The sequence below is a fragment of the Simochromis diagramma genome, unplaced genomic scaffold (genome assembly GCF_900408965.1).
Source record: "Simochromis diagramma unplaced genomic scaffold, fSimDia1.1 OVJJ01000635.1, whole genome shotgun sequence".
Taxonomy (NCBI): domain Eukaryota; kingdom Metazoa; phylum Chordata; class Actinopteri; order Cichliformes; family Cichlidae; genus Simochromis; species Simochromis diagramma.
In genome coordinates this window covers 8,989-81,077 of record NW_024387433.1, presented here as the reverse complement: position 1 = coordinate 81,077, position 72,089 = coordinate 8,989, and the positions used below count along the sequence as shown (strand labels likewise).

The window sequence follows — 72,089 nt, the reverse complement described above, 5'->3', positions numbered from 1 at the left end:
CAGGCAACCGTCTGCTGGAGGAAACAGTCTGAGTCACATGACTCTCTGTGGTGGAAATGTCACTTCCTGTTGGAGCGGAGCCAACTCTTTGTGATGCAGTTTTTATAAAATCAGACGTTTACGTGTTTAATCTGTGTCTAAACTCCACCTGTGATAAATAATCTATCAAACCAGCTGTGACCTCTCTCTGAGTCTGTGGGTATAAAGACTCAGAGCTCAGAGTCTCTCCATCGAGCTCAGGCCACAGTCAGAGAGTCAGTGAGGGGAGAGCAGGGGCTCCTCTCCACCTCCTCCACAGACTGATGGAGGCAGGAAAAACTGCCTTCAGTCATCAGGAAGTAACAATGACTCGGAGTTCAGCTGCTGACCATCAGCTAACTCTGCTCCTGCTCTCATTCAGACTCTGATCACAGGCGAACAGGTCATGGCGGACACACTCGGCCTCGTTGGTCCAGCTGTGAGTCCGTTACCGTGAACTATGGAGCGGCAGATTTGTGCTGGAACTAAGCTGCACACAGCTGATGTTAGCCAGGAAACATTACACACTGTTAACATTACCTCAACACGGAGCTTCACACGGAGACGATCAGCATCAGTCAGAGACACAAAGTTCAGGAAGTGAAAGTAAACTTTGAACAGGAAGGAAACAGCCAGAGAGCCGTTTGACAAACACTCTGTGACAGCTGCTGTTAGAACAGATGTTACCATCATGTTAACAGATCCTGCAGCATCACGTGGCACAAACAGCAGTGTGCACATTTACACATGTGGAACAGGAAGGTCATTAATACCTGTCTCTGTGAACACCTGTCTGAACAGGAGCTGCACTCATGAAGCTCCAAGTAAGACTGAGTTTAAGACAGAAACTTAAAGACCAAATATTCAACTTCCTGATCCAGGATTCAAAGAGGATCAGCAGAGTTGAGGTGTTGGAGGATTGGATGTTCCAAACACAGCTGCAGTCAGAGAAACAGATGCAGAGACAGACGAACATCATGTGCTGAAGATCAAACTCTGTACAGACACAGGAAACAGCAGCATCTACTGTGATGCTCTCAATGACCACGTTCCTGTTAAACACAGTTAGCAAAAGAAAATGAAAAAGAGAGAAAAGCTTAAATAAATTGCTGATTCTTACAAATTTACTTTAATAAGCCCCACGCTCCCGTACCGGGGACAAAAGACATGTGTGGTATCCACAGAAATCTCTGCTAAAGTCTGATAGAAAACATTTCTACAACCACCAAACACACGAAACAAGCAATGATTAAAAGAGTAGTTACATAAATGCCCAAAAGTCCATAAACAAACAAAACCAAACAGACTTCATGTAACCGGCTAAAGAAAGGCTAGTTAGCTCCCAGAGCTATCACCGATTCCAAACACCAAGTTTCACCACACTCCGACTAAAACTCACTGAAATAGTTCCAAAAGAAGACCACAAAAACACACAGCGGCGCAAATGTGCTAAGACAGATTTCCTCCTTTTTGCCAGTACCTGATAGCATCGTGATTATCAGCAGCTACCACGGCTGCATCAGAGCCACATCCATCAAAAACTGCCATTATAGAGACTGAAAATGTGACGTCAGTCCAGGGTAAAAGCGCAAAGGATTCTGGGAACGAGTGGCAAGCGGTACTAGTGCAAGCAGGCTTTCACATGAAAACAGTCACACAGCGATAAAAAGACACACAAAGAATGGCAAGAAGCTGTTGTGTTATTAAGTGCAATAGTCGCATGACAGCCACAGGAAGCCGACGGGTAAAGAGATCGGTTTTTATCGGATTGCGTCGTGGAAGAGAAATTGTTTAAGCCATGTTTCCGAAGTAACAAAGAGCTGACAGATGGCCTGGTTTACATCTGTAATGCCAAAAAAATCCACCAGAAGGCGCTGTGAATGTAAACGGTTGGCTCTTCTTATACCTCTCCCAAACAGGAAGTCAGAAACAAAAAAAAACATCCAACATATTTTCAATGTTTTTGATTAAACTAAGATAGGAAGATATAATTTTTGATATATGATAGTGTTAGAGGACTTACTAAACAGATGTATGTCACTTGACAGCATTAAGAAAGTGAAATTAAATATTTAATTTTTTTTTTAAAAAAGTGGTCAGCCGAACAGTTGATTTGTCCCTTCATGGTGCTAATGCTAACATAACCTAAATGTTATTAATGTTGATTATTTGCTATAAAATTATTGTTTATCCATTGCTGTTGATAAATCAAATTAAGTGTTAATTTGATTAACATGATCCAGCTCTCCAAGACCACAGAATAAATGCTACACCCTAAGACCCCAATGACCAAAACCGCAAGCAGATGTGCTTCATTTGCACTGTTTTTTTTCTCTTTTTTTAAAAAAACAAAAATGATTTTGCACAGTAGCATTCAATCAGAAGTGGCCTGAATGTGAGTATTTTGTGCTGTATCACATTTTTCACATTTGCAGATGAAAAAACTATGTATTTTGTTGTTTGATATTATACTGTCCTTAGATGGAATGAAAACAGCAATGTTCACTGGCATGCTGCTAGAAATAAACTGTATCCAATGCCCTGGATAGGTTTTGTTATTCATTTAATTTTAATTCGGCACTTTATTTAATTTTTTTCAACTGTATTATCTAATGTACTCGTATTTGCATGACACTCAACCGCTTGGTACAGATCAATATTTTAAAAACTACAGGGTCTATCGAAAAAAATGATTTTGGTTATTACTCACCCAAATCAATAAGAAATGCAAAAAACAAAATTACATTGCTTTTTTTCTTGGTGAGGACCTCAAAGGGCTAAGAAACCTGGCCTTGATCACAACGTTTTAGCTAATTATAGGCCTATTTCCAAGCTGCCTTTAGTTTCCAAGGTTTTAGAGAAAATTGTTTTTAGTCAACTGAAAGATGACTAGATGATAACGGCATCCTTGAGGTTTTTCAGTCAGGTTTTAAAACCCTTCCTAGCAATGAATCTGCATTATTAAGGGTTTTTAATGACATCCTTCTGGCATGTGATTCTGGTAACCATGTTGTTCTTGTCTTGCTTGACCTAACTGCTGCTTTTGACACTGAAGACCACAATACTATAATTCCTCAATTAAGCGATGTGATGGGTATTGGTGGCCAGTGTTGGGGAGTAACAGAATACATGTACCACCGTTACGTATTTAGAATACAAAATATGAGTAACTGTATTCCGTTACAGTTACCGTTTAAAAAGGTGGTATTCAGAATACAGTTACTTTGTTGAAATAAATGGATTACACTGCGGTACTTTCCTGTTTCATCTTGTCGCGGGTCAGGACTGTTTGGGTTTTGTTTGACAGCTATGTTCTGTTGTTCCAGGCGGCAGCGTTACGGTTGTCATGGTTACAGGGTGACGCTCTCTCTCTCTGCGCGTTTCCTGGGTGAGAGAGCGCCTTTTTGTTGTTGCTGTTGTTGTTGTTGTGCTAAGCTAACAGGCAGAATGCTACAGGTATAGCTCTAAAGAATGTAGGCTGATGGGCAGTGTAGTCCGTGCTGCAGGGAGAATGGGCCGTCATACCCGTTATGTGTCTGTGAGCGAGGGAGGGAGAAAAAGGAAAAGTACGAGTTGTCATTGAGCAAAAACGGGAGCTGGAAGCATGTAAATATAATAATAACCACTGCAGCCAAGAAGAGTGCCTGACCAGCCCAGTTGTAAGTAAGCTATTAAGACTCGACTGTACACCGTGTTCCTGTTTTCCTCCGAAACAATAAGTTCCGTTGGAGCAGCCTTTCAACGCCTCTCTCTGTCTCTCGCTAGCAAAGTTGACCCAGACAACAAAGTAAAGCTAGTTTTCAGATACGAGCCGACAGGGACCCCGACGTATTAGCCAGAGGTCGCTTTACTACGGTTCGGAGCCGCGGACCTTCAGTAATAGTAATAAATCACAGCAATAGTACATTCATGTGTTAGGAGGTGGTGGGTAGGTGTATTGTTGTTGTTTGGGTTTTGTTTTCCTTTTTGGCATAGGTAGGCGAGGCGGGGCTTGATGGCATTCCAGCACACCTGCGGCACATCGGACGTCATCAGTGAGCGCTTTTATGGAGCCGAGTCACGGACGTCTGGTGTCGGAGTATTGCTGCTGTCACAAGTGGTAACATGTTAGTGCAAGCTGAATCTGCTGATTCCACGCTGTGGAGCAGCATGTTTTAAGGATCCACTTTTTGCCTGCTTCTCTTTTGTTTTAGCCTGTTCCGCTGCCTGCTCGCCTGCCTCGTTTTTGGTGTTGGCTACTGTGGATCCGCGACGGAGAGCTACGTTCCATCAGGCTGTGATCACTGCTGCAGCTGTAGTTTGTGTTTCAAGTAAGCTCTCCAACTCTCCCCGTCCACTTTTGTTTAACTTTCGGCTATCAACGGTACTCCGTAAACTCCGTTTTGTTCCTCGTTGTCAGGTAGCTCCGGTGCGTCATCTGCATACCTCGGCTTCGTCTCATCTCTTCGGTGTTACTCTCCTGGCACATTTTTATCTGTCACTGTATATAGCCCCCTTCCTTGTAAATATTCCCTATTCTGGTATATGAACTTGCATCACAACTATCCTGTGCCCGTGTGTGTTTCTGCCACTTAATCCATCCGTGTAAGATTACCTAACATCATGTAGTTGTAAACAGCATGATAATATGTTAAGTAATCAAAAGTATTCAGAATACGTTACTCTCATCGAATAACGTAATGGAATACGTTACAGAATACATTTTGGGGCATGTATTCTGTAATCTGTAATGGAATACATTTTAAAACTAACCTTCCCAAAACTGTTGGTGGCACTGCACTCAATTGGTTAGGTTTATTTGTCAGAACTTTCTCTGTCAGCCTTCTCGGTTCCAAATCATCTTCTGCTCCTCTGTCATGCGGCGTCCCACAGGGTTCAATTTTAGGGCCATTGCTCGTTTTACTGTATTTATTGCCTCTGGGTTCCATCTTTAGAAGGCATGGGATCTCATTTCATTGTTATGCCAATGACTGACAAATTCATTTGCCACTGAAGCAGAAGGGTGTCATCTGCATAAAACCTCTCATGACATGCCTAGATGACATTAAAGCTTGGTTGGCTCTAAACTTTTTAAATTTTAATAAAAAGAAAACAGAGTTGTTGGTGTTTGGACCCACTGGTCCCTGTGAGTCCTCCTCTGTAGATTTGGGACTCCTGGAAGTTTATTTTAAACCTGTTGTTACTGATCTTGGTTTTAAGTTGGACGTGATTTGAAATTGGAGAACCAAATCAGAGCAGTGGTGAAGTCCAGTTGTCATCATTTAAGGCGACTGGCAAATCTTTTCTTTCAAAGCAGCATCTTGAAACAGTGATCCATGCTTATATTTCTTCCCACCTGGACTACTGTAACGCACTTTATGTGGGGGTCAGTCAGTCATTGCTCTCATGTCTGCAGCTGGTTCAAAATGCTGCTGCACGACTCCTAACAGGAACTTGTAAAAGAGAGCATATAACCCCCATGCTAGCCTCCCTGCACTGGCTGCCTGTGTCTTTTAGAGTTCATTTTAAAATTTGTGCCGTTTGTCTTTAAATGCTTTCACAGTCTTGCCCCGCTGTAGCTCTCTGAGCTTCTTCATCTCCACACACCATGTCAGTCTCAGGTCAGCTGACCAGCTGCTCCTGGAGGTACCGAGATCCAGGAGGATTTTATTTTTTCTTTCTTTTATTTGGCTTTTACAGGGGTGTGTTCTCCTCCTGAACTCTCTGCCCCCCTCTCACGGACAATAACCATATTCAACTTCTTAATAGCAATGAACTGGTCTGCATTGGTGCATCATATCTTTATTCTCTTCCCCCTCCTGCCCCCCCCCCCCCCCTCTTTCTTAAATAGATAACTATCATATCTGATATCATATCTCACAGTACAATAATATTGGATGGGTTGCACTGTTGTACTTTGTCATGTTTCTCAGGTCTTTGTCTGAATTTCTACGAACATTATTGCTAAGGATTGTCTATTGCATTGGAGTCACACTGGGTTAAATATGTACACTTGGGTTTTAAGGGGTATTTATTATTTTCTTTTTTGGGTTGTATGGAAGCCCCAAACGCAATTTCATTGTTCTTGACAATGACAATAAATAAATAAATAAATAAATAAAAAAAAAAAAAAAAACAAATAATAAAAATATTTATACCTTATGTAATTTTATTTGGGGGGGGAGGGGGTTGGATTTCACAAGGAAGTCAAACAAAATGCAGTAATTTGCAAAACATGCTGCTAAACACAGCAGTACTACAAATTATTCCACCTGCTGAAAAGTGGATCTAATGTGGGCGGACTCACACTTAGCAAATAAACTTGTGATGTGAGAATGTAATCAAACTGTTGATCAGAGGCAAAGTAATTTAAAGTTTATGATGCTATCGTCTAATGTTAGCTGACACGATGTTAGCTTGTAAACTTATGTTGTTGTCTGGGTCTCATGTCTGATCTGATGAGAATAACTGTGACAACACAGAGATTAAATAAAGGATGTTTGTGGGATTTCTTATGTTAGAACTATAACTTCAGTTAAGGAGTGAGACGTAAGGTGACAAGGAGAATGAAGAGAATGAGAAAGAAGTAACTGGGAAGAGAAAATGAAAACAAAAATTTGAAATGATCAAATTTGTGTTAACAGATGATGGTGATTTTAAAAATTCAAGTAATTTAAAGTTTTTATCCTATTTCTTGTTGTTTTTTTAGATATTCTTCTATTTGCAAGAGGTTATTAATAAAACAGGTTCTCTTTCTGGTTTCTCTTTTTGGACGCACTCTCTACAGCTTATCACATCCAAAATGGCGGATGTCAAGTACAAAACCTCGACAGAAACAATCAGCAAGAATTTTAGCATCAGTCCAAAATAAAACTGTCCAACTACAGAGTTTTAAAATCCAACTAAACTATGAACAGAGATCTTTTACAAATAGGCTATTGATGAGATGACAGTGGTAACAAAAAAGTACACATCCGCGCACACAGACAAAATGGCGGGAGAGCGTTTAACGGTCGACCTCATGAGTCCGTTACCGTGAACTATGGAGCGGCAGATTTGTGCTGGAACTGAGCTGCACACAGCTGATGTTAGCCAGGAAACATTACACACTGCTAACGTTACCTTCACATGGAGCTCCACACGGAGACGATCAGCGTCAGGCACAAACACCAAGTTCAGAAAAGAGGAACTTTGAGCAGGAAGGAAAGAGTCAGAAGGGCGTTTGAGGACACGTTTACCACCACGAACATCAGAATCTGTCTGTGCTGCAAGTGCAAGTTGGAAACTCACTAATCTCTGTCATGTTGTCCAAAGATGATTTATTTCTGCTGGTTTTCCTGTTTGAAACACAAACATGTGTCAGCACTTTGTTGTTCTTCATCCTGCAGCATTTGAATATTTCAGGAGTAAACTGATCATAAATTCATGAAGTCATGACTGAAAGTGCAGACTGAGAGTGGATCACATGATGTTTGAGGTGTGTCATGTGACATATTCAGTATTGTCACACATGTCTAGATTGTCCCTGATATCATAACTGCTCAAACACTGATGATTATATTTGAAGTTTCTGTTAGCTTAGCCACCAGGCTAAAGTCAAACTACTACCCACTGCTAGCAGCTGTTTCTATCATAGTTTAGGATTCAGATGTGTGATGTCTAAATTTACACCTGTGATTAAAATAAATAGTTAAAAACAGCCAATTGTGTCCAAATGTGTCTAAAAACCAGATAAAATGACAGTTACAGCTGAGCCTGTGTGTCCCTTGAGACACTGCTCTGCTACAGAGATGCATTTTAGAAACCAGGAAACATAAAAATAATTAAATCAGAGAGTTCATGTTACTAACAGCTCACCTCTGTGACAAGACACAGGCTGGACTTTAAAATTTATGGGAACACCTTTAGAGTAGTCACTCTGTAAGGACACAGAGCTGGGTGGAGGTCCAGGTGGGTTCCTGTGAAATAATGAGGGGCAGTGATTGAGTGCTGAGCTGTGACATGGAGAAGAGTCAGGGACGTTAGATTTCATCTCACCTCTGAGTTTGTCGGCCTATGTTCCACCCACACGAGTGGTTTTAGAGGGAGGGACCCCTCCTCTCTGTTCCTCACACTGATCCATGCTGCTGAATTCACATCAGCTCACACACACCTTTCTACCTTCACCTGCAGAGGAAACAAAATCTTCATGTACACACAAACTGAAATCCTCCTTTCATCATGTGTGCTGTCCAAATATCAGCTGCTTCTTTCCTGCTTCATCTCAGTGTCAGCTGAATGCAGTCAGACAACAGTGTGAGGCAGAGGAAGCTGCCATCAGCTGCTCTACTATCAGTCCACTAGATGGAGCATGAAGCACATGAGCTTGACAGAGGAGTGGAGAAAAGGCAGATGAGAGGAGCAAGGGAACATGAGGGAAGAGAGGAGACAAGAGACATGACGGGCGGAGAAAATATAGATGGAACAAAAGGAGGTAAACAGGAACGAAACAGAAACCAACACAACACACATAAACACAGACACACAGGAATCGACACTGAGGGCAAACCACAGGCGGGAATCTAATAAAGGAACTAACAGGAAATATAAGAAACTCAAAGCAGCATAATGAATACTAAGTCATGAAATTTATTAACAAAATCATAAAAATCACCAGACAACAGAAACTTAAAGTGCTGGTCAAAAAGACCAGAACCATCACAGTTCTTTTCTTTGCTCTTCACTGTTTGGGTGCAGACAGACTCCACATTAAACTATGGCAGCATCGTCCCCTGCTGCTTGTCAGACATTTTATCACTCGCTGCTCCCAGATGTGTCTACTGAAGATTTTACTCATCAATGAGAGTTAAAGCACTTACATGGTGACTACCAATACAAATGAGTGTGCTATACTGTCAGAACTACAGTGATTCATCCAGTAAGTTGAATACTTGATAAAAAAAATATTTGTTGATGGTTTGTATTGAGGCCCATTGTTGAATTTACAGGGAACAATAACCTCAGATCAAAGGTGCAAACCACTAAAGAATAGAGCCTTGTTAGAATAATAAACAAATAATAATATTAATAATAATAAATAATGTTAAATTAAGTGATTATATGTGATGTTCAGTCAAAAACAATGTAACAAGCACAATTCAGGTGTAAGTGCATAATCAGCATTTGGAGGAGCTCTTATCCTTCTCTTTACTGCTCACTCTTATAAAAGTGTTCACACAGTTTGCTAGCCTCTCAGCCGCTAGCTAGGCTAACAAGTCTACGCCTGCACTCAACTCGGTGTCACATGAAACGACGCAGAGATGTGGTTGCTCTGCTAGCTGCTCTGCTAGCTAAGCTGTCTCATGTTAAGGTCAGAGAAGAATGAGGTGATGCTTCTGGGAGTTACGTCATAGAACAGCAGTATTTAGTTACTCAGCATATATTTAATCCTTATATCTGCTCCTCTCACCTGTTTACCTCTGACAACAAGAACATTAGCCAACAGTTTTAACTTTGGGGAAATATGAACAGGCATCAGCACGTCACCTATACTGTCCTTGGTGCTGGAGCAGCAGGAACACCAGTTAATCGGAAATCTCTTTTTCTCTCTAAAACAAAGTGACAGCAGGCTGAGTGAAAGACAGAACCTTATTTAAACACCAAATATTCACCGGCTTTACTTCCTGATCCAGGATTCAAAGAGGACGTTGCACTTACTCAGCTTCTTCCCATGATGTCTTCACTCTGCAGCTCTCTGCTATCGGACCAGGTCTGTGTAGAAACAGAGAAATCCTCTGCTTCTTCTCCGTCATCAGTCCTCTGTGTCGCAGGCTGTGTCACATTAAACCCTTCACACCACGCAAACAGTCTGAAGCTCACAGGCAAAGGTCAGCTACCACACTGTATTAACAATTCAATTTTCAACAGTAGACAGCCTGACTGTGGCGTCTCTGCAGTCATAAATAGTTTACACATTAAACACTAAACAATAAAAGAGTCTTAAGCTGCAGCTCACAGGTCAAGCTCAGCTGCTGCTGCACCCAGTTATGAGTTTAAATAAATCATTAATCATCTTTTCCGTCTTCGCCATTTACTTGGCCTTGGGGTGTTTTTGACTGAGCTACACTGTATGTGTCAAATGTTGTAAATCCAAAGTCTTGATCTTGGGAGTGATTTGGTTGTATTATTGGTTTGTTTGTTGGTGATATTTTCCATGTAGATGAATGAAGACACATTCACTCTTAGCTTTTCAAAATGACTGTGAGGTCCAGCACGTCTATGCTTTTCTGCCTCTTCCTGAGATAACCCCAGTGATTTTCCATTGGTCTGAAATCTCACCTGATCTTGTGATTGTGAGTCATCTGCCTGGCGTCCACATATGGGACATCACTTTGGGTTATTTAGACCAAATACTCAATTTTGCTCTGCAAGGGCCTAGATTCACTTACGAGGACATTATACTACTGTTCTATCAAAATTTTAAACGAATATCCTCATCTGTGGCTCATTGTTTTTAGAACAAAAATCAGGTAAAAAAAAAAAAATCTGGTAATTCTTTGTTTTTACATTCATCGGGACCCAATATGCCCAAATATCAAAGAGAAATTAAAAATGCTGCTGTGGAAGAGTTCGTGTCTTAGGAGGTTAAGGCAGCTAACCACTCTTACTAGAGTGTATCACTATCTCAACATGAACTGAGAAGTGTTAAGTAGTTAAATTTCATGCAGATCGTATGATTAATTATGTTCATGTCAGAATAATCCATCCATTCATTCGCTTCCGCTTGTCCTTTTCAGGGTTGCAGGTTTTCAGGTTGTTGTTCAGGGTTCAGGGGGGCGCTGGAGCCTATCCCAGCTGTCATAGGGCGAGAGGGTGCACCCTGGACAGGTCGCCAGTCTGTCACAGGGCTAACACACAGAGACAGACAACATTCGCACTCACATTCATCCCGCATTCATACCAATGGGCAATTTAGATTTTTCATAACCTATCCCACAAAGTGCATGTCTTTGGACTGTGGAGGAAGCCGGAGTATGCCAAAACATGTTTTGTTCTAACTCTGTAATGTAATAAGCATCCAGTTTCTCTTCTTGAGTGAATGATTACGAAGAGACAACACAGTGTTTCTATATGGAAACAGTTTTCTGATTCATCTTCAGTCCATCATCTGTTTAACCTGATGTTCATGTTTCTGAGTGGAACTAAATGATTCCTACAGCATTTTCTGTTCTCTCTCTATTCAACTGCACATTTGGGCTTCTGCTGTTTCTATTTGATAACCATGTTATAATTATAACAAACAAACCCAGTTTACACTGATCCCAGTGAGATTTCAGTCATTCTGATAAAGTCCACAGGTGTTCATTTTCGTGTGTTAGAGGATTAAAGGCAAACAGCTTATCAGCAGCTGGTTCTCTAAACTCCATTATAACTCAAATATATTTCAGATTTCTGATGCGGCTTTGAATCTGTGCCTGTAGCTCCTTAATTTAATCAACTGCGGCAGGTTTCTGCTCAGACAAACACAATTTTCTGACCCTGCTGATTATGCAGCTCATTTAAAGGAGAACAGCCGGTTGACACATCAGGTTGGAGTTTAAAGAAAAAGGACTTTTAGGGTCAGATTTACTGATGTCTGCAGCAGCACAAAGACTTTTAGATGGCAAAAAGCTGCTAGTTTTACTGACGAGGCCAGAGTCAGTTGTGACTGAAAGCTGTGGACACGAGGATTTTGTGGCCTGATGTGTTTGTAGAATTCACTTTCAGGAGAAGTTTAATGAGGAACACAAATGTGAACTATAACGTCTGTGACACACAATTACTGCAAATGCAGATCAACCTGAAGAAATCCAGTCTACTGCCTGTCGTGGTTGTGACAGCTGCTAGAGGAGAGTTGTTTTGTAGGAGGTGGAGATGTTCTCAGAACGAGTGGAGTAATCGGCTCTTGTGTAGACGCTAAAAGCTGTGAGGCAAATCTCTGAAACCTTCACTCAGTCCTCACGGCTGAGAGTTAGAGGCTGAACTTCTTGTTCCTCCATAACACTGTTTTCATGAAACAGAGCAGAAATGAGCTTGCTGTTTCTCAGCAGTGCGCACACCAGGAGAGCCACTCCTCTCTGCTCAGTCTGAACAAATTCAAAGTGAAACGTCTGTGAAAACGCAGCTGCTGATCAAACTGTGTCAGAATCTTTCAATGTTTCACTCTGAGGTTAAAAATACATAAAATGATTTGAAGCAAGCAGGAGGCAGATTTTCACAATAGAGCACTTTTGTTTTTAATTCAGTAATGTCAACTGGTCATCAAACCCTCTGTTTTGTCTCTGTCTCTGAGCAGATTCAGGCATTACTCAAATAATAAGTCTTTTTATTACTATTACTTTTCATGGAGGTCTTTTCTTGAGGTTGATGATTATAACAGAATTCTTAAAATTGTTATCATTTCAGGCGGAAAATCAACAGGAATTGCTTCTAATCAAAGAAGCTCCTTTAATGTGTGTCATTAAAATCCTCACACAGACTTAAAAAGGCAACATTAACATTAAAAAAATAAATGAAACTTCGCTGAGAGCTTCATGCAGTCATCACAGCAGTTCATAGCAGTCACAGCTTCTTTATTACGCAGCTTTGCAGGAATTAAAGGGACTGAAGTGTCAGAGTTTGTGTGAGAAGCTGCTTTATGGACAGCTGTACACACTCTTTATTATTTCTTCATGAATCAAACACACAGGTTTGTCTGTAGATGATTTAAAGTGTGTCGTTTGTGCAGTTAAAGCTGTTGTTTGTGTGACGCCCTGACCTCCTGTGAATGAAACAGCCAATCAGATCCATCAGAGAGAGAGCAGGAGTGTTTGTGGACAGAACAAGGAAAAAGTGATATGATGACATAAAGATCCTCTGATGACGTGTTTGTGTTTCCTGTTACAGTAACACTTGTTCATCGGTTGCTCTCCTACACTGTTCCTACAAATAAAGGGAGAAAAAGTCCATTTAGTTTCATTTCCTGACAGCTCAGAGTTACACTTCACATTCCTGCAGTCGCATCAAAAAGCTTCACTTTGGTCCACATATACATGTTAACATGAACACAAGCTGTGTCCAAATTCATGGGCTGCATCTCCTGAGAGACGGTCGTTATAGAGCGATAAGGGACAGCGGCGCGCCGAGGCTGTCCAACTTCGTAGACCCTCCGAATGCAGCCGACAAATGCGTCCTCCTTTTCCCAAATTGAAGGATGGGTTGGGTGTGTCCTTGTAGCCCACCATATCCCAGATATCATAGCGGCTGTCCAGCCAATTCCCAGTTTTCAACAATGGGCGCCGTACTAAGTTTTAAAATTGTACTCTTATTAATCTTTCTGGGTCAAAAATAAACTTTTAACAATATTTCAGGCGAGAATGTAGCTGTGTAAACTTCAAATATCTGCTCGGTTTATCAAAGATATCGCATATTAGCAAAAGTGCTTCGACGTTTTCGGAGACGTCTGCTACCCCACCAGCTCGAAGTCTAGCCGAGAGCTCGAGGGTCACTGAAGCCGCCGAGAACAGCACAACTCCGGCACATCATTTTCACATCACCCTCGGACTTTCGCTACTCAGGTTAAATGCAATATATAAGTCACTGAGACAACCTAAAATGTTATTGTGTTGGCTTTTTTCAGTGTTTTTTTGTTTGCGTGAGTAAATCGGTTTGGCTGAGATAGAGTTATGATATTAGGTAGAAAAATAAACATTAATCCATCTGGTGGGTCCTCTCTGGTTTTTACACAGCTGACTAAAACGCAAACAAGAAAACTGATTAAACAGAAGTGTGAGACGGTTGAGAATTTACGCCAGTGTCCTGTTTATTTTAGGACAGCAAGGAGCAGACGGCCGGGTTTATTAAACTCCGCCGACACAGCGGTGACGCAAAGCTGAAGACCGTCCAATTTTCACAGCCGTGAAATTTCCGGCCTACCGACCTTCTGAGGACCCGGCCCACGTAGACCGTGAAGCCGGGTCCTCAGGAGGATCAGCCCACGTCCCACGTCTTCTATTTAAATATGAACTGTGAACAACACGCAATCACCTGTAAATGGTTTGAGGCACACTGAGGCCACCTACAGGGCAGGTGGGGAACAGCAGGGATCTGAAATCATATGAGATGTTAGTGAGTGAGAAGTTAGAAAAAAAGGACTTAGATGCTCTGAATTGATCAAAGTTGATCTGAAACGAAAATAATCCACTGATTCTTTGTAAATTTCATCTGCTGCTCACATGAATCCGTGTATGAAAGATTTATTTCACTGAATGGTTCTTCAAAGCTCATTTCAACCTGTTGGCTTTGTCTTCAGCCCAGTCCAGGCTGTATTTCTGTGTTAAGACTGTTTTCCCAATGCCAGCCACTCCCTTTGTCAGCACTGTTCTGATTGGTTCATCTCTTCCAGGTGAGGCTTTAAAGATGTCTTCTTGTCTGATTGTTGTTTCTGGTCTGTCTGGTTTCCTGGATGCTGTTTCAATCTGTCTGACCTCATGTTCATCATTGACCTCTGCAGTCCCTCCCTCTGTGATGTAGAGCTCTGTGTAGATCTGATTCAGAAGGGTTGGGTTTCCTGCTTTAGCGATCCCCTCAAACACACATTGGAACTTCTTCTTCAGAGTAGATTTAAGGTTACGATGACAAACGGCAGCTTGAAGTTCTGAATAAAGGAAGAATATAATTTTATTTTTTTTTTATAAACGCTATGCAAAACCTTTTTGAATACATGTTGATACATTTCTTCACAGATTAGTAAGTGTTCCACTTATTACCAACATCTTAAATCTTTAAAGAAATCCTCTTACTGCTCTGCAGATGGTCAGCAAGCTCCTCCTGCTTCATTCTCCTCAGGAAGTTCAGTGTGATCTTCACAAATGCCTCTCTGCTGCTGCTCCTCTGACTCTCTAAGCATTCTGGGTAACCTGGAGTCAGAACCTTCTGGATCTTCTTCAGCTCGTTCTTCACAAAAGTGATGATGTTGTCCTCCAGCAGCTGGAACAGAATATTTATGAATGAGCCAATCAGACTGAAATCATGGAGCCAAACATCAGATCCATGTTGGACACACTGACAATCCACTGGTCTACAAAGAGCAGCATGGAGACGACTGTGAACAGAACAGATGTAACAGTAGTTGTTGTACATGTACAGACCATAAATATGGAGTCCAGCTGTGTTTGATGCTGCTGGGCAGACTGACCACTGGGAACCTTTGAGCTCTGCTGGTCCACTCTGTGGAGGAATCATCAAGAATTAGTTAAAGCACAGGATAAAGATCCAGTAGTTTTCTGCTAAAATAACCTAATCTGAATCAACTTTGTCAAGTTTTAAACTCTCAGATTGTGAACATATCAGTAATTTTCAGTCTGTTTTCATGGACGTCTTTTCAGTGGTGATGTCAGGGATGATTTTGAAGAAGCTCATTAAACTGAACCATCAGCAGATCACTGCTCCAAAACCAGAACATGATCCGAGGTCTCCCTCCACCACCAGAACACCAGCTTTACTAACGTGGTAGATCAGTGTAGTACAGATCAATAACTGATGAGTCATTTGATCAAAATCACTGAGTGCTTCACGTCTGACCCTCTGATGCTTCTGTAGACATTTTGCATATTTAATGAATGTCTGACAGTTTTACATTCATTCTATGAACACAGTGGAAATGTTGTGTTATAGTCTCCATGTTGTTTCCAGCATCATAAATTCTTAAGTTCAGAAAATTAGATTCTTTTTTCACAGCTGAAAAACAACAACATTTACTCTCTATTGAAATCTGCATCGTCCACTCCAAAGGTCACAATCTGAAGGTAACATCTGGTTTTGTTCCCTGTGATTAACTCTGAGCATCAGTATGGTGGGATTTATCCACTACATCCACACCACTGTGGTTCAGTGTTGTCCTGATGGAGTAACAGCAGCCAGTATGATCCAGGCTTTAGCTGCTGGGTCTCTTTGTGACCTCTCAGACTGTTTAACAGATCAGACACAAAGAGAATCAGAGCAGCTCTGTTCTTTAAAGACAAACATGAACCCACTCAGGTCACACTTTCCCCACAGATATGAGCATCACTGTCCTCAAACAGCAAATGACCAAGTCTAACATTTGGATCTTTTCTCTTTCATCGTTTTCTTTTTAATGAATCTTTGTAACAATCTGAGGATGTTTCAGGTCATATTTATCCAGGAAACACAAACATGTAAAGGAGTCATCACAGCTCTCTGACCTCGTTGGTCCAGGTTCAGCACTGAAGAATGGATAGAGATGTTTGGACCGGTCACTCCTCACAGACGGACAGCTGGACCCTGCAGGCTGTGACCTCTGACCTCTGCAGACACAAACATGATTGAAGCAGCTGTGATCACACAGACTGCAGATAATGCAGCTGTTTCCTGTCAGTAACAGTCCTCTTAGATTAGAGTTCAACTTTTTATAGGAAAACAAATGTCCCTGAATGCAACAGTGAGAAACAGTCTGCCTCTGTGGCTGTGATAGCTGCCGTTAGTAGCGTTCATGTGTTTATAGTTTGACAAGGAGATGTTACCATCATGTTAACACATTCTGCAGCATCACGTGGCACAAACACTTTGTATTCCTGTCATGTGCAATCAACAGGAAGTTCATTAATAAAGGGGGGATCATTCTCCTTCATCCAGCTGTTACAGACATCTGGGCTCACACGACGAGCCTTTGTCTAATAAAGCAGCTGCTCTCTGAACACTTTTCTGAAGAGGAGCTGCACAAACCTTTGTTTGCTTTCTAGAGCAGCATCTCATCCTCACAGAGCACAGCTGGCACTCTTGTTTCTGTTAGCTTAGCCACCAGGCTAAAGTCAAACTACCCACTGCTAGCAGCTGTTTCTATCATACTTTAGGATTCAGATGTGTGATGTCTAAATTTACACCTGTGATTAAAATAAATAGTTAAAAAAAGCCAATTGTGTCCAAATGTGTCTTAAAACCAGATACAATGACAGTTACAGCTGAGCCTGTGTGTCCCTTGAGACACTGCTCTCCTACAGAGATGCATTTTAGAAACCAGGAAACAGAAAAATCATTTAAATCAGAGAGTTCATGTTACTAACAGCTCACCTCTGTGCAGCAGACACAGGCTGGACTTTAAAATTTATGGGAACACCTTTAGAGTAGTCACTCTGTAAGGACACAGAGCTGGGTGGAGGTCCAGGTGGGTTCCTGTGAATAATGATGGGGCAGTGATGTGAGTGCTGAGCTGTGACATGGAGAAGAGTCATGGACAGTTAGAGATGGTCATCTCACCTCTGAGCTTTGGTCTGGCTCTCATGTTCCCCACACAGAGTGGTTTTAGAGGGAGGGACTCCCTCCTCTCTGTCCTCACACTGATCCATGCTGCTGAATTCACATCAGCTCACACACACTTTCTACCTTCACCTGCAGAGGAAACACAAATCATTCATGTACACACAAACTGAAATCCTCCTTTCATCATGTGTGCTGTCCAAATATCAGCTGCTTCTTTCCTGCTTCATCTCAGTGTCAGCTGAATGCAGTCAGACAACAGTGTGAGGCAGAGGAAGCTGCCATCAGCTGCTCTACTATCAGTCCACTAGATGGAGCCATGAAGCACATGAGCTTGACAGAGGAGTGGAGAAAAGGCAGATGAGAGGGAGCAAGGGAACATGAGGGAGAGAGGAGACAAGAGACATGACGGGCTGAGAAAATATAGAATGGAACAAAAGGAGGTAAACAAGACAGAAACAGAAACCAACACAAACACACATAAACACAGACACACAGGAATCGACACTGAGGGCAAAACCACAGGCGGGAATCTAATCAAGGAACTAAACAGGAAATATAAGAAACTCAAAGCAGCATAACTGAGACTGTAAATGAATTAGAACATAAATCATAATAGAAAATTTCACCAAAACACAGAAACTTAAAGTGCTGGGTCAAAAAGACCCAGAACCATCACAGTTCTTTTCTTTGCTCTTCACTGTTTGGGTGCAGACAGACTCCACATTAAACTATGGCAGCATCGTCCCTGCTGCTGCTGTCAGACATTTTATTCACTCGCTGCTCCCAGATGTGTCTACTGAAGATTTTACTCATCAATGAGAGTTAAAAGCACTTACATGGTGACTACCAATACAAATGAGTGTGCTATACTGTCAGAACTACAGTGATTCATCCAGTAAGTTGAATGACTTGATAAAATAAAATATTTGTTTGATGGTTTGTATTGAGGCCCATTGTTGAATTTACAGGGAACAATAACCTCAGATCAAAGGTGCAAACCACTAAAGAATAGAGCCTTGTTAGGAATAATAAACAAATAATAATAATAATAATAATAATAATAATGTTAAATTAAGTGATTATATGTGATGTTCAGTCAAAAACAATGTAACAAGCATTCAATTCAGGTTAAGTGCATAATCAGCATTTGGAGGAGCTCCTTATCCTTCTCTTTACTGCTCAACTCTTATAAAGTGTTCACACAGTTTGCTAGCCTCTTTCAGCCTGCTAGCTATGCTAACAAGTCTACTGCCTGCACTCAACTCGGTCACATGACAGACAGCAGAGATGGTGGTTGCTCTGCTAGCTGCTCTGCTAGCTAAGCTGTCTCATGTTAAAGGTCAGAGTAAAGAAATGAGGTGATGCTTCTGGGAGTTACGTCATAGACTAGCAGTATTTAGTTACTCAGCATATATTTAATCCTTATTATCTGCTCCTCTCACCTCTGTTTACCTCTGACAACAAGAACATTTAGCCAACAGTTTATTAACTTTGGTGAAATTATGAACAGGCATCAGCGCGGTCACCTATACTGTCCTTTAGTGCTGCAGCAGGAGGAATCTGTTCAGTTAATCTGAAATCTCTTTTTCTCTCTAACACAAACGTGACAGCAGACTGAGTCAAAGACAGAGACCTTATTTAAACACCAAATATTCACCGGCGTCACTTCTTGATCCAGGAATAAAAGAGGACGCTGCACTTACTCAGCTTCTTCCCATGAACGTCTTCACTCTGCAGCTCTCTGCTGTCTGGACCAGATCTGTGTAGAAACAAAGAAAATCCTCTGCTTCTCCTCCGTCATCAGTCCTCTGTGTCTGCAGGCTGTGTCACATTAAACACTTCACACCAGCAAAGAGTCTGAAGCTCACAGGTCAAAGGTCAGCTGCCACACTGTATATAACAATTCAATTTTCAACAGTATACAGCCTGACTGTGGGCATCTCTGCAGCCATAAACAGTTTAAACATTAAACACGGAACTATAAAAGAGTCTTAAGCTGCAGCTCACAGGTTAAAGCTCAGCTGCTGCTGCACCCAGTTATGAGTTTAAATAAATCATTAATCATCTTTTCCGTCTTCGCACATTTACTTGGCCTTGGGGTGTTTTGACTGAGCTACACTGTATGTTTCAAATGTTGTAAATAACCAAAGTCTTGATCTTGGAGTGATTTGGTTGTATTATTTGTTTGGTTTTTGGTGATATATTTCCATGTAGATGAATGAAGACACATTCACTCTTAGCTTTTCAAAATGACTGTGAGGTCCAGCACGTCTATGCTTTTCTGCCTCTTCCTGAGATAACCCCAGTGATTTTCCATTGGTCTGAAATCTCACCTGATCTTGTGATATTGTGAGTCATCTGCCTGGCGTCCACATATGTGGACATCACATTTTGGGTTATTTAGACCAAAATACTCAATTTTGCTCTGCAAGGGCCTGATATTCACTTACGAGGACATTATACTACTGTTCTATCAAAATTTTAAACGAATATCCTCATCTGTGGCTCATTGTTTTTAGAAACAAAAATCAGGTAAAAAAAAAAAAATCTGGTAATTCTTTGTTTTTACATTCATCGGGACCCAATATGCCCAAATATCAAAGAGAAATTAAAAATGCTGCTGTGGAAGAGTTCGTGTCTTAGGAGGTTAAGGCAGCTAACCACTCTTACTAGAGTGTATCACATCATCTCAACATGAACTGAGAAGTGTTAAGTAGTTAAATTTCATGCAGATCGTATATGATTTAATTATGTTCATGTCAGAAATATCCATCCATTCATTCGCTTCCGCTTGTCCTTTTCAGGGTTGCAGGTTTTCAGGTTGTTGTTCAGGGTTTCAGGGGGGCGCTGGAGCCTATCCCAGCTGTCATAGGGCGAGAGGGTGCACCCTGGACAGGTCGCCAGTCTGTCACAGGGCTAACACACAGAGACAGACAAACATTCGCACTCACATTCACTCCCGCATTCATACCAATGGGCAATTTAGATTTTTCAATTAACCTATCCCCACAAAGTGCATGTCTTTGGACTGTGGGAGGAAGCCGGAGTATGCCAGAAACATGTTTTGTTCTAACTCCTGTAAATGTAATAAGCATCCAGTTTCTCTTCTTTGAGTGAATGATTAAGAAGGACAAACACAGTGTTTCTATATGGAAACAGTTTCTGATTCATCTTCAGTCCATCATCTGTTTAACCTGATGTTCATGTTTCTGAGTGGAACTAAATGATTCCTACAGCATTTCTGTTCTCTCTGTATTCAACTGCAACATTTGGGCTTCTGCTGTGTTTCTATTTGATAACCATGTTATAATTATTAACAAACAAACCCAGTTTACACTTGATCCCAGTGATATTTCAGTCATTTCTGATAAAGTCCAATGGTGTTCATTTATCTGTGCTTAGAGGATTAAAGGCAAACAGCTTCATCAGCAGCTGGTTCTCTAAACTCCATTTATAACTCAAATATATTTCAGATTTCTGAGCTCGGCTTTGAATCTGTGCCTGTAGCTCCTTAATTTAATCAACCTGCGGCAGGTTTCTGCTCAGACAAACACATGTTCTGACCCTGCTGATTTATGCAGCTCATTTAAAGGAGAACAGCCGGTGAAACATCAGGTTTGAGTTTAAAGAAAAAGGAACTTTTAGGGTCAGATTTACTGATGTCTGCAGCAGCACAAAGACTTCTTTAGATGGCAAAAAGCTGCTAGTTTTACTGACGAGGCTCAGAGTCAGTTTGTGACTGAAAGCTGTGGACACGAGGATTTTGTGGCCTGATGTGTTTGTAAGAATTTCACTTTCAGGAGAAGGTTTAAATGAGGAACACAAATGTGAACTATAACGTCTGTGACACACAATTTACTGCAAACTGCATGAAATCAAACCTGAAGAAATCCAGTCTACTGCCTGTCGTGGTTGTGACAGCTGCTAGTAGGAGAGTTTGTTTGTAGGAGGTGGAGATGTTCTCAGAACGAGTGAGTAATCGGCTCTTTGTGTAGACGCTAAAAGCTGTGAGGCAAATCTCTGAAACTCTTCACTCAGTCCTCACGCTGAGAGTTTAGAGGCTGAACTTCTTGTTCCTCCATAACACTGTTTTCATGAAACAGAGCAGAAATGAGCTTCTGTTTCTCAGCAGTGCGCACACAGAGAGCCACTCCTCTCTGCTCAGTCTGAACAAATCAAAGTGAAACGTCTGTGAAAACGCAGCTGCTGATCAAACTGTGTCAGATTAATGCTTCAATGTTTCACTCTGAGGTTAAAAAATACATAAAAATGATTTGAAGCAAGCAGGAGGCAGATTTTCACAATAAGAGCACTTTGTTTTTAATTCAGTTAATGTCAAACTGTCATCAACACCTCTGTGTTGTCTCTGTCTCTGAGCAGATTCAGGCATTACTCAAATAATAAAGTCTTTTTATTACTATTATACTTTTCATTGAGGTCTTTTCATTGAGGTTGATGATTATAAACAGAATTCTTAAAATTGTTATCATTTCAGGCTGAAAATCAACATGAATTTGCTTCTAATCAAAGAAGCTCCTTTAATGTGTGTCATTAAAATCCTCACACAGACTTAAAAAGGCAACATTAACATTAAAATAAATAAATGAAACTTCAGCTGAGAGCTTCATGCAGTCATCATCAGCAGTTCATAGCAGTCACAGCTCTTTATTACGCAGCTTTGCAGGAATTAAAGTGACTGAAGTGTCAGAGTTTGTGTGAGAAGCTGCTTTATGGACAGCTGTACACACTTCTTTATTATTTCTTCATGAATCAAACACACAGGTTTGTCTGTAGATGATTTAAAGTGTGTCGTTGTGCAGTTAAAGCTGTTTGTGTGACGCCCTGACCTCCTGTGAATGAAACAGCCAATCAGATCCATCAGAGAGAGAGCAGGAAGTGTTTGTGGACAGAACAAGGAAACAGTGATGATGATGAACATAAAGATCCTCTGATGACGTGTTTGTGTTTCCTGTTACAGTAACACTTGTTCATCTGTTGCTCTCCTACACTTTCCTACAAATAAAGGAGAAAAAGTCCATTTAGTTTCATTTCCTACAGCTCAGAGTTACACTTCACATTCCTGCAGTCGCATCAAAAAGCTTCACTTTGGTCCAACATCTACATGTTAACATGAAACACAAGCTGTGTCCAAATTCATGGACTGCATCCTCCTGAGGACGCGTTTATAGAGCGATTAAGGGACAGCGGCGCGCCGAAGGCTGTCCAAATTCGTAGACTCCTCCGAATGCAGCCGACAAATGCGTCCTCCTTTTCCCCAAATTTGAAGGATGGGTTGGGTGTGTCCTTTGTAGCCCACCATATCCCAGAATTCATAGCGCTGTCCAGCCAATTCCAGTTTTCAACAATGGCGGCCGCTACTAAGTTTTAAAATTACTCTTATTAATCTTTCTGGGTCACAAAATAAACTTTTAACATATTTTCAGGCGAGAATGTAGCTGTGTAAACTTCAAATATCTGCTCGGTTTATCAAGATATCGCATATTAGCAAAAGTGCTTCGACGTTTTCGGAGACGTCTGCTACCCACCAGCTCGATAGCTAGCCGAGAGCTCGAGGGTCACTGAAGCCGCCGAGAACAGCACAACTCCCGGCACATCATTTTCACATCACCTCGGACTTTCGCTACTCAGGTTAAATGCAATATATAAGTCACTTAGACAACCTAAAAATGTTATTGTTTGGCTTTTTTCAGTGTTTTATTTGTTCGTGAGTAAATCGGTTTGGCTGAGATTAAAGTTATTAGATTAGGTTAGATAAAATAAAACTTATTAATCCATCTGGTGGGTTCCTCCTTGGTTTTTACACAGCTGACTAAACGTCAAACAGAAAACTGATTAAACAGAAGTGTGAGACGGTTGAGAATTTACGCCAGTGTCCTGTTATATTTTAGACAGCAAGGAGCAGACGGCCGGGTTTATTAAACTCCGCCGACACAGCGGTGACGCAAAGCTGAAGACCGTCCAATTTTCACAGCCGTGAAATTTCCGGCCTACTCGACCTTCTGAGGACCCGGCCCACGTAGACCGTGAAAGCCGGGTCCTCAGGAGGATGCAGCCCACGTCCCACGTCTTCTATTTAAATATGAACTGTGAACAACACGCAATCACCTGTAAATGGTTTGAGGCACACTGAGGCCACCTACAGGGCAGGTGGGGAACAGCAGGGATCTGAAATCATATGAGATGTTAGTGAGTGAGAAGTTAGAAAAAAAGGACTTAAGATGCTCTAAGTGATCAAAGTTGATCTGAAACAGAAAATAAATCCACTGATTCTTTGTAAAGTTCATCTGCTGCTCACATGAATCCTGTGATGAAAGATTTATTTCACTGAATGTTTCTTCAAAGCTCATTTCAACCTGTTGAAGTCATGAATGAAAGTGCAGACTGAGAGTGGATCACATGATGTTTAAGGTGTGTCATGTGACATGTTCAGTATTGTCACACGTGTCTAGATTGTCCCTGATATCATAACTGCTCAAACACTGATGATTATATTTGAAGAATTATTACTGATGGCAGCAAAGTTTGAATGGAGCTCTCTGTCTGTGCTGATTTGTCGCCCTCTGGAGGTCAAAGCACAAACTGCATGATGTCACTGTAACCACCACAGTGACAGGAAGTGTTTTTAAATGATGAAACATGTCAGTGATGCTGATAGTGTGTTCATCACAGACGTTCAGGCTTCATGTTGACATGAATCAAAGTGAAAGCAGAGAAACTGGAATGAATCAGGTGTTGTAGAAGATGGAGAAACAGGTTGGAGAGAGGATGCTGCTCCTTCTTTGAGATCAAACATGTCGGGTTGTTCACGTGCTGTCAGCATGATGCAAAGAAACCATGGAAACAAAGTGTGAGTGAAGTCAGTCCAAAGTAACAGAGTGAAGAGCAGCAGATGAAGCACAGAGGACACAAAAAGGAAGGAAAGAAGGAAACAAGGTCCATCTGTGTCCTTTCATACAAACAAGCATCAACATCCAGGACTGAAACGTGAATCCACATATTTATACACATATTTATTTAACGAGAATAAAACAAGAATATTTATAATCCATCAGTAATAATCAGGCCTGGGATCCTCCTGGTTACAAACAGGGTCCAGGACTGGGACACTCAGGTGGATCCTGCAGGGTCTGGTTCAGGAAAAGGTTTTAGTAGAAAGGTATGATTTCATTTATTTGAAGAGATCAGAGCATCATTCTGATTATTAAGCTTAAGTCAAATATACTAATGCGCACGGCGCCGTGACACTTAATGATCTGTTATTGTACATTTGTCACGTGTGTGTATTTGTTGTTGTATTGTTGCTGCCATGATGCATCACATGGGACCATCACACTACCACCACCATATGTGACTGTTGCTATGAGGCTCCTTTTCATTGATGCTGTGTTAGTTTCAGGTGTAACAGGACTCAAAGCTGTCAGAAAGCGTTTGTCTCATCAGTCCACAGAGTCTTTCCCAAACGGGACCATCAACATGTTGTTGGACGATGTGAGACCATCCTTTGTGTTCTTCTTGCTCTGCAGTGGTTTTCTCCATGGATTCTCTTTCTTATTGTTCAATGATGACCTTAACTGAGGCCTGCAGCTCTTTCATGTTGTTCTGGGCTCTTTGTGAGCTCCTGGATGTCGATGTGCTCTTGGAGTCATGTTGGTGGCCACTGGCTCCTGGGAAGGTTCCCACTGTTCCTCACTTTCAGCATTTGTATCTAATGGCTCTCAGCGTGGTTCAACAGAGTCCCAGAGCCTTAGAAATGGCTTTGAACCCTGTCCAGACTGACAGCTGGGACTCTGTCAGCTGATTGTGTAGATGGTGGCCTTATGTGTTGCTGTTTGACATCTTTCAGCCTGGTCACTTTCTCACACGGGTTCTGTAGAAGCTGATGAGTCTGTTGATCCAACAGGTCTTCTAGTATCAGGCTGAAACTGTTTGTCCAACTGAACCCAGCTTTAGAAACAAATGTGCTTCATCACAGCTCATCCATGATTGAAGCAGAGGGGCAGTTACTTTTGCACACAGCTCAGGTAGGTTGGGATCACCTTTGTGCCTTAATCAATGACATCATCATTTATTTACTTGTGTTATCTTTGTCCGACATGAACATTTGTGTGATAAAAACAGTCAGAAATGACTGAGTTAAAAGACTTTTTCACACCACTGTGTGTGATCGTCGCCCCTGGGAGAGTTCACTTATCTGCAATGAGAGGTGTGATCAACACGAGTGCACGAGTGTCACATGACTCAAAGCTGTGCATGCAGTTGCAAAAGGCTGAGTGCGTGCCATCAGCCTATATTCAGTCCTCACTCTGAGCCTCACATCTTCCTGCTGCTTCATGAGAGCAGAACTGAACTTCCTGGCTGTGGAAGATACGAGGAGGATCCTGGCGCAAGAAGCACAAATGGATGCAGTTTGTTTCCTTTTTACACTCAAAGTGACTAAGTCCAGATTTTCATCCTGCCTGTTATTAAACATGAATTATTTAGCCACGCTTTCTTCAAACTCTGAGGAATCAAAGTTAAAGATCAAAGTTGGTTCTTTGCATTGATGCTGTGAACATGAATGTGTGTGAAAGGTGTACATGTGTACTTGTGTGTTATTACAGCTTCTTACCTGCAGGTCACAGACAAACATGTATTGTGTCTCAGCCTGGTCACCTGACAGAAATATGTGGTAGAAAAACATGAAAGTGTCATTTCTGTGTGTCACTGATTGAAACATCAGCTTTTATGAACTGTTCAGTCTGATGAATCCTCTGAAGTGTGTCAGTGTGCTGTTGGAGTAAAGCTTAGTTAGACTTGGACCTGGTTGGTAGTCGTCACAGATCTGGACCACGGCTGGCTTCAGGTTGTCCACTGGGAGCTCCTGGATGATCTCTGTGGTTGATAGGTGTGTCCTTTGATAACTGGACGAGACAGAAACAATTGCAGACACAGTTTGTACCAAAGATCATCATCTGGTGTCCCCACTGTGGACTTCTCTGACCTCCTCTAAGGACACCAGAACATGATCTTCCTTTGGTCCAACACGACTCACCAGGAGACCTCACATATGTGAGGAGATGACATTATCACAGTGATCACATGACACACACGTGTTGGTAGAGTCTGTCTAATTACTCACACTCTGAGGAACATCCAGGACCACCATGTTTGTAGTTTTCTTCTTCCCACTGTAGCTGTGTTTGAACAGTGTGTGCACACATGCTCTTCATCACCCACAGTGCCTCCACGCTGGTACAGAGCTCTCCTCTTACCTGTCACATACTTACAGGGATGGATTTCCACAGTCAGTCTGGCTCTGGCAGAGTCACCTGTGGGCTCCACCTCTGTGTGGACTTTCACACTGAGAGTGGGGACATCAGCAGGTGTTGGGATGTTGTAGGCGGCACAAATCTGGGAAACAAACAGAACCAATCACAGCTCAGTGCAGCCTGCTGTCACTTTTCTACACCGTGACACTTTTATATTTATATCTCTTTATTTATCTCTTTAACTTAATATTTATCATCAATATCTGTGCTTCTCATTTCCTATCAGTGCTTGATGTTTGTTGTGTGTTTGCTGCTCCGGCAGCTCAGTTTCCCTCTGGGATGAAGAAAGTTTCTCTGATTCTCATGGAGACACAAAGTGACTTTATTGATTTTTAATTTAGTGTCAAACAGAATTGTACTGTGTGCAGTTCTTACTGTCAGCTCTAATGTTGTCTATGAAAACACATTTTTTACATGTGAAAATGCTTCTTTAGCGTTTTATAAGTACGAAGAAACAAAGAAAGCCTTTGTTTGACACCAACCAGGACCTGGTCACATGATGCTGTCACTGAGCTGCACTGAAGCACAGCAGCTTCACCTCCAGCCTGTATTTTCCTGACACGTCCTGCAGCGCCTCCTCCTGGTGGAGCAGTTTGTTGCCCTGATTTCCATCAAATGTCAGCTGACTGCTGGAGCCTGAACTGTCCCTGTGCTCCAACCTTCAGGACTGAACACCAGAGTGGAGCAGAGAGCCTGAAGAGCCTCCACTGTGTCCTACAGGATGGATTCATTTTGACATGAGGTTCAAACTGCCTGTGTCACTTCAACACACTCCCACAAAAGAGTTTGTAACCTTCACTTCCTGGTTAAATAAAGGTTAAACAGGTTAAACATGTTTAACAGAGATGATCTCAGAGAAACAAAGTAGAGAAATCACAGGTAGAAACTTACAGACTGCAGCTGAGCTGTTATTTACAGGCTGTTACGTGTAGTTGGTGCACAGAAGGCTGTTCTGTTAAAACAACACATTTTTAGACCAAAGTCAATGTCATCTTGTAAATAAAGAATAAAAACATCCCTGCCTGGATAAAACAAGTCTGCATATCTGAGAGAAAAGCAACAACATGAAAGCTTCAGGATTATTTCTCCTGATTTGGTCCAAGACTGTAGATGAACTCAAAGATGAGCTTCATGCTGTTCGGGTGGTGTCGTACCTGAGTGGAGGAGAAGCCTCTGTAATAGTTCTGCTGCCCAGTCAGCCACCTGATAATACCAGAGGCATATCCCAGATCCTCAGCAGTCGGGGAGGCGCTGAGTTTGGCCAACAGCACATAAGAACTGATCTCCACTGACAGGGAGGCTGATGTTTCTGCTGCTGTCTGAGACCAGTAGAGGAAACCTCCTACAAACACAATAACAGTCACAGTGATGCTAATAAAGCCTGAATGATGTCCTGCTAAAGGATAACTCACCTTCCCTCACTGCACCTGTGTCTAAGTGCTGCAGAAGGTGAGCGCGGGTCTCCACGTCTCCTGCAGGGTGAACACAGAGGCCAGCAGAGCTGTAGCTGCTGCTCAGGTCACTGAGAGACTCCTGGAGACAAGCCAGGCTCTGGATCATCTGGGATAATCGGCTGGGGGGGGGGGGCTGTAGATGCTGAGTCAAAGCTCAGTTCACTTTTCGAGTTCTTAAATCAGGGATGAAGAGGGATGAAGAGGATGGGCTCAGTGTTCGTTCAGCCATGTGACACTAATGCAGTACAACTATTACTGCTACTCATCAGAAAAGCTCAGCTGGCTGCCAGAGGAGCCCGACGTCCTTGTGCCATGTCTTTCTTAGCAGAATGGGAACAAGCCTCCCTCTCCTGAACTTGGATTTGAAGTAAACGACAGAGCATTTAACCTCAGCCTGTTCATAGTTACTCACTCTGTGCTGTTGCTGTGGTTTCTGATTTGGAGTAAAGTGGCTAAACTGTTATACATAAACACACGTCATTAACTTCAGAGCTGATGAGACCCTACGTGCATCAGATACTAGCACAGATGTTAGTGGGAGAAGCACTTTTCTGGTGTAACATCTGTAGAAATCTCAATTATTGTATTAACAGTGTGTTTTAGTTTGGTTTCTCTGACACATCATACACCTCAAAGATTGGTAATACCCTCACAGGTCACTTTGAACTTGGTCTGACCACAGTGTCATATTCTTCTCTAGAAAACTGACATTTAATGGCAGCTCTAAATAATTTTGATTGGACTAGCATACCATCCTATGATGACACTAATAAATGTTGTGATCTATTATACTCTGCTATCAAAGGGGTCTTGTCACAGTTTCAGAAAGAGAGCCATTTAAAGAAATGAGTTTATTCCTCGCCTTGAATTAATACTGAGTGTAAGCAGCTTGTGACACTATTATCTAATATCTACAACCCATGATCATCTGGATCATCACAGGATCCTTTAAAAGATCACAACAAAGAACTTTAATGGACAAACACAAATCTTCTTTCATTAAACCCAGTGTGAGAACAAAAGGAGGCAGAGTTCCTGATTCAGTGACTCAAACAACAAAGACAAAACTCCAAAACACAGACTTAACAATGTGGTGTATGCTGTACAGTGCAGCGAGGAATGTCCAGACCTCTACATTGGAGAGACCAAACAGCCACTTCACAAGCGCATGGCACAACATAGAAGAGCCACCTCCACAGGACAAGACTCAGCAGTCCATCTGCATCTAAAGGTCAAAGGTCACTCTTTCAAGGATGCCAATGTTCACATTTTGGACAGAGAGGACAGATGGTTTGAAAGAGGAGTGAAAGAAGCATCTATGTCCACTGTGAGCGACCATCTTTGAACAGAGGGCGGGGCTTACCACACCAACTGTCTGCCATCTATAATCCAGTTTTGAGTTCCCTCCCCAGACGCCTTAACGCCCACTCACATCCTGGGCCATCTGACCTCAGGAAATCACATGATAAGGTGGGGCCAGGTTTCACAATGAGCTCACCTGAAACTCTGGCTGATTGTGACCCACACCCGTTTTTTTTTTTTTTTTTTTTTTTTAAGTATTAGTTTGAAATAAGTATTCATAAAAAACATGATATTTGTGCCTTTCTGAATACCGTATTCAGGTTGGGCTCTACTCCTAGTTGGTGTCATGGTCCTGGGTCGGTGACCCAGCGCTTTTAGTTCGTTATCATTTTCTTGATGATGATTGTTTAAGTTCTATGTGTTATATTCAGTCTGCCTCTGAGTCTGCGTCTGTATCTGTCTGTCTATGGTGTCACCCCATCTGTTTGTGAATCTGTCTGTTTTGTTCAATGTCTTGTCTGGTTCCATGTGTCTGAGTTTCCTGTTTTATTGTGAAGGTCTGTGTCATATGTGAGTGTGCTCAGTTTATGTTTCCCCTGTCCCGTCAGCTCAGATTCCTCCCAGCTGTGTTGCCCTCCTGTCTCTCATCCCCTGATTACTGGTGTGTGTATTTAAGCCCTGTGTGTTCTCCTGCCTGTTGCCGGTTCGTCTGTGTAACTCCGCGTCAGTCTGTGTTCCTCGGTGTCCTGCTCGTCTCTCTTCCCTTTTTGTTTCATCTCAGGTTTGTCATTTAGCTTTCCCAGTTCAGGTCTTTAGTTTTGTCTTCTGTCTTGCCTGTTTTGCCTTCTCACCACTGTGTAAATAAACTCACCGGCATCTCATCCACTGCCTGCATCTTGGGTCCTTCTTCTAACTCCACACGGCTCGCCTCGGCAGCCGTAACAGTTTGGATCATTGTCCTTTGCTGATGCATGTATTGTGCAGCCATGAGGAGCCTTAATGATGCAGCTGCATTATTTATCCACCATAACAGAGGTTAGTGTTCAGCTCTGTCACCACTCTGGCCACATGTTGCCACACTTGTACTTCCAGCTCTGAGCTGCTGCTGCTGAACACGTTACTTTTGTACTTATGTCTCCAAGCAGCATCACAGCTTTCAGAGAAGAAAAGAAGCATTATTTCCTGATAATGTATGATGTGCTTGTACAAGATGTAAAAGACTGGTAGTTTGAGGAAATCCTTTCAAAAACATATTTTCTTGCACAGAGCAGTGAGCCTTCTTGGTTTCCTTGTAGATTAAAAACCGGATTGGAGTGATGAGGTACACGGTGCTGCACGGCTGTCTATGGGATGACCTGTACATCAGAACCACATCAGCCCAGTCCCAGACATCTACCAGCACAAGTACAGAGCCTTTATCTCACATGTTTGAGCATTCGTTCACCTTCATCTGTCTGTTCTTATTGGCGACTCTTCATCCAGTCCACCTTAAACACAGTGGGTGTGTTGCTGGGAATGGGAGTTACCTTATGGAGCTATTATTGCAGTAAAACTGTTTGTGTGTATTTCAGTCCATATGAATTCATGTAGCTCTGTGTGGAGATCCTTGTGTACATATTGAAACCTGTCTGTGTTCTCACTCAGCCAGGCTTTTCAATCGGCTGTTTTTGTTTTTTAATACGTGACCTGAGAAATGAGAAAGCTGGGTGAGTTTAACTATCACAAGAATGAAATGGTGCCAATGTAAAATCCTTGTATTCTGAGTAACTTTATGATTGGCTGCATGTGATGTGGGGACATGGGGCAATTCTAATAAAACAAACATAACTTAGGCTGCATGTAAATGGGCTCTGTGCAACTTTGAATCAGCTCCTGTTGGCCTCCAGGTTCTGGAAACACTTCCAAGCAGAGCTGCCGCTTTCCAGGCCGACTGGGAACAGTTCCCAAAGCAAAATCCATGACACATTTGGGTTACCTTCTCTACATGGGTGCCAACTTTCATTACTTTTCACTCATATTAGCGGTTTTTTATCTACTTTTAACCGGATTATTCGTCCAGAATTGCTGTGCGTTGCTGACCTACAGCAGACAAGAGCTTCTGGACATCTGGACTCACAACTCCAACAGTTTTATCGCCGATCTCCGACTCATCCCAGAGATCTCCAGAACACCGGAGGCTGCCCACTCTCCCCGGCCGGGCGGAAGTGCACGCAGACGGCGCCGAGATCGTAAACAAAGGCGAGGTAGGTGCGGAGGGCTACGGGCTAAGCTAAAGCTAACACCACACCGGCTGCCTTTACCCAGTATTTTTCTCGCCAATGTCCGTTCTCTGGCAAACAAAATGGATGAGATACGGCTCTCCATCACTAACAACAGACGGATTATGGACTCAAATGTCATGTTTTTCACCGAAACATGGCTGAACAACAGCTGCCCGGACAATGCTATCGAGTTAGCAGGACGCCACACACACCGAGCCGACAGGCTAGCAGATGACTCCGGCAAGACCAGAGGTGGAGGTTTGTGCATTTATATTAACAATGCATGCAATGCAATGCATGCAATGCATGAACTCCACTACTACTGAGAGTCACTGCTCACCTAATGCGGAGTTTTTAATGGTCAAATGCAGACCTTATTATCTCCCCAGAGAACTCACTTCTATCATACTCACTGCCGTGTATATACCCCCCGACGCTAATGCTAGGTTGGCCATGAAAGAACTTTCTGCAGCCATTAACAAACACCAGAATAAACACCCCGAGGCTGCTTTTATTGTTGCTGGCGACTTCAACCACACCAACTTAAAGACAGTCCTCCCCAGATTCCACCAACATGTCTCCTGCCACACCAGAGGAGACAAGACTTTAGACCATGTGTATTCCAACCTGGCTGGAGCCTACAAAGCCACACCCCTCCCCCACATTGGACAATCGGACCATCTCTCCCTGTTCCTCACACCTCGGTATTCACCACTCATCCAACGTGTGAAACCTGCTGTGAGGACAATTAAAGTGTGGCCAGAGGGGACAGACGCAGTGCTCCAGGACAGATTTAAAAACACAGACTGGAATATGTTCACCCACACAGACCTGGACCAGTACGCCTCATCTGTACTGGATTACATCTCCAAAACCACAGACAGTGTCACCACCCAGAAACGGATCACCATGTACCCCAACCAGAAGCCTTGGATGAACCGGGATGTTCGTCTCCTCCTGAAGGCCCGCAACACTGCCTTTAGGTCAGGAGATGCACACGCCTACAGTACAGCCAGGGCTAATCTAAAGAAGGGCATCAAAAAAGCCAAACACCATTACAAAAAGAAGGTAGAAGAACACTTCTCCAACTCCAACCCCCGACGCATGTGGCAAGGACTCCAGACCATCACAGACTACAGGACCACCAAACCCTCCCCCGCATCCTCTGATGTCTCCTTCCTCAACGAGCTCAACAACTTTTATGCTCGTTTTGAGCGAGGGAACCCCACAACCACAACCAAAGCAGACATGACGCCAGACCACCAACCTCTGACTCTCTCCCCCACCGATGTAGGAGCGGTGCTGAGCAGGATCAATGTCCACAAGGCTGCAGGCCCTGATGGCATCCCCGGGCGTGTTCTCAGAGCGTGTTCTGGGGAGCTTGCAGGAGTGCTCACAGACATATTCAATCTGTCCTTGGCCCACGCTGTGGTACCGGCCTGCTTCAAATCCACCTCCATCGTCCCGATACCCAAAAACTCCAACCCATCTTGCCTCAATGATTACCGCCCAGTAGCACTCACCCCCATCATCACTAAGTGCTTAGAGCGACTGGTCCTAGCACACTTCAAATCCTGTCTCCCCCCCACCCTGGACCCCCACCAATTCGCATACCGCCAGAACAGGAGCACAGAGGATGCAGTCTCCATCGCAATGCACTCTGTCCTCTCACACCTGGACAACAACAACACCTACGCCAGAATGCTGTTTATAGACTTCAGTTCAGCATTCAATACAATCCACCCCTCACAACTCATCAGGAAACTGACAGACCTGGGCATCAGTTCCCTCATCTGCAAATGGTTACTGGACTTCCTGACCAACCGCCCCCAACATGTCCGGCTGGATAACCACTGCTCATCTACCATCACAATGAACACCGGTGTACCACAAGGCTGTGTGATGAGCCCTTTCCTCTACTCCCTCTTCACCCACGACTGCAGACCTGCTGATGGTTCCAACACCATCATTAAGTTTGCAGATGACACCACGGTGATTGGCCTCATCAGTGACAACGATGAGGCCGCCTACAGGGAAGAGGTGGATCGTCTGGCTGAGTGGTGCGACACAAACAACCTGCTGCTTAACACCGAGAAGACCAAGGAGCTCATCGTGGACTACAGGAGGAATGCTGACCCACATCCACCCATCCACATTAAGGGGACGGCTGTGGAGCGTGTGAGCAGCTTCAAGTTCCTGGGAGTCCACATCTCCGAGGATCTCACCTGGACGACCAACTGCTCCAAGCTGGTCAAGAAGGCTCACCAGCGCCTCTTCTTCTTGAGGACTCTGAGGAAGAACCACCTGTCCTCAGACATCCTGGTGAACTTCTATCGCTGCACCATCGAGAGCATCCTGACCAACTGTATAACAGTCTGGTATGGGAACTGCTCTGCCTCGGACCGGAAGGCGTTGCAGAGGGTCGTGAAAACTGCCCAGCGCATCGCCGGAGCACCACTTCCTGCCATAAAAGACATCTACAGGAAGCGGTGTCTGAAAAGGGCTGGGAAAATCATCAAAGACCCCAGTCACCCATCGCATGGACTCTTCACCCTCCTGCCCTCTGGGAGGCGCCACAGGAGCCTCCGGACTAAGACCACCAGGTACCGGAACAGCTTCTTCCCCACAGCTGTCAGACTCCTGAACTCTGCCTCCTGACATCTGACCCACGTTAAACTCATGGACTGAACATACACACACCCACAACCACCTACACACACACACACACAATGGACAACTGTACCCTCAAACACACAATAATAACATGGACTGAACCACCACTCACAACCACTAGCACTAGCACCTCTGTAGAAACTATCTACACCCTCACTTATCTTAACTGCACTACTGTATAGCTCTGTGTAAATAATCATTCTGTACATTCGATAATCTTTACTCCTACAACTGTTTACAACTTGCATAGTTCCCATTTCTGTATAGCTGTATATCTCAGATTCTGTAAAGTTATTTATTTCATATTCTGTATAGTTTTTCATATTTATATCCTGTTCATATCCTGTACATAGCTTGTACTCACTACAGCCTGTACATACTTATAGTTATAGAATATTCACAACATACTTCATACCGTGTACATTATAACATACCATAATAGACCCATTTCTGTAATATACTCACATATCTATATTATTGCTAATATATATTGTAATATATCTATATCACTAAAGCACTTCTGGATGGATGCAAACTGCATTTCGTTGCCCTGTACCTGTGCATGTGCAATGACAATAAAGTTGAATTCTATTCTATTCTATTCTATATTATACAGTATATACCCTATAGCAGCGGTGCCCACGGACCGGTTTAATGTCAGACAGTATTTCCACGGATATGGCCTTTAAGGTGTCGCGGATAAACACAACAAAATAAAATGATACGACCGAGACAAAAACTGGTACAGTTTTTAAATATAATAATAAACACGAATTCACTGCACAATTGTGTAACTTTATTAGCCTCCTGACATGCGCCAACAACATTGAGAGTAACATCCTCTCTGGCCCTTAATGCTCTCTGGTCGCTATGGTAACGCGTAAAGATTTCTTTCAAAATAAGACACAACTACAACACGAGAAAAGACCCAGTGAAACTATATAAACAATATAAACCCTGTAAACCATAAATTTCACACCCAAGCCTCAACTCTCGCGGCCCGGTACCAAAGGACTCACGGACTGGTACTGGTCCGTGGCCCGGAGGTTGGGGACCGCTGCCCCAGAGTTCATGAGGAGGATGCAGAACAGAAGGATCCTAATGTTTTGATAACATGAAAATGTGTTTGTTCAAATACAACATGCAGTTTTTAGACAATAATTTAAAGAAAAAATATCTAATCATTTTTTTCATGCTATATTTACTCGACATATAATGGAAAGCACTGACCTGGGTTCAAGTCTGACCTGCAGCCCTGTGATGCATGTCTTCCCTTCTCCCTCTCTCCTTACTATCGAGAGAGCTGGACCTGTATAGAAACAAGCTGCGGGATCCAGATGTGAAGCAGCTGTCTGATCTTGAGAATAGTCCAAACTACAGACTGGAGAGTCTGGTGTAAGTAGAGTGTTGGAGTGAGTGGGTGGTGCTGTCAGCAGTATTGTACTAAACACAGTCAGTATGAAACAAAGATCCAGTGTTTCCTGTAAAGCTGTAAAGGCCGGGCGGCGCTGCTGTTCTGGGCCCCGGTCCGGATGGGCCTGGGCCCCCTTTCCCCGGCGGGTTGCGGAGTATGGGGGTGCCTACTGGGGTCAGCGGGGGAGCTGGCCCCAGGGAGGGGTCACTTGCCCCTCCCTTCCTTCCCTCCCCATCTCCAGCTGCCTCCCTCTTCCTGCTCCACCACAATCACCCACACATGCAGGGCCTTGGGGTAAAGGTGTGTCACCAGGGTGCAGGGGAGGAATCCCCCCCTCTGTCCCCTTCTGGCTGCCTCTGCCTCAATATTATCTCACAACTTAGACATTCACATTACTCACACTCTCATAACACATACATATAGGATCTTGGGGGTGGGCACGCTACACGGACTCCAAAAGACCATCAGGGTGTACACCCCACCCCTGGCGTCGTTGCCCACCTCTCAATTTTAAATACACGTAGACATTGAGGGCTATCAGGAGGGGCTATGCGCTTACCTGCTGCTCTCTGGCAGGTAGCTCCATGCCCTCCTGGGTTTAAATGCACCTTAGGACACACATGCATCAACACTACAATGAGCGGGCGGAGGGAGGTTTGGAGTCTTCTCACACCCCCGTTCTCTGCGACCTGCTGGAGCGGGGGGGCTAGGAGGAGGAGTTGGCCGTCCGACTGCGGTCTGGAATGTGGGGCCTCCCTGCTGCTGCGGAGTCGGAGCGGTCTGTTTCTCAGGGAAAAAGGTAACACCACCTGGGTCTGGGTGCAGTTTCCCCCTCCAGGGGCAAGGGTACCTAGACCCGGGGCTTAGAGTACGCTTGGGGAGTGTGATTGTGTGTACAGCGTCTCTCTATGTCTGTCTCCACGTTGGGTGAGTGTGGAGTAAGTGCATATGAGAGCATGAGGGTGGGAATGGATGTTTGTGTCTGTGTGTGCCCGTATGTCTGTGTCTATATGTCAGGTTGGGTATCAGACGCCACCTCTCTGGGGACATCTCAGGCCCTCCAAGGTATGGAGGCCTATCTCCCCCCACCACTTCCCCTGCCGGTGGCAGACGCCCTCAGACATCAATGCGTTGGTGGTTCGTTGTGTCCAGGGACTCTTTCTGGGACAGTGGCGCGGCTGCCCCTCTGTTGGTCTTCCTTGGTCTCTTGTGTTCTGGGGGCCTCTGGATGTCTGGAGTCTTGATCTCCTCCATACCTGCTTCATGCCCTGGAGGACGGGGCTGTGGCCCCCCCACACCCTCTAGCAGATCATTACATGAAGGAACCTTTTAAAAACAAGCGCGTCCATGCTCACAGGTGTACACACGGGTGATCACACACACAAGCTACACCCTTTTTGGCTCCTACCTCAAAGCACACTGTGCACTGTCGATCTTACGTGCTGCACAATAATGTTTAATATTTAGTATTTACTGTTATATTCCCATAGATCATCGTGATGTTGTTTATTGTATTGCTCTCGTTTTCTTCTGCTTGTTTTCTTTTTTCTTTCTCAACAGGTGATCCAGGTGATTGATAGATGTATTTTTTCTCTGCTTATTTTGTTGGTTTTGTTTTTTGCCCTTTATCCCCGTCCCTCTTCTCTGCTGTTTTTCCTCCTCTTCCTTTCTCCCTTTTCTTTTCCTGATTCAAGTCTGTCCCGTATCTAGCAAGTGAAAATAAAAACTAAAATAAACAATAAAAGGTGAATCAAATAGACCATTACGGCAAGGCTGGGATGGTCCATTTGGTAAAGTAAATCCGTTGGACATCTTTCTTCGCCTTTAGACAATAATTCTGATGGCAAAAGAACCAAACGGGACAGGGGGACAGGAAAAAATTTTTTAAAAAGCTGCAGCTTCTCTGTGAAGCTGTGAGAGGAGAATGGTGACAGGCTTCAGGATTGGACACAAGCACTTCCTGTTTCTGCCTTTTTCTCAACTTTATGGTCACCATAGTAATGGCTAACACGCGCTGATCAAACACTGTCAACAGCCAATCAGCTCTCTGAACAAAGCAGCACGCAGACCAATGACTGCATTCATTCCCAAGTTTAAAGCAGTGAAGAACACAGTCTGTAGGTGAGGAAGAATTTAGTGAGAGCAGATGTTTGGATGGAATTCCTCCAGTTAACAGCTGGAACCGTCCATCTGGATTGTTGGGCTTGTTGTTGGGGTTCCTACAGAGCTCAGAGTGGACACACCAAGGTTCTTCTAATGAATGAAAGTCCAAACTAAAACTAGGAGGGAAAAACATTTTCATCAACTTCAATAAAAATCCAGAGATTAGAAAAAGTGAAGCAACAATGAGTCCTAGTACAGTCCCAGCACTGAAGTCCCTGCTGCTCTTTATACTGGATGTGCTGCATCACTGACTGACAGCTGATGAAGAGTCTCTGGAAACACTCGTTTATCTCCTCTGCTCTTCCTCCTTCTCTCTGCAGGTGGAGCTGATGGTAAACAGGACGGTGTGTGTGCTGAGAGAGGAGGAGCTGTGTCCTGATGATCCAGAGAGGTTGAAGCAGCAGCAGCTTGTGTGTAGAGACGCTCTGACTGGGCCATGTTACTGGGAGGTGGAGAGGAGAGCTTCATCCAGCAGTGACTGACAGAGGAATGTGATGATTTTGTGGATAATTAAAGTCAGTCATATATCCACAAACACAACAAGCTGAAAGTCAGTGATGCTGCTCGGTTTGCAGTCCTGAATATCATGGCACAAGCAGGATTCACTGCACTGTTAATGTTAGCTGTGTTATATTGCTGCCTCTGCTCGGTGGTGTCGAGCCAAACGGACTTTAACGTGTGTTTGAACGAGCTGACGGTTCACTCGTTAAGCTGAAAGAAAGATGCTTTAATCACAGCAGTCACACATGTGTCCACTGTACCATCTGGGAACTCTTCTTGTTTAGCACTCGTAATAACACAAACACTAAATCCTGCTTCTCTGGTGCTGTTGTGTAGCAGTGTGTACACCTGAGACTGTCACCTGTCTGTCCTGCACTCTCTCTCTGTTTCTTTCTCTCTGATTGTGGAATAAAAGTATGAACATGTGTTTATAAGTTACACTTGTGTTTGAATCCTGCAGCTTATCACACATTTGATTTCCATGTGTGACGACTGCAAGTGTCCAGAGTGAGGACAGACTGAGGGAGCCACTGCTGCACATCATCTGTGAGGCTTTGCAGCCCTGATGATCCACCAGGACAAACTCAGCAGTGTGTGAGGAAGAGGAGGAGGAAGAGCCAGCAGCAGCTGACAGATGGAGAGAATAGACAGACTGTTCCCTGTTTGTGAAGGACTGCTAGGAAAGTTTAACATCACTAACTGTCTGTCCTGAATCAGTCTTATTAGGTAATGTTCAAATAATGTTATCATCCCAGTGTTTTCAGTGTGGGAGAAAGTACTCAGGGCCTTCAAGTTACACACTATGAAGGCAGCAACAAGTTTAATGTTCAGAAACCTAAAGTATGTATCAGCAGCAGAATGGAGCTAAAAATAAATGTTTGTTTCAGTTCTATGAAGCTTTGAGTATTTTGGATTAGTGTCCTGCAGGTTTTGAATGTGTCCTTGATCCAACACAGCTGATTCAAATGGCTAAATGACCTCCTCAACATGGTCGTGTCCAAATTCATGGGCTGCATCCTCCTGAGCACCCGGCCCTCGCTACCTACGCGGGCCGGGTCCTTAGAAGGTCGGGTAGGCCGGAAGTAAACGGCTGGGGAAATGGGACGGTCTAGCCTTCTGATTAGCGTCACCGCTGTCTCGGTGGAGTTTAATAAACTCGGCCGTCTGCTCCTTGCTATCTAAAATATAACAGGACACTGGCGTTCTTGACCGTCTCACACTTCTGTTTAATCAGTTTTCTGTTTGACGTTTATTCAGCTGTGTGAAAACCAAGGAGGAACCCACCCGATGGATTAATAAAGTTTCATTTTATCTAATCTAATAACTTTAATCTCAGCCAAACCGATTTACTCACGAACAAATAAAACACTGAAAAAAGCCAAACAATAACATTTTTAGGTTGTCTAAGTGACTTAAAAGTCCGCGGTGATCTGAAAATGATGTGCCGGGAGTTGTGCCGTTCTCGGCAGCTTCAGTGACCCTCGATGTCACGGTTCTGGGTCCGTTGGACCCAGTATTTTGAGTTTGTTGTGTTTTGATTTAAGTTTGCATCAGGGATTGTGTTCTTGTTCTCTTGTTGTGTTCATGGTGATGATGATGATGATGATGATTTGAGTTTCATGTTTAAGGAATTGTTCTCGGTTGTATCTCACGTTTAGTTTAGTTCAGGTTCCATGTGTCATTCTGTCTGTCTCTCAGTGTCAGGTCTGCGTCTTGGTGTGGTGTTCTGAGTTTCCTGTTTTATTGTGAAGGTCTGTGTCATATGTGAGTGTGCTCAGTTTACATTTCCCCTGTTCCGTCAGCTCAGATTCCTCCCAGCTGTGTTGCCCTCCTGTTTCTCATCCCCTGATTACTGGCGTGTGTATTTAAGCCCTGTGTGTTCTCCTGCCTGTTGCCGGTTCGTCTGTATAACTCCGTGTCAGTCTGGTATCCTGTTCCTTAGTCTGCGTCTCTCTGCTCCGCTCTCCGTTTTGTAGACTTCAGGTTTGCTCTTTAGTTTCTCCCAGTTTAGGTTTGTCATTACTCATGCTTCATTGCCTGTTTTTGCCACTGCCACCGTGTAAATAAACTTCACTCGTATCATCAGTTTGCTGCATTTTGGGTCCTCCTTTTCCTCCACTCCACACGGCTCACTCCGCCAGCCGTGACAGTACGAACCGGCCAGACATGGACCCAGCGGCATCCGCACCTCCCGAGGAGCTTCGGGAGGAACTAACTGACTCTGTTTCCAGGTTGGTTAATCTGTGGCTCGAGCATGAGGGGGAAGAGTGTCTCCGCGCTGTAGAAGCCAGGCTACAGCAGCTCATCTCTGCTCACTCCTGGCTGCTGGACTCTCTTCACCCGCTCGTACAGGACTTCATACTCAACGAACTGCACCTTCACCCACCAGCCGCTACCGCTTCCCAACTCAGCCCGGCGGCGAAGATTTTGCCCGGCCCGCCGGAGGTTTTGCCCGGGAGGAAGCGACGATCGCGCCGTCGGCGCATCACCCCACAGCCGAAGACTAGGACTTCGGAACTGCCGGCTGTGGTGAGTGAAAAGGACCCTTTTTCTGTTTTGGACTGTGTGTCTGTTTATTCCGGGGCTGTGTTTTTTGAGTCGGCTGTCCTGCCAGTAGCTCAGTTAGCTGCCCAGCAGCCACTAGCTCAGTTAGCCGCTCAGCCATCATCTTCACCCACTCCTCCTGTACAACAAGTTAAGTCCATCCAACCTGAAAAGAACTATTTTTCACCTGTTCATGTTAAGCAGAGAGACACACCACATAACGCAGTAATCAGTCCCCAACAGCTGGCTAGTACAGAGACAGTGACGCACTCCAGGGCCTCCCCAGAGGCTGGGTTCCAGCCCCCAGCCGACTCTGGACCCCTGGAGGTTAAGAAGCCAGCTGAGGACTGCATCCGGCTGTCGCTGCCTGAGCTGAGTCACTGCTCTGTGCAGCCGCAGTCCGCTTTGTGTTCGCCAGAGGCCCGTGTGCCTGCTGGTTCCGACCTGTTCCTGCCAGAGGCCCGTGTGCCTGCTGGTTCTGTTGCGTCCCTGCCAGAGGCCCGTGTGCCTGCTGGTTCTGACCTGTTTCTGCCGGAGGCCCGTGCGCCTACTGGTTGTGACCTGTGTGTTCCAGGGGCCCCGGTGCCCACTGGTCCAGAGACTGTTTTCGCTGGGGGGCATGAGGAGCCCGTCCAGCCTCAGGTCTCGTCTGCTGGGGGTTCTGGAGAACCCAGCCAGCCTCCTGTTTCGTCTGCTGGAGGGCCCGAGGAGCCCGTCCGGCACATCCGCACATCCGCTGACAGTCCGTGGGAGTCCGTTCAGCCGTCACCTGCTGGCTCATCCCCCGCGACTTCCACGCCACCGTTGCCTGCATCCACATCACCGCCTGCAGCATTCACGCCACCGCCTACAGCATTCACATCACCACCATTCGCATCACCGCCTGCAGCGTCGCTGCCGTCAGGTTCCGCAGCCGTCCCGCTGCCGTCAGGTTCCGCAGCCGTCCCGCTGCCGTCAGGTTCCGCAGCCGTCCCGGCCTCCGTGTCTTCACCCACGCCTGGTCCGGCCTCCGTGTCTTCATCCACGCCTGGTCCGGCCTCCGTGTCTTCATCGACGTCTGGTCCGGCCTCCGCTTCAGCTTCAGCTCCGCCCACGCCGTCGCCTGGTCCGGCATCGTCTTCGTCTGGTCCAGCCTCCGCTTCAGCTTCAGCCTCGTCTGGTCCAGCCTCCGCTTCAGCTTCAGCCTCGTCTGGTCCAACCTCCGCTTCAGCTTCGCCCGGTCCAGCTTCAGCTTCGTCTGGTCCTGCCTCGCCTGGTCCTGCGGTTGCCACACCGCCGTCAGAGCCAGCTCGACCCGTTCCGCCTCGCCTCTGCTGGCCGTTTTCCGGGCCTATTAGGTGGCATCATGGCCTTCGGGGACGGCCTCCGGAAAGGGTTTGTCGCCGCCGCTGGCATCGCGGCCGCCCTCCGGACCTGCTCAGTGGCTGCCACTGCCTTCCAAGTGGTCGGCCTCCAGAACTGTTTGCCCGCCGTTGCCGTCCGCACGGTCGGCCCCCGGACCTGCTTCCTCGCCGCCGTTGCCGTCTGCACGGTCGGCCCCCTGAACTGTTTGTCCGTCGCCGCCGTTGCTGTGTGCACGGTCGGCCCCCTGACCTGTTTCAGCTCTTGCGTTGTCAACCCCCGGACTTTACTGTATTACGGACTAGTGAGCAGTCGTGTTTTGGTTCTGGTCTCTTGTGCTCCTTGTTTTTTGTCTGGTCTCTGTCCCTCCTTCCTGGGCCCCCTCCGCCCGCCCTGGTCTGGTGCTCGGTTTTGTTCTGTTTTCTGTTTGGGGCTGTCAGGAGCCAGCCCTTAGGGGGGGGTACTGTCACGGTTCTGGGTCCGTTGGACCCAGTATTTTGAGTTTGTTGTGTTTTGATTTAAGTTTGCATCAGGGATTGTGTTCTTGTTCTCTTGTTGTGTTCATGATGATGATGATGATGATGATGATGATGATGATGATTTGAGTTTCATGTTTAAGGAATTGTTCTCGGTTGTATCTCACGTTTAGTTTAGTTCAGGTTCCATGTGTCATTCTGTCTGTCTCTCAGTGTCAGGTCTGCGTCTTGGTGTGGTGTTCTGAGTTTCCTGTTTTATTGTGAAGGTCTGTGTCATATGTGAGTGTGCTCAGTTTACATTTCCCCTGTTCCGTCAGCTCAGATTCCTCCCAGCTGTGTTGCCCTCCTGTTTCTCATCCCCTGATTACTGGCGTGTGTATTTAAGCCCTGTGTGTTCTCCTGCCTGTTGCCGGTTCGTCTGTATAACTCCGTGTCAGTCTGGTATCCTGTTCCTTAGTCTGCGTCTCTCTGCTCCGCTCTCCGTTTTGTAGACTTCAGGTTTGCTCTTTAGTTTCTCCCAGTTTAGGTTTGTCATTACTCATGCTTCATTGCCTGTTTTTGCCACTGCCACCGTGTAAATAAACTTCACTCGTATCATCAGTTTGCTGCATTTTGGGTCCTCCTTTTCCTCCACTCCACACGGCTCACTCCGCCAGCCGTGACACTCGAGCTCCCAGCTAGCTATCGAGCTGGTGGGTAACAGACGTCTCCGAAAACGTCAAAGCACTTTTGCAAATATGCGATATCTTGATAAACCGAGCAGATATTTGATGTTTACACAGCTACTTTCTCGCCTGAAAATATGTTAAAAGTTTATTTTGTGACCCAGAAAGATTAATAAGAGTAATTTTAAAACTTAGTAGCGGCCACCATTGTTGGAAACTGGAATTGGCTGGGCCGTGCTATGAATTCTGGGATATGGTGGGCCACGAAGGACACACCCATCCTTCAAATTCGGGGGAAAGGAGGATACATTTGTCGGCTGCATTTGGATTTGGACAGCCTTCGGCGCGTCGCTGTGACGTAATCGGTCTGCAAATGCGGCCTCAGGAGGATGCAGCCCATGAATTTGGACACGACCCATGTCTTGTAGTTCTCCAGAGGCCTGGTAATGAACTACTCATTTGATTCAGGTGTCCACCCAGGGCGTTATCTAAAACCTGCAGGACACCGGCCCTCGAGGCCTGGACTTCGACATGATGAAGAAAAAGCTGCTGTGACGACAGAAATCTGTCAGCGCGACTCCTTGAAGTGTCAGAAATAAAATGACAGAAAAAGTTCTGATAGCTCATCGCCCACTCTGTCCAGCTTTAACTGTAGTCGTAAAAAACCTGAAGATTTCTATAGTAGGAAGTGAAAAACAGAAACTTTTTGTCTTTAATAGTTTATTGCTGAAACTATTACTGAACTTTGTGTAGTTTGAATGTTCATAAGGAGGAAACTATAAAAATGGAAAATGTCTGCTTGTGCTTGTTTGTGGTGAGCAGCAGATCAAACAGTTCAATTTCAATTCATTTTATTTATACAGCACCAAATCACAACAACAGTTACCTCAACGTGCTTTATATTATAAGGTAGACCCACAATAATGCATTAAGAATGATAAACTATAAATGTAATTTATAATGATTATAAGGAGCAAAACACACATTCAGCCTGTGAGACTCATTTAGACTCTGAGCCGTGACTCTGTGCTACATGCTCACATTTCTGCATCTCTGCTATTCAAACACACTTTGTATGAGCTTTATTTTATCTAATATTCAATTATTATTCACAAGCTGCTCATTTTACATTTTCCTGACACTCTTGTATTTAAACCTGCTGCCGTCTCTCTGTGGACCCGGCCTGTACCATTACACTTGCTGTCCTTCTTTGACATAATGGTGTGACCCAGTCTGTCCTTGCATGTGATTGGCTGCATGGTCCCACCCCTGTCTGCATGGAGACCAGCAGGGCTGAAGATTCAGCTCCCACATTAATCATTAATAATTACTGACATATGAAAGTGTATCAGGGCCTGATGTGGCCCGCTGGCCCTATGTTGGACACCCCTGCTTTAGCTGCTAAGTCACGGCTGAACGAGCACGAACAGCTCAGACTTGTTCCTCACTGCTTTCTGTGGAAAAAGACAGAAAACAAACCCACTCATGATCTTCAGAGTGTTCATTTGATTCTGTGTCACAGTGTGACTGTGGGGATGAAGGAGCTCTCAGGGCCTCCACAGCCTCCTGCAGGGGGTGGAGGTGCTGTCCATCATGGGGACAACTAAAGCTTTAGAAGTGACTACATGGTTGTTTTTACAATATGTGACAGCTGCTTCCTTTAAGAAGTCAGTGAGTGTTTGTTCTACCAGGTGAAAGTCGTATCATACAGCTGCAGCTACTGTGTGTGTGTGTGTGTGTGTCAGGTTTAGGCTTCAGTTTGGAGAATAAGTGGTGAGAAAAAGCATCATCTTAATTAGAAGTCCTCCCTAAAATATGAAAACAAGTGTGTTTGTGTGAAAAGCCAGCGGCTAAGTGGGTAAATGTAGCAGTGCATCCATTAAAACAGTGATCTGCCACAGTCACAGGGTCATGTTCTCTATCTCACGTGGAAACATGTTTATATTTGTTACATGGAGCTGCTTCTGTTCCTCATGTCCTCTGTTTGATCATGGACCAGAGGACACACACATGTAGAGAACATGACTCTGTGACTGTGGCAGATCACTGATCTAATGGACGCTACATTTACCCACAATTCTCTGTACACACTGTTAAGTTTATCCAGATATAAACAGTTTTATTTCAGTTGTTTTTACATAAACAGTGCAACACAGTAACAGACAAATGGTCCTTTTTTTATTTATTTAAAAGAAACAGCTGTTTTTAAATTCGGCTGTAGAATATTTAAACTGACAAAGGTTTAAAATTAATTACACACATAAATACAAGTGAGAATTAAACACACCATATACGCTGACAACAAACACTCTTTGGTTTTAGTTTAATATGCAAGTTGACAAGAACAAAAATCCCACTGTTTTTATCTTGTTTTTTTTCCCTTCACCTTCTCTTTTCTGTTACAATTCAAGATTATGTTTTTCACACAGAATAAAAACCAAATCTGAGGTTTTAAAACTGTTTCTGAATAGTTGAGAAAACACAGACTGGAGTTCATCCATAATTCAGACTGTTTTTACTGAATATGAAGTGAAGAGAGATGTCTCCAAAGCTTCAGGTTACAACCTCCATAAACTGCACTTGTGTCAGTAGTATTACAAGCTAGTTAACTGTAGTGAAATTATACTTAAATATATTATCATATTATCGTATTAGTAGAAACTGATAAAACAGATAAAATAGCTATCATAGCCAATGACAAATAAATAAATCGTTTTTTTCAGTAGAATCAGTGTCATCCACCAACTTTGGACTGCAAACCAAACTAATATATGTACAATGTATAATACAGAATACCTGATATGTGGACACACTGTGCAGTTTATACCTGATCATACCTGATACGTATTTAACTTTCACAATATTTAAGCGAGAAGAAGTGTGAATCACAAATGTGACAACATTTCTCTGCACAGTAAGTTCATTATTGTGAGTCAGCACAGAGGTGGATCCTGGAGTCACGAGCGTCACTCTAAACCCAGCATATGCAGGTTCAGTGAAGGTGGTCTTGAAGGTGTGCAGGTGGATCATTTTGTCAGAGGAGACGCTGTAGAAGGACACAGTTCCTGCAGAACAGTCCACATGCACTGTGTGAACTTAGCCCCACTGTCATGCAGACTGTCAACTGTAGCAAATATGAACTTTTTCATACACACACAGACGTTGTCAAAGACACTGCAGCGGGGTTACCAATCTCGACTTGGAATCTACCCGCTAAAGAACTTGGGCCCACGCTCATTCAGGCTGTTAACCATGGCGAATTTAACTAATCGATTTCAATCGAGACGCAACCTTTCATGCTTTCACATTAACACAAACACACAATCTACAGGCGCTGCAACGGGCTCGCCCACCTCCGCACAGGCTTGGGCCCACTCTCGTGCAGGCTGTCAACTGTGGCAAGGATCCCACACCCTGACTGGTTCTTTAGGATGTCCTCAGTCCCCAGGTTACCACCCTAGTCCCTAGTCCTCCCTTCCCATGGGTTTCGCCCTCACGTCCGCGAGTGTGGCAGCCAAGCCCAGAACAATTAGTCTTACTCTTGCACTTTCAGTCGCTATCCGCAACAGCCAATTTGTTTACTCAGCTTATTTACTCATTTACACCCCCAGTTTAGTTGCTCTAACGCACTGGGACGGAACACACACCGCCTCTTTGTCTGCTGCTGCTAAATATCAACACTTCACCGTGTTCTTTTAATTCCTCATAGGCATCCGATGGAAGACGAAACACTGCTCAGCAGACCATTTCACACTTTGTTCTCTTACACAATTACTTCTAGAAGGGAGACGCATCCTGCATGACACGTTGCCGCGGATCTCAAACGGGTGATGCACGCTAACAGTCTTTATAAGAAGCTGTCCCACTCTAGTCTGAATAACAGTGTTTCAGTAACTTTCCACTAGAAGATGGTCCCATGTTATCTACTTTTTCCCAGGCAAGTGTGGGCGAGAGTCTACAGCCTTCTATCCCCCAAGGACATGTAGTCTAATGCCTTTATTTTCCAAGACAGTGTCCACTTAATACTACACCAAATGGTTATATGGCCTTTTAGTTAATATAAAGCATAGAGCTGAGGCACTTCAAATAATTTCATCTCAACATGATTGAGCATTTAAACACATGGTGTTGTTCTTCCTTCAGCTCGAAGATCAAAGAATTGGGGTATTTAACAGTTTGGTGCTGTGACCCGGATCTTTGGTGTGCTGAGGAAGGCAGATTTGGCCCGTGGTGAGATCGTGGGGCGAGGCGAACAGAGGACCGGTCCAAAAGAATACAAAGGTAAGCACCACCTGTTAAAAAAAATCGAAGTGTGCATATTGGAAATTCTAAATTAATCTGTTCGCTAAGTTACAGGTATTTCCACATGAAATTCTGTCGGTGTCTGGTTTTCGGCGCGAGAAATTTTAAAAAACATTCTAAGTTGAGGCTGGATTCTAATGTGTGACATAGGAACTGGCTCTAGCACAAGAAACTTTAAAATATTCTAAATTGAAGCTAGAGTTGCAGCATGTTCCACATTAAATTCCACATTTCATTTTGTCTATGACTGGCTTTTGAGGCAAGAAACGGTGAAAATTTATGGCTGAAAGTTTCAGCATATGAAATAGAGTATGAAATAGAGACTGGCTTTTGACGCAGAAACAATTTAAATTATTTCCAAGTAGTTTCTCTGTGTGTTTCTGCGTGTGAAATATAAACACGGTGACAGTGAATAAGAGGCCATTAGAATGAAGAGACTTTTGTTAACATAATCAGGTTAAATTCAATTCAATTCAGTTTTATTTATATAGCGCCAAATCACAACAACAGTCGCCTCAAGGCGCTTTATACTGTACAGCAGATCCTACATTAATAGATACAGAGACAAACCCAACAATCATATGACCCCCTATGAGCAAGCACTTTGGCGACAGTGGGAAGGAAAAACTCCCTTTTAACAGGAAGAAACCTCCGGCAGAACCAGACTCAGGGAGGGGCGGGGCCATCTGCTGCGACCGGTTGGGGTGAGAGAAGGAAGACAGGATAAAGACATGCTGTGGAAGAGAGACAGAGGTTAATAACAGATATGATTGAATGCAGAGAGGTCTATTAATACATAGTGAGTGAGAAAGGTGACTGGAAAGGAAAAACTCAATGCATCATGGGAATCCCCGGCAGCCTACGTCTATTGCAGCATAACTAAGGGAGGATTCAGGGTCACCTGGTACAGCCCTAACTATATGCTTTAGCAAAAAGGAAAGTTTGAAGCCTAATCTTGAAAGTAGAGATAGTGTCTGTCTCCTGAATCCAAACTGGAAGCTGGTTCCACAGAAGAGGGGCCTGAAAACTGAAGGCTCTGCCTCCCATTCTACTTTTAAATACTCTAGGAACAACAAGTAGGCCTGCAGAGTGAGAGCGAAGTGCTCTAATAGGGTGATATGGTACTACAAGGTCATTAAGATAAGATGGGGCCTGATTATTTAAGACCTTGTATGTGAGGAGCAGGATTTTGAATCCTGGATTTAACAGGAAGCCAATGAAGGGAAGTGTTACAGAATTGTGGATCAATATGATTGTCATTTTGCAAGATGATTGGATCTTTAGCAGCGGGATTAGATCTTTAGCATGAATGCTCACCTCTGTTTTCTATACAGACATACATACACATATCACTGATCACATCACATGCTCATACACACACACACGAGTTGTCTGGGATCAGGTGAGGAGCTTGCAGCTCCAAGACCCGGGTACGATCGGCTCCCCTTGCAACTTAAAATGGATCAAACTCTGTCTTGCTTTGTTCATGGGATTAAGTATCTAAAACAGCAGGGCCTGCGAGGTGCAGACTCAACCGAAGCCAATACAGCAGAAATATTGGGGGAATACATATGTGAATACCATAAACCCTCCAAACCTATTACAGAAGAAAGTGATACGAATGATTCAAAACATTAAATATAGAGAACATACAAATAAATTGTTTATAAAATCGAAATTATTGAAATTAGGACATTTAGTGAAACTAAAGGTTTTAAGAGTACCAAAAAATTGGGTCGAAATTTGGAGCGAACTGACTTGTGGAGGTTGAGAAAGTGTCCGGAGCATTGCAACAAAAGGTGAAACAAAAACAAACACAGGCAGAAAAAGACAGCTTTTAAGGAAATGCTTTATTTGGGGGGGAAAAGGGAGTTAAGGCAGAGAAGAGGCTTTGCCGAATCTGCACCTCCCTGAACCTGCCTACAAATGCACACACATGCAATGAAAATCTGCTGACACACAGAATATTTCTCAGCAGTATTAAAGCAGGGAAACTTGACATGCACTTGTTTTTTAAAAGGTTTTTATTAGTTTTTCTGTTTTCACAAATAGTACATAATTACATAACATACTAAAGTGTACAATTCAGAACCAAAAATAAACAAACAAAAACAAACAAACAAAAAGACTGATAACTAAGCACAAAACAGCAGCTCAGGTCCATCTAAAAAAATAAAATAAATAAAGAGAGATTCAGCCACAAACCCGGCCTGAGTGTTTTACTGATGTTAACCTATAATTCTCTTCCGACTGCTGCGTGTGGAAAATTGATCCAGGTCTGCTCTTCACCTGCACGTGATACAGTGAGAGACATTTCCATCGTTAATCACTGCTTAAACAGCACACATCTCCTCTCTCTGGTTTTTGAATTCTCCTTTCTTAAGAACAGAAAGTGAGATGGTATTTGTTTTAGGCTGAGAGACACCAAACATTCTTCATATCATCATTATTTTTGTTTTCATCAACAACAACACAACTATTGTATGTCTTTTGTGTCCACTAGGGTAGATGGTGACCTGCAGTATCACCCTCAGCCCCGTATGGAGGCGATTCTCACACACACAGTGACATCAGACATTCATCTGCTTTGTGCACAATGTCACTCCTTTCCTTTCTTCAGTGATCTACATACCACGTGCTGCTCGGTGAATACGTTTCAATGTATTCTATCCCCTTTCCGAGGCAGCCTTATTCAGTTTATTCCCCATTACAAGACAACAATCAGCCACACGCACGTTCATTCACACTTTTTAGGCCTATGAGCTCTGTTGAAAGCTCTCTAACACCCAGTGACGGAGAATTCAACCATCGCAAACTCTCCTAATGCCCCAAATGGTGGCCAATCCCAACCCTTCTCACGGCGGAGTAACCGAAACCCAGGTTGTCTTTAAAATCTCTCTACCTACCAAACGGCGAAGAAGCCTGCGTTCTCGCACGCGGCTGGCACGCTCCGGACCCACGTGTAACGCACAGTCACAGTGATGCATGCGGCCCTCTCTCTTTACTTACTGTGGTGTTGCTTCTCGTTCACGGGGAGAGCCTCTGGATCCTGTCAATCGCCATCCAACCCGAGGGGAGGTCAGACGCTAACTCACTGACCTGGTCTCCAATTCACATCCAGGACTCTCTTCACGCACCCCGGGCGCCATGGCTGTCGACAGACTTTGGCGGTCTTCGTCTCCCCCTCCTCGGTGGACACACACACGGGGAAACCATGTGTCAAAAGGGGGAGTCCAGCATTAATATAAATCAATGATTCTTCTTTACTACGATTGGTGTGTTTAGCAATCCATGTAAAGGTAAAACTTCTACAGGGGGTACATCCATGCCCTGATCCCTTTATGATGACCCATAAGTAAAGCTCGCTGAACAGAAAGTAAAGCGTGCTTTCTCCAAAGGTGGCGTTTTCAGTGGGAGAAACGTTTCGTCACTCATCCAAGTGACTTCTTCAGTCTCAGCTGACTGCAGGTTTCCCCAATCTAAAGTGTGCTTTGATGATGGTTGATATGTTTTCAATTGGTTAGAAGTTTTTTCCTTCTAGAAAAGGAGGAGAAGCTTTTGCAGAGAACTAGCGGGATGCAGAGACTATTCCAGTTGCATCAAACAGGTGGGAGAGAAAAGGCTTGCTTGCTCAAGGAAGCACGTTCCCAGAAGCCCAGTGGGTACATCTGAAGGGGTGCAAAGGTGGACAGGACCACTTGAGCTGGTGGAGAAAATATTTCATGTGATCTAGCTGAAAGAAAAGAGAGCCTAGGAGGTCCGAAAGGCTCTGGGTCAACAAAAGGGGAACTCGGCTGAGACCCCCGAACATAGATCCCAGCCTGGGGCAGAAACAGATGATAATGCACGACTCACCATGAGGCGTAGGCGCCATGTGTTGTTTAAGAGATCATCTTGGTCATTTGATTAACTGCTAATTCACCCACTTATATAGACTTAATAGGAGTGCATGGACGTGTTAATGACTGAACTCGGGGATTAATTGATCTCTCATAGGAGAGACCAAAAGGGGGAATTGTAAGAATAGATTATCGTAGTGTTAGGGATTTAGTTGTTGAACCACAGTAAAGTATTCATTATTCATTTAAGCAGGTCATAGGTCATAGAACTGGGAGAATAGGTCAGAGGTGTATGTGAGAAGCAGGGATGACAGAGCTGCCATCAGTGGGATAAGGAGTTGGTAAGCCAAAGCAAGGACAACATAGTGTGCAAAGAAGTGGGCAGCAAGGACTCGAGATAGAGTGACTCGAGATACAGAGGGCATCAGCAGGCACCTGGTTTTGAGACACAAAGGTTGTTGACTTCTGTGTATCAATGTGTGCTGCTGGGACTGCCCCACTGGATTTTGCTGAGCTATGAAAATTCCCAAGTACATGTAATAAAATTAATTGATTGTTTATTTAAAAAAACAGAAATGGGATATTACACTGTTTTATGATGCGTTATGCTGCTGATTTATAAAGAAATACTGTTTCCTGAGAATCATGGCCTTGCTTTTCTGATTACAAAGAGAACAGAACGTACTGCAGGGGAAATTCTCCCTCATCTCACACAGGAGGAGAAAAACAGGAACCCAAGGTCATAACTCAGGCTCCCTGAGAGACAGAAAGAATGGGGACGTTTAAGTTTTTTACGACTTTGGAGTGGACCGAGGCTATAAAAGTTTGAGTAACGGGCCGACATTTTGAGATCTGCCCTCTCGTGCACATCTCCCATCCGGATGATTGTGCTGCTCAAAGTGTTTGTATGGTATAAAGAGAATTGTATTGATTAAAGTGATTGTTGATTGAGCATTAAAACACCGAGTGTTGTTCTTCCTTCGATCAAAGAATTGGGGTAATTTAACACTCTCCAGAGCACACCTCCACCTCTCCAGGCTGGCTTACACAAGCTCCACCTTTGACTATGAGAAAATAATACAGTAGAAACGCTGTTGCTTGTCCCAGGAAAATACACAACGTTGTCCATCCTGAACTCTGTGGCTGTGAATTCAAAGTTGGTCTCTGATTCTGAAACAGACCAGAGGTTCCTGTAAAGAGCATAAAAATATATATTTGTTGACACTTGTTGGATTTGGAACTTCAAGAAGTGACATTATCATCCTTTTCAGCATTTTTATGTATAACAGCCTAAGTTATAATGATAAGTATCATACAAAAATATAATCTAATAATCGACTTACTACTGATCTTAAGCCAACAGCTGGAAGAGCCGTAACCATAATCAGTGTTCACCTCACACAGGTACAGACCGAGTCATCAGTCCTGAGTCTGGACAGTTGAAGTCTGATTCGTCCTTCTCTGAGGGCGTCTTTGTCACTCTGGACTCATCCTGAAAGCGTTTCATCCTGAGACTCTGACACCTCAACACCTTCATGAACCTGATACACGACTGAGCATTTAAGCTCAGTTTTGAGTTCACAGCAGATAAAAAGAGTTTTGTTGGATCTGTCAGGTTTGGTGGTGAACGTCCACTCCAGTGTGATGCTGTGGTTCTCCTCTGCCTGATAGGAGGTCTGTGTCACATTGACTACAGATGATCCTGTTGAGGAGACAGAGAGGGAAAGAGGGGAGCAGACACACTGAGAACTGGAACAAATCTGTTGTTGAGCTTTATTTGGAGTTCATAAAGTGAAGCTGTAAACTAACCAGAGACACATGAGGTGAGGATGATGAGCAGCAGGATCCTGCAGATCATCTTCTCCCTGTGAGAAGAGACAGAGGTGAAGAGTCATCAACACACGAGGTCAAAGGTCAGTCAGTACAGCTAGAAGGAGGGAAATCTACAGTCTGACTTCATTCACTCATTACAACATCTACAAACAGACACGACAAGAAGCTGCAGACACATCAAAGCAGGTTTGAAGACATTTAGAAACAGTGTTGTAGTTACAGCGCTTGTTCAACAGGGTAAAAAGTAGTTTCCAGTGTGGTTATGTTATAAAAATATGAGTTCAAGTGGATGCCTTATTCAAATATAACAACATAACTTATATAAACATCATCAGTGTAATAGGAATGATAAACTGATAAAGACTGAGGTTTCAAGGTTTCACCAAGCTGACAGCAAAATATAAACTGATAAAATGTACCTCTGTTAGTTCTCACATTACAGTGAAATCAGAAAAGACATCACTTGTTCAGCTTTGTAAAAAATGACAAAGAATGTATTAAAGAGAGAGAGAGAAAGGAAAGAAGAAGGAGGACAACTGTGCGAAAATAAACGATGCAAACAGTCTGTGTTAGACTGTAAAATCAGCTGGTAAAATAATAACATTATAACTAATGATAATGAGAGCAGAGATTTCACTTTAAACACTCTCAGAGATGTTTGACATCAAAACGAACTGTTCCCAGGAGAGTTCCCCTAGAAACTGTTCGTTCTATATAAGGTGCTACAAAAGGGAACTCAGTCAGTGAAACCTGTTCATGTGTATATTCGTGTCTTACAGCAGGATTTTTCTTTTTTTTAACCAGTCACAATCGTTTCTGCTTCAGTTTTTTGTTGCACTTATAACTCGTTTCAGTCATGTATTAACATTTTTTATTTTTCCAGACTTAAAGAAAGTGTTTGATTCCAGATCGATCAACTCTCATGTTTCTTCCTTTTACTCGGTGTGAATCAAAGCCCTTCATGTTTCACATTAACTTGTTTTTCTTGTGTGTTTCTAATCAGTCGTTCATTTCAAACCAGCAGCTTCTTCCTTCTCTGAGACATTAACACTTCTGCTGACAGTCCCTTCGTTCATCCGCTGCTCATTAAATTATTAATGTGAATAAAGTGGACAGCTCGCTACTTGCTCTCTTCTAAGCTGGTGATTAAAAGCTGCTGGAGATTTGACTGTTTGTGTTTTTCATGTTCAGGCCTTTAAAACATGTTTAATTTTAACATGTAAAACTCAGCAGGGTTCAGGTCTGGACTGGGATGAAAAAATCGGCCTGGGGATTTTGACTAGAGACCGGCCCACCGGGTATTATAGGAAAAGCCACGAAGCCTTTGAATGAAAACGAACGCTGTCGCGACAGTGATGTGCACTGTCTTGTTGGTATATATTATGGCCCTGGTATCGTGACTGATTTCTAGAATCAATTCAATTCCAATTCACAAGGTCCTGATTCGATGCGATTCAATTTTGAATCAGACAGTTAGAAATATAATAATTCTTATCTTTTATCAATACTGATACATGTGAGACTTCATCAGAGGTGTGAGCATCACAGCAGAGGCCTTTGTGTCAAAGTAACTGAAGACAAAACAGAAAAACATGAAGGAGATTTTCCTGTTCTGGCTTTTTATAGGAGATAAGCTTAAAAATATTCTGCAGTAGAACAAAAACTGAAGAAAACCATGAATCAACATGTGAATATTACCTGATGCTGCTGAAGCAGAGCAAAGTTACAGAGGTTTTATTAGAAATACAGCCAAGCATTTTACAATGTTGCATGATTTTAAAAAGTTTACATTTCTTCAGTATTGAACAGCAGAAATTAGGCTCACAGATATTTGAGGTGGAAACTGTTCTTTAAGTACAGAAAGAGAGAGCTGTGCAGAAAGTGTAATTTTGTCGTGGTGGAAGCAAAACAGCAAAGGTAAGAGTGAATGCATGACATTTATCAAATGTGAATCATAGTTTGGATCTTCTTTTGCTGTTGGTTCAGTGAATTTTGGTTGGATATAGACAAAACCTGCAACTCAGAATCTAGGGCAAAAAAAAAAAAACCACAAAGTGAGGATCAGAATCAGTGAGCAGTCGGCTGTTAGCCCCAACGGCATGTCCGTGTTTGTGCCGACAGGTGAGAAAGCCGAGAAAGACAAAGCTGATTCTGATGCGTCGGTCCGCGCTCTGTGTTTACGTCTTTGTGTGGAATCCGTTTACCTGCTCTAATTCACTGTTTGTTGGTTGTTGAAATAGTTTTGCGAGCTTTAACCTGAGATTCTGCCGTTTCTGGCAAAATGCATTTATATTTAAAAGTCCATTCAGGATTTAATGAATCGATATTGCTTTATTCAAGCTACTCACCTCCCTCTATCCACCTGCACTTTCAAACGTACACGCGAAGGACTACAGGAATATCTGGACCACGGCCAATCAGAGAGGTCCTGCCCCTGACTATCTCTGATTAGTTTAGACCACAATATGGGAATAATGTGTGTCTGTTGTTGACCACAGAGAGACTTCCAGAGTTGCAGTGTAGTGATGGGATTTCTGGCTCTTTTTAGAGAGCCGGCTCTTTCGGCTCGGCTCACTAAAAAGAGCCGGCTCTTTCGGCTCCCAACCAGCTCTTCAGGTTGTTTTGTTGCTTTAATTAATTTATTATTAACAACAATACAAAATTATGCACAAAATGAATAACTAATGTAAAAAAAACGTGGTTTTATTCATATATGTTTATATATAAATATATACGGTGGCACGTACAAACTCCAAAACACATTGCTGGCGTTAACTGAACTTCCAAAACAGAGCTACCTAGATCACTTAAATTACACAATTGAAAGCATATGTGTATGGTTTGTGTATTTATACACAGGCACTCATATATATTCAAATAATTAAAAAAAAAAAGTTAATTTACCTGTTACTACCACACACCAAATCCGGTCGTTGGTACTTCCTGGCTTGTGTAGCCACTAAGTAACAAAAGCTCAGCACTGCGCCCTAGCATCCTGGAGCACTTCTGTTGTGTTTTGTACGTATTTTACGTGTTTTGGAGTTTGTATGTGCTTTGTCTCTAGGGGCCACCGTAAATATACTTTTATTTATTCACTCCACATAAAATGTAATAAATAAATCATATAATACAAAAACCAACATTTCAACTTTTAACTATTTAAATTTTCAGCTTTTTCCTTTTAAACAAATTTAAAGTGAAACAACACAAAACACTGCAAACCACAACACAATTAAATATAAATTAAAATATGAAAACACAAAGAAGATGCATATTCTCTGTCATATGGACCTGCATGAATAAACTTTTTGAATCCTTTATCATCTGCAACTGAAAATAGTTGTGGATGATTACTATACCTTTCTAATGTGCTACTGCGACAGTAACTACCGCCCCTCCCCCCTTTTCCCAGCACAAAGTACAAGGCTCGTGTGCGGAGTGAAGCGGAAAAAAAGTGAGAGAGAGAGGGTGAGAGAAAGAAATAAAACCCCAACGCTCCCAATAAGGAGCCGGCTCGCGTTGTTCACTTCAAAGAGCCGGCTCTAAGCGCCGATTTGTTCGCGACCGACACATCTCTACTGCAGAGACATTTTTTCTCTCCTCGAACAGTTGGTCGCACTGGTGCGACCTAAGATTTTTTTAGTTGCACTGGTGCAAAATGAAATTAAAAATTTTGTGGCATTTGCGAGAGCTCTGCAAACAGAAATGATCCAGCCACCCGAATCAAACATGATAAACTACACAAAGCTCTCATCACCCAGAGGCATTAACTGTTATGTGAAAGCACATAAAACCATCATGAGCTTAAATAACAAATGTCTGAAAACACAAAACACCAAATTAATGGTTCATGTCTCACCTTTACTCCTTCCAACAGAGTCTGTTCTGCCTGCAGTGGGAAACCTTCAGTCTCCTCAGTCCAGAAAAGAGGTTCTCAAAGGTTTTGTGGTCACGAGCCCTTTTCAGAGTACAACATTATCCCATATAATCAACCTCAGTTTCACATGATGAGCTTTACTGACAGAAACAACTACATTCACCAGATACCTGGCTGACTAATAATTCATTAGTAGCAGGAAAGAAGACACAGAATTACAGTAAAAATAAATGAAAGATAAAATACATACGTCTGCAGTGTGATTTTTCTTTCACTCTGTACCTGTTTCATCAGTCCTTACATTACACTGAACCAAGTGTAGTTTCATGTGCAAACACAGCTGTCACGCCCAGCCTCCAGGTTCAGGTCACATACGCGAGTTTGTGTTCACTACAGCTTCAGTTCAGTTTTCAGTAACTTCCAAGAAAGGCGCTGTTGTTATTTTGGGGTGGTTTCATGAGTAATGTTTGAAGACAACAGTAAAACAGGAATGATGTACAGGAGCAAAACATTGTTGTGTGTAATCTATTTGTGTGTGTTCTTACAACACACAAATTTACCCTTTCTGTGTACAAGAGGTTGCTGGGAAGATAGGCCGGCCTCCTGATGACATTAAAACACATCCAAGATGTGCTCCTGTGATATAAGCTACAGACCAATTCAGATCCCAAACAAACTTCAGCACCAGTATTCCCAGTATGGTCACAATGATGTAGAATGCTCTCTTCTTTGATTGGTCAACCCTGTCCCTGTTCCTGCTCTCTTCTCTTGGACCCGAATGAGCTAAGACATAGAGAACAGAAAGGCTGCAGAAGGAGGAGACGGTACGAGACCATGTTGTGAACAACACATAGCAGACCTGTCCACACTTTCATGCTTTCCACTATTCTTTATTTACTCGGTTGCTGTACACAATTACAGCATTTCAGTGCTTACATATATATGTAAAAAAAATGTATGAGCTGTGATAACTGTTTCTGATAAAATGAAGAGTAGACTGTTATATTAACCTCCTAGGACCTGCGTCCACATATGTGGACATCACATTTTGGGTTATTTAGACCAAAAAATTCAATTTTGCTCTGCAAGGGCCTGATATCCACTTACAAGGACATTATGCTGCTACTGTTCTATCAGAATTTTAAATGAATATCCTCATATGTGGCTCTCATTTTTCTTAGAAACAAAGATTAGGTTAAAAAAAATCTAGTAATTCTTTATTTTTACATTCATCAGGTCCCAATCAGCCCAAATATCAAAGAGAAATTTAAAATGCTGCCGTGGAAGAGTTCAGGTCTTAGGAGGTTAAATATTCCTTTATTGGGTGAGAAAATCAGACCATGTCATAACTGCTTTAAGTCATACAGAATAGATATCAGAGCCTTAAACAGGCTGACTTCTGCTAAATGGGTCAAACTGGGCAGAAAGTCTACAAACACATAACATCCTTATAGAATATGATGTAACACTATAGATCAACTTAGCTCAGAATATATAAAGCATATAAACAGTTACAGCAATATGATGCAACAAACACAGCAGCTACTGATCCAAAATACTCAAAGCTTCATAGAACTGAAACCAACATTTATTTTTAGCTCCATTCTGCTGCTGATACATACTTTAGGTTTCTGAACATTAAACTTGTTGCTGCCTTTCATAGTGTGTAACTTGAAGGCCCTGAGTACTTTCTCCCACACTGAAAACACTGGGATGATAACATTATTTGAACATTACCTAGTCATGGTAAACCACATGGGTTTGAGGGAGCTGATGAGCAGTTAGAGAAAAAATAGTACAGAGATACAGGAAACAGCTTATGAAGAAACTTTCTATTTGGCAAAAGATAGTTATGCAATTTTCACTAAACATAACTGCTTTTATAGAATAAATGACAGGATTCCACATGCTTCTCTTTCTAAAGCTGAATAAAATGATTGGGTCTATGGCTAAAATAAATGCAACACTACAAATACTTCACATTTCAGGGGTAAAACATTGCAATGAGGTGTTTTGGAAGTATCTAACAGCAAACATTAGTGCTGTATGAATTGTGCAGGTGTTAACAAAAAACTTCTCTGTATATCCAACAGGGGGAACCCAACCCAAGTTGACCCCAGACTCTCCAGAATTGCGTGATATCCCGGAGCACTTGTGGGCAACCGGTATATATGATGTGGGGGATGTGAGAGGTGAGGTTCTAAAGCTGACTTAGGACCAAGATGTCAGTTGTTTTGTTGCTTCAGCTCAGTTTTGCTTCTTTGACCTTTTCATGAGCACCAAACTCATTTTTTTTAAATCTAACTTTTAGTGGTAAACAAAAAAACAAATTGTTTTTCTAATAATTCCAAGTTTTATTTTTTTATATATATATATATATATATATATATATATATATATATATATATATATATATATATATATATATATATATATATATATATATATATATATATATATATATATATATATATATAGCAGCTGGATAGCGTAGTGGTTAGACTACACGCCTTTGGAACAGACGATCGCAAGTTCGATTCCTGCCTGGGGCGTCTGTTTCCAGTAAGGGTCCTAAGGCTAGACCCCCTATGCTAAGCAAGCCTACCGCAGACATGAGCGAGACAGATAAATATGAAGGCATGCCGGCTCGGACGTCGCCCGGATCAACAAGGTCCGCGTCAGGTGTTGAGGAACCAGGGCACCCTGACGAAAAGTGGGCTACTGGAACAAGAAGGCATCGGTGGGCAAGAGACGAAAACAGGGCGTTGTTGGAATGCTACTATGCAAGTAACCCCGGCGGAAGGGGCTACATGAATAGGATGAGGGACCTATGGATTCTTCGATACCCAACATCCACAATGACGGCGAAACAACTAGTAGCTCAGTGTTCCAACATTCGAAAGAAGGGACTGCTCTCCCAGCTAGAGATTGACGAGGTACAACACAAATGCTACGGCAAGGAGGAGTCAGGACGCCAGGTCAGGGGGGAGATATCATCACCCCCACCCGAGATTGGGTACATAGCCCCAAGTGCGATAGGAGAAGGATCGTTGCGTGCGAGAGGAACTGACCTGAAAAATAGGATCATGGCCAAGCTTGAAACCTGGATCCCCGGTAGCCGGTTACCAAGATTACGTGAAGTACCCTCAGAAGGTCTGCTAGATGATCTTAAGGCAGCACTACGGGCAATACCTACAATTACAGACACTAACAAGCTGATCTACAATACGGCATCAGTGAGATGCTTGGCTACAAGTTGAACAGCCACAAGGGGCTGTACCCTCCATGGAGAAGGAGGCTAGAGGGCAAGATCAAAGTAGCACGGAGGGAGGTTAGCCAACTAACGGAGTTGCAGAAAGGTGCGACAAATAAGGTGCCTAAGAAATACAGCAAGCTGTCCAAGCAAAGACTCACAGCCTTGGCCAGCTGCTTGAGGAGGTACACCAGAGAGATAGAAGGCAGGAGAATAAACCAGCTGTTCTCCACAGAACCAGCAAAGGTGTACTCTCAGTGGCAAGGGAACAATAATAAGAGAACAGCACCACCAAGGCTGGAGACGGCGCAATACTGGAAGAGCATATGGGAGAAGGACGCAATGCTCAGTGGCTAGTGGATCTGAGGGCAGACCACAGCGACCTCCCTGAACAGGGTCCAGTAACCATCACAGTGGCAGATATCCAAGAAAGGGTGTCCAGTATGAAGAGTTGGACAGCACCAGGGCCCGACATGGTTCACGCCTACTGGCTAAAGAAGCTGACTGCACTCCACGAGCGTCTGGCAGCACAAATGAACCAGCTGCTAGTTAACGAGAGACACCTGGAATGGCTAACCGAAGGTCGGACGGTCCTGATCCCCAAGGACCCCAAGAAGGGACCGGTCCCCTCCAACTACCGACCAATAACCTGCCTCAGTACTACATGGAAGCTCCTGTCAGGCATCATATCAGCTAAGATGAACAGGCGCATGGGTCAATACATGAGCGGGACACAGAAAGGAATTGGCAAGAATACCAGAGGCGCAAAACACCAGCTACTGGCAGACAGAACAGTCAGCCGAGACTGCAAGACCAGACTGACCAACCTGTGCGCGGCCTGGATTGATTACAAGAAGGCCTATGACTCAATGCCCCACAGCTGGATACTGGAATGCCTAGAATTGTACAAGATCAATGGGACCCTAAGAGCCTTCATCAGGAACTCAATGGGGATGTGGCGTACAACACTAGAGGCCAACTCCAAGCCCATAGCACAAGTCACCATCAAGTGCGGGATCTACCAAGGAGATGCTCTGTCCCCACTGCTGTTCTGCATAGGCCTGAACCCCCTCAGTGAGATCATTAACAAGACTGGCTACGGATACCGACTACAGAACGGAGCAGTTGTCAGCCACCTCCTGTACATGGATGACATCAAGCTGTATGCCAAGAGTGAACGAGACATCGATTCACTGATCCACACTACCAGGCTATACAGCAATGACATTGGAATGTCGTTCGGACTGGAGAAGTGTAGTCGGATGGTAACAAAGAGAGGGAAGGTAGTCAGAACTGAGGGGATTGAACTACCAGAAGGCAACATTGCAGACATAGAGGACAGTTACAAGTACCTGGGGATCCCACAGGCGAATGGGAACCATGAAGAGGCCGCTAGAAAAGCTGCAACCACCAAGTACCTGCAGAGGGTCAGGCAAGTCCTGAGGAGTCAGCTGAATGGTAAGAACAAGATCCGGGCCATCAACACGTACACCCTGCCCGTGATCAGGTACCCTGCTGGGGTAATAGGCTGGCCAAAGGAGGAGATAGAAGCCACTGACATAAAGACAAGAAAGCTCCTTACCATGCATGGAGGGTTTCACCCCAAGTCCAGCACCCTGAGGCTGTACGCTAAGCGGAAGGAAGGGGGCCGGGGACTGGTGAGTGTCAGCACCACAGTCCAGGATGAGACAACGAACATCCAAGAATACATTGGGAAGATGGCCCCAACTGACCGAGTGCTCAGTGAATACCTCAGGCAGCAGAAACCCAAGAAAGAGGAGGGAGACGAGGAACCATCATGGAAGGACAGGCCCCTGCACGGTATGTACCACCGGCAGATAGAGGAGGTGGTTGATATCCAGAAATCCTACCAGTGGCTGGACAAAGCTGGACTGAAAGACAGCACAGAGGCACTAATCATGGCAGCACAAGAACAAGCTCTGAGCACAAGATCCATAGAGGCTGGGGTCTATCACACCAGGCAAGACCCCAGGTGCAGGCTGTGTAAAGATGCCTCAGAGACAATCCAGCACATAACAGCAGGGTGCAAGATGCTAGCAGGCAAGGCATACATGGAACGCCATAACCAAGTGGCCGGCATAGTGTACAGGAACATCTGTGCCGAGTATAACCTGGAAGTCCCGAGGTCAAAATGGGAGATGCCCCCAAGGGTGGTGGAGAATGACCGAGCTAAGATCCTGTGGGACTTCCAGATACAGACGGACAAAATGGTGGTGGCTAACCAACCGGACATAGTGGTGGTAGACAAACAGAAGCAGACGGCCGTAGTGATCGATGTAGTGGTTCCGAATGACAGCAATATCAGGAAGAAGGAACACGAGAAGCTGGAGAAATACCAAGGGCTCAGAGAAGAGCTCGAGAGGATGTGGAGGGTGAAGGTAACGGTGGTCCCCGTGGTAATCGGAGCACTAGGTGCGGTGACTCCCAAGCTAGGCGAGTGGCTCCAGCAGATCCCGGGAACAACATCGGAGATCTCTGTCCAGAAGAGCGCAGTCCTGGGAACAGCTAAGATACTGCGCAGGACCCTCAAGCTCCCAGGCCTCTGGTAGAGGACCCGAGCTTGAAGGATAAACCGCCCGCAGGGGCGTGCTGGGTGTTTTTTTTTTTTTTTTTTTTTTTTTTTTATATATATATATGTATATGTGTGTGTGTGTGTATATATTTGCTTAGGAAACCAGAGGAGTTGTACTTCTTATGCATTCAGCTTGTCCCAGGTCACAGTTTCCTTCAACATGAGGCTTTGCAAAACTTGCGCAAAAAGTACTTGCAGCAACAAAAACATAATATTCCAGAACACAGCTTTGCCAATCTGATCAGCTGTTCATAACACTTCCTACGTTGGAATAGACGTCAGCATGAACTATCGCATGATCGCAGTTACCTGCAAAAACTAGAAGTGATGTCATATTTCATGGGAAAGTTTGTTGGGTTTTTTTCCCCTTCAGGGCCTTATAAGCCTGTGCTGGTGTTTTTAAACATCATGTTTGACTTTATGCTTTTCTGTAAAAATATAAAGATAAGCTCTGGTGGACTTGGTTTTATGGTAGGTCTTAAAGGGTTAATAAATAATTATCTGAATCTTATAACCAAAGTGGTCATCTGATGTAAAATGTATAGAAATCGTATATAAGTACCAACAAGACAGTGTCCATCACTGTCACAACAGCGTTCGTTTTCATTCAAGGACTTTATGGCTTTTCCTATAATACCTGGTGGGCCTGTCTGTAGTCAAAATGCACGAGCCGTTTTTTCTGTCCCAGTCCAGCCCTGCTGGCATGTGTAGTACGTTTCACAATCATGTTCTTTTAATCAGTGCACATGTTATAAAAAGGATTTAAAATCTAAGTGCGTGCTGTAAATGCATTGTTTTTCATTATCATGGCGGAGCTAAAATTGAGGGGACATTGATGGGGCTCTATCATTTTTACCAAAGCTGAGTGTTTGTAATCTACATATGAAAACATATGTAGTTTGCTTTATATGAGATTTCCCAGTTTAATGTGTAAAACAGTATTTGGTTATCCATCAGCTGATTTAACAAGAACCTGACTTTGTTGTCTATCAGGAACATTTCAATATTAAGATTTCGCTGCATTGTGTGTTTGATAAATATTTGTATTTGCTGGTATGATCATATGATTATTATTAGACTGCATTTGTCTGTATCACTATTGATTTAGATTTTTATGTGTGTGTTTATTGTAAATCGAACACATCTGCTTCCACGCCACAAACAACAACAGCAACACAGAGTGAAAGTGTCACTGCAGGAGTCTCTACACATTGTCCTGACTGCGCCTGGCTTCTGGTTGTGCGTGCGTCCTTGGATGGTGTTTTGCTGATGCTGTTTTCCTCATGCTCTGCTACATTAGTAAGACAAGGAGGAACTTTGGACTGAACTCCAGAGAAAATGACACAAACATGGAGGTGAGTTTGTGTCACTTGTTTTCTGTCTGTTGTTGCAGGTTTCAGTGAGTGTTGTTGATTCATGCTGTCAGTGGGACAAAGCAAACAATTGTTGTATCAGACACTGACATTTTACATAATTATGTAGGCATTACAGCATATGCCATATTTTACTGTCCATTCTGAGGTTGTTCCACAGCATCAGCATTTCTTATCTAAAAGTGTGAAAGCACCTTTTGTCCTGTTTCCTGACACTGCAGCACATGTATGCTGCTCTGAAGCAAACCTGTTGAATTACTTATGATATTTATAATGTTGCATCATTTTTTGGTTTCTCTGAAAAAAACTTATGTTTCTTGAAACATGTGAAACTTGTGTTTCTTATTTTTTTATTCCCATTTTTTGAAACTGATGTTGCATGAGGTTGTTTAAACTCTGTTGTGCTTCTCATGTTTTATTTTGTTTGTTTTATTCATTTTTTATGTTATCTCCCAGGATCCACCCTCCAGACATAAAGAGTCCAAAAGGACCAGGGCCACACCTACTCTGCATTTTTAAAGACCAACATCTAATAATTGTAAACTTTAACTGTTTTAAATTTGGCCAATGTACTGGCTTATCTTCTTTTCCAACAATGATTTCATTTTGAAATTTTTGAGCATATTTTTGTGATCTTATGATCACCTTGCAAACAATTTGCTTCACTGTGTTTCTGTATTGTTTGCGTATATGTGTATGTTTGTGTGTAAGATGGGATAAACACATGTTTCTGATTACTTGTAAAAAGAATTATGACTTCATTTTTTGTACCTTTATGTTTTGGATCTGTACAAACCTGTCATCAGCCTTCAGTTATCAGCTCTTCTGTTCACATCAGTCTGCCTGCTTTCAAAATCCTGCGATTTGGTCCTCACACTCCATTACGGTTAACATATGGTTTCTAACTATGTGAATCAGGTCACATTACAAAGCAAAAACAATGTAACAAGTACAGCATGATTTATACTTTAAAACACCAATAATATGGATGGACCTGCTTTTAAATGCTTTTAAATTCACTCAAAGATGTTTTTAACAAAGGTGACATAAAAATAAAGAACACATAAATTTAAGCTCCAGAAATTAGAGCTAAAGTCAAATATAAGACAGAGTAAATACTTGGTGCTGTTCTCTCCTCTTCTTTTTTTTATTTATTTTTGTTTGTGTCCCGTTTGGATCTTTAGCCATCAGAATTGTTGTCTTAAGGCCAAGAAAGATGCCAAGCGGATTTATTTTACCAAGTGGATCATCATGGCCTTGCCATATTGGTCCATTTGATTGACCTTTATTATAATTATGAATTTATTTTATTTTCGGTTGCTACAAACGGGACAGACATGACTGGGGGATAGGACAGGGAGAAAGAATGAAAGAAAGAGAGGGAGAGAAAGAAAACCAAAGGGGAGAAGAGACGGTGAGAAGGGGGGGAAGAAAGAAAAAAAAAAAAAAAAACACCTGGGTCACCTGTATGGAGAAAAAAAACAGAAGAGAAAGCAAACAACAAAGAGCAACATAATAAAAACAGCACCATCACAATAAACTAGCTAGCAGTAGATAACAGTAGATACTAAATAATAAACGATATTGTGCAGCACGCAAGATAGACAGCGCACAATGTGCTTTGAGGCAGCAGCCAAGAAAGGTGTAGTCCGCGTCTGTGAACACCCGTGTGTACACCTGTGTGCACACCTGTGTGGATCAGCATGCTTGTATTCCAAAGGTTTCTCCATGTAACGATCTGCTAGGGAGTGTGGGGAGCCATAGCCCCGTCCACCAGGGTATGAAGCAGGTATGGAGGAGATCCAGGCCCCAGATATCCAGAGGCCCCAGAGTACGAGGACCACCAAAGGGGGGGGAACCGTGCCACCCTCCTGGGAAGAGCTGAGGAGAGCCCCAAAGGATAGGTCAGCCCGCAGCTACGGAGCAGAGGCCAGAGGGGGTTGCAGTGGCGTGCCCGCGGGCTCTGCCGGCAGCCAGCTGTGCCAGAGAGGGCCGAGCTTCAGGCCCAGAGGCCAGAGGCCTGAGGGCATCCCATCCCCCGGAAGGAGCCCAGCCGGGCCCCGCCAATCGGCCACCAGGAGTGAGCCGGTACATACATGAGCGCCCAGCCCCAGACGACAAGGACCACCAACACAGCAACGTCTGAGGGCATCAGCCACCGGCAGGGAGCGTGGTGAGGGGAGATAGGCCTCCGTACTTTAGAGGGCCTGAGATGTTCCCAGAGAGGTTGAGTCTAAGACCCAACCTGACATATAGACACAGACGAACAGGCGCACACGGACACAAACGTGCATTCCCACCCCATATGCACAACCAAATACTCGGCACTCACCCAACGTGTAGACAGACACAAATAGACACTGCACAGACAGTCGCACTCCCCAAACATACTCTATATCCCAGGTCCAGGTACCCCCGCCCTCAGAGGGGCAAGCCGCACCTAGACCCAGGAGATGTAACCCTTCTCTCTGGGGTGGAGGCAAGCGGACCACCTCCTTATCTGCAGTAGCAGGGAGGCCCCGCATCCCAGACCCCAGTCTGACGGCCAGCACCTCCTCCCAGCCCCCCAGCCCTGACGGCTAACAGAACCGGGGTGAGTGAAGACCTCAAACCTCCCTACGCCCGCTCATATGTAGTGTTGCTGCGTGCTGTTCTAAAGTGCATTTAAAACTCAGGAAAGCATGGTACTAGCTTCCTCTCAGAGAGCAGCACGGCTCCTCCCGAAAACCCTTAGTGTCTAAATGCATTTAAAATTGAGGGTAGGGCACCAGCGCCAGAGGTGGGTTGGAGTACACCGACCATCCTCTGGATGCTGTAAAACGTGCCCACCCCCAAGGCCCTATATGTGTGTGTTATGTGAGAGTGTGAGTAATGTGGATGTCTAGGTTGCAGAATAAAATTGAGGCACAGGCGGCCAGAAGGGGACAGAGGGGGAGTGCCTCCCCTGCACCCTGGTGACATACCTGCACCCCAAGCCCTGCGTGTGTGGGTGGGTGTGGTAGAGTGGGAATAGGGAGGCAGCTGAGGATGGGGAGGGAAGAAAGGGAGGGGCAAGCGGCCCCTCCCTGGGGCCAGCTCCCCCGCTGACCCCAGTAGGCACCCCCACACTCTGGAACCCACCAGGGCAAGGGGCCCAGGCCCATCCGGACCGGGGCCTGCAGCAGCAGCACCGCCCAGCCCCACAGAGTCCGGGGCAGCCCACCTGACTCCACCCCAGAGAAAACTGCACCCACCCTATCATCCAATCATCTCCCAAACTGCACAAGACAATAGACACCCAGGTTGAGTTCATTCTCCACCTCTCCTATATCTCTCCCCCCACCTGCAGAGTGAGCTCCTGTAGTGAGGAGACCACCTGCAAAGATATAACAACCTCCCCACCAGTTAGAGAGCCCCCTGGTTGGGCCGATGCACCAGAGGTCCCCTGCACTGGGGCTGAGCTCCCCTGCACTCACCCCCCCCCCCCCCCCACTGCTCCGGCGACACAACAGCCAGGACCCAAGCCCCCAAGGCCCGGCCAGCACCCCAGACCGGGGGGCGGAGCACCCCCAGACCCCTAAGCCTCCACGCCCGTCCCGGACCCTCCCAGGGGCAGCCAGGCTACCAGGCCAGTAACCAACGTCCGCCAGCACAGACCCTCCCCCATCTCCGCTGTACGCAGCCACAAGGAAAACACCATCTAAGAGCCCCCAGAGCTCCTAACCAGGTCATGGCCACATCCCCCAGGTTAGACCCTCTAGGGAAACGTCCCTAGGGACTCCCCAGACGCCCTAAGGCCGTCCCTACCCCCATATCAACCACAATAGCGAAGGCAGGACCAAACCATGACCCCCCACCCCCACTAGGTGATGAAGCCGATCAAAGGAGCCACTGACTACACTGAGACCAAAGGGGGCTGAATAATTACACACACCACACTTTTCAGTTATTTATTTGTAATAAATATTTGGCATCATGTATGATTTTTGTTCCACTTCTCTAATGTACACCACTTTGTGTAGGTGTTTCATTTAGAGTTCAAATAAAATAGATTCATATTTGTGTCTGTAATGTAACAAAATGTGTAAATGTATGTAATACATACATGTAAAACTGAAAATACGTTTGTACTCACTTTCACATCTCCCCCAAGGATGAAGAGAGGCTGGCAGATTTCTGGGTATTGCTTAATCAGCAGGTGGAGGCCATACAGCTGCAAACCCTCCTTGAGTTGTTCCAACATTGGCTGCAATCTAAGCACAGCATGGAGTGTAATGGCTCTGTGGGTACAAAAAAGAGATTAAACAACATCTTCAGATGCTATTTTTCTTACATTCATATAGAAAAACAAAAACATGTCACAGCATACCGGACAATCGGTTCCTTGTTTTGAACCGAGATGGCTCCAGTGAATCCACAGTTTAAAATCTCATCAGTAAGGCCCTGAAGTGACTGCTCAGTTGAAGATTCCACCTAAAAGTAATTTAGCAGATGAAATTATATAGCTGCAATGTGTACTAAGGCAATATTTTTACTAGTTATACAGCACCTGAAGAAGTTTTGCAATTTGGGTGATTGATAAGAACATTTCTGTCAGTATCTGGAGCTGTACAGGCGATACATTGTAATTTGGACGTCCCAGCTTTCCTTCTGACACTGACATCTGAGAGGGGGTTTGTTCATTGACGTCCTCCATACTGAGCACAGTTGACAGCTCTATCAGAGCATTTATAATACTTTGAGGGATCTCAACCTGATCGGACAAAGATCTTAAAAGGACCATCTCATGGTCGATAACAAACTGCAAATAGTCCACATCGAGGGGTTGTCTGTGCATGACCTGGGAAACTTTATGCAGTAGTCGCTGAAGCATCTCTCTTTTTAGCTGCTCCTAAATTAAATACAAAGAATTTTACGTTACTTCACTAACTTTGTTGTTCTCCAAGCTTACAGATCAACTAGGATGTAAGTTTCAGCCGAAAATGATAGCGAGGCGTTTCTGTTGAGCTAGCATTTCAGCAAAAAACGTTATAAAATAAAAAAACAGAATAGCTGAAAAATTAACCGTAACAATAGCCACTTCTTAAATTCGTAGTATTCACAGACTGCAGTGTAATTGTTCCAAACTTAAACACTCACCTGATTGTTCGCGCCAGCAGTGTTGTTGGAAGGCGACGCCATCGTTCACTGAGGGACAAGTTAACAGCAGCCCCCACCTGATACAATGCGCGCTACTTTGAGAGCATGGGAAATGACCACTTCTCACGTAGTGGCTGGGAAAACGTCTCATAATTGATCAGTTACGGCGTAATTTGTACACATTACTGCTTGAAAGAGCTTTAGTAACTGAGTTTTAGCAGTTATGCATGACATGTTTTCTAAACATTATCAAATAATACAGTGCAGGAGGTGTTTGATAAATTATGTTCATTCCCAGGTTTCCTGAAGGCAACATGAAAAATGGACCATCTTGAACCTGCAGCGGTCTGCTGTCACTCATGATTCCCCGCCCCTCTCTGTGTAGCCACGCCCACGAGGCCAAAACAGGGCCAAAAGTCTGTAACTGAAAAATAGAGATCTGAAAGTGGAAAAAAAAAATTGAAGCTGAGAGAAAAATCCGAACCTGAAGAATTTTTTTTTGTACATTAATTTAAAAGATCTGAATCTGAAAAAATGTAATCTGAGACTGAATAGATTTTTTAAAAATAATAATAATGAAAAGAAGATTACTGAAAATTTTTAAATAAAGTTTACTCAGAGAAATTGTAGATAAAAGAACCATTGGGTTTTCAGTTAATACAAATATTCAAAACGTTTGATTTTATTTTAAATCCAACTCTTTCTTTTTCAAAGTTCACTCTAAAAATGTGACTTTTGCTTTCAGTTTACATATTTTCGATTTCAAATTTTTCTTTTAACTACACAAACATTATGGCCCTGATTTAACTCCATACCTATCGCTGGTTATTTTTAGAACATAACACCCGCGATAAACGAGGGACAGCTGAGAAATATAACATTTGAATCCCTTTTCTCTTTTGCTCTGAGGCACGGGGAAAAAATATCGACAAGTCGATGAACATCATTTACAGATATGTTGGGTAAATGCCCAAGACATCTATAGAAATGTAAATCGCCGCTTGATTCATTCATTTGCTTAACTTGTTTTGGACCGTAAACAAGGCGCGAATAGGACACCGGAAACAAAGCTCCCCACAGGAGTTTCCGCACCGGAAGTAGCATATGCTAACGTGCACACAGTCAATTCCCAAAAAAAGACCCCATTTTTCCCCATTCATTTTGATGGGGAAGGGCCCGAAAAAAGGTGCCAACCCAGGCCACTTTGAAGGCCTACTTTTATTGACCAAACCCATGTTGCGATCTTTTACGGTTGTTTCACGAGAGCAGTTTAAGTTTTAGGAAAATTGGGAATTTTCACGGAATGTTCGCCCCACTGTCAACTGCCATAAAACCAGAGTGTGGAGAATAATTTAAAAAAAAATTGTCTTTCTCTTCCTGTCCCACCCTAACCATTTAACCTACATCTATAATTTATACATCAAAACGTAGCTATCGTTGTCTTCTTTCATCCAGTTTCTTCCTCATTGAGATCAGATTTACGGTCTTTTCACAAATGCCATCAAAGCGCAGCCTCCTCCCTCTCTGTCCCCCATAGACGACCATTCTAAAACTGCTCTCAATTTTCAGCTCAAACTTAACATCGAAGGGTGTCTTTACACTGTCACCACGTCAGTATAATACACTCTACAGGCATGAAAATTTAATATGTTGTAGTGTGGAAGTTCCTGCCAATCACGGTGAAAGAATTTTTGTGATCGGACCTACATTGTTCTCTTGGGAAGCATTTGTTTCAGAGCTTAATTCCTGTTTGCCCATCTCTCTGCAGTGTGTGTGTGTCCTATTCCCTCCTGCCACTCACAGGAGTTACTATAGCAACCGGCCCTAACAGCTGAGTACAGGAACAGCTGATGACTCTCTGCTTAAAACAGTTTTTTGCTCAAACCGCATACATCCTGATGTCGTCGGTCAACTGATCCGGCAGTAGCACAGGCACACTTAAAATTTCTTCAGAAATTTTCGCTTTCTAGTTATATTTTCAAGTCTGAAACAAATAAACAAGACCATCAAAAACTCAGGCAACAGTTTCAAAACAGAGTTCAAAAGGTTCATGGAGGTCGACCAGGAGGCCAACAGCACAGGCATCCAAAACAGAACAGTTCAGGGGGCTGGCCATGCGAAAACCAGCGGCAGCGACACCTGTGGAGGAAATCCAAAGGCCGACCGTGCGGAAGGCAGATGGCGGTAACAGAGGCAACCCCGTGCTGGGGGCCGCCCTCGACGGCGATGACGTCCAGCTAGAGGCCTGGAAGATGGCCGGCAAAGGCGAGGTGGTTCAGGCTGAGCTGGATCGGGCAGCGGTGTAGAGGCGGCAGAGGCTGGACCAGGTGAGGATGCTGCGGAGCCAGACGGCAGCGTGGCAGCTGTGGATGGTGACGCTGCAGGTGACAGTGTGAAAGCCGCAACTCCATTTTTCAGAACATAAAGTTCCAGGTTGCATTTATTTTCTTATATTCCACTTTCACTTTTAGTTTTCCCATAGGAATAATTATTTCGCTGGTTTATGT

General features: G+C 43.8%; 2 protein-coding genes and 3 long non-coding RNA genes across 5 annotated transcripts in view; 1 reads left to right on the top strand and 4 right to left on the bottom strand.

The window, feature by feature from the left end:
* LOC120722419 (caspase-1-A-like) overlaps positions 1 to 1,676 on the bottom strand; it is an 18,600-nt gene extending 16,924 nt beyond the window's left edge. Inside the window, exon 1 of the mRNA XM_040013414.1 lies at positions 559 to 1,676. The gene's annotated coding sequence lies outside the window, so the exon portion shown is untranslated. The remainder of the gene's footprint in view (positions 1 to 558) is intronic.
* A 2,323-nt stretch (positions 1,677 to 3,999) lies between these two features.
* On the top strand, positions 4,000 to 4,562 carry LOC120722421. Its single transcript, XR_005693447.1, has 2 exons — positions 4,000 to 4,328; positions 4,418 to 4,562. It is a non-coding gene; the product is annotated as an uncharacterized LOC120722421 (long non-coding RNA).
* Positions 4,563 to 27,507: 22,945 nt separating this feature from the next.
* On the bottom strand, positions 27,508 to 28,160 carry LOC120722418 (alpha-1-inhibitor 3-like). The gene is made up of 3 exons (XM_040013413.1): positions 28,013 to 28,160; positions 27,755 to 27,942; positions 27,508 to 27,552 (listed from the first exon to the last, which is right to left on the bottom strand). Exons 1-3 carry the CDS (start codon positions 28,158 to 28,160, stop codon positions 27,523 to 27,525), a joined length of 366 nt encoding a protein of 121 aa, XP_039869347.1. The 3' UTR covers positions 27,508 to 27,522.
* A 21,876-nt stretch (positions 28,161 to 50,036) lies between these two features.
* Positions 50,037 to 57,938, bottom strand: LOC120722424. The gene is made up of 4 exons (XR_005693450.1): positions 57,228 to 57,938; positions 53,345 to 53,400; positions 52,879 to 53,237; positions 50,037 to 52,725 (listed from the first exon to the last, which is right to left on the bottom strand). It is a non-coding gene; the product is annotated as an uncharacterized LOC120722424 (long non-coding RNA).
* Positions 57,939 to 69,017: 11,079 nt separating this feature from the next.
* LOC120722420 lies at positions 69,018 to 69,641 on the bottom strand. Its single transcript, XR_005693446.1, has 2 exons — positions 69,583 to 69,641; positions 69,018 to 69,334 (listed from the first exon to the last, which is right to left on the bottom strand). It is a non-coding gene; the product is annotated as an uncharacterized LOC120722420 (long non-coding RNA).
* Between the last annotated feature and the right edge of the window lie 2,448 nt (positions 69,642 to 72,089).

Bases quoted from the DNA above. Each gene is read 5' to 3' on its own strand.
- LOC120722418 (XM_040013413.1), bottom strand. From the start codon at position 28,160: ATGATCCAGAGCCTGGCTTGTCTCCAGGAGTCTCTCAGTGACCTGAGC. The intron at 27,943-28,012 runs GTGAGTTATCCT...TTGTGTTTGTAG, and splicing joins CACAGGTGCAGTGAGGGAAG to GAGGTTTCCTCTACTGGTCT. The intron at 27,553-27,754 runs GTACGACACCAC...TTGTTTTAACAG, and splicing joins GAGGCTTCTCCTCCACTCAG to AACAGCCTTCTGTGCACCAA.